Below are 68,066 nucleotides of genomic sequence, written 5' to 3'. Positions count from 1 at the left end.
TAGTACTGTTTTAAAGACTTTAGAACTATGTGCTGTATCCTTGTATTATTCACCAGATTGAGGCTGTAGATAGCAGGTGCACACATTTATTAAAACCATTGAAAACTTATTTTCAGAGTTATGGACATTTCAGACTTCCGGACAGCCTCCATTCCCAAGCTGTTTGTAACTCTGAGGTTCTGCTGTCATTTCTGTGTATGTTCTGTCTGATATTCCTCTTCATGATTAAAAGAGGGGGTGGGGATTAGGAAGCTGTCAGGTCCTTTAGCAGCTTCAAATTGGCACCACACATTACCTTACGGTCCATTTGCTCACATGTCTGAGTAATGCCCTTTATATAGTATAGAATAGCAAAAGTTGTAGGGCAGTAATGAGCAAGCATATCCCTGCCAGTGAAGCAGGGAGTGGGAGCACTGGTCCCTTCTCAGTACCTGAGATCACATTTCAGATGTGTTTATTTATCCAGGATAGAACCCCGGAGATATACAGGACCAGCCCAAATGATGGCAGCAAATGATTTGCAGCACGCTGGGGCTGATGGTCGTATTGCCCACTTTTCCTCACTCAGACCCTTTACTTACTAAATATCTTGGTATGCTAAATGTTTTAATGAGCACGACATCTCACAAGTAGAACGGTCCCCCGAAATGTTCTCCTTTTTCTAGGAAAGCAGTACAGCTGGGGACGGGGAGTTTGTTGCGGGATAAATTCACTCCGACTACTTGCTCACTAAATATCGTGGTATCCCCGAGTAGCTACTTGTCTCCTCTTTAAAAATACGCACACATCTTAATGAGCAATCCGTCTCACAAGTTCAGTGGTATCTTAAATATGATTCAGTTACTAACAATGCTGAATGACTTCGTGGAGCATTTGTTCTCTGTTTTACACAAAACATTATTTTCCTGAGTGGCGACTCTGCCGAGACCGGTACAATATTCAGTGCAGTGTTGTCCTTGGCAGTCCTGAGCCAGAAACCTATTTCTGAGGGTAAAATGAAGAGAAGACGTCACACCCAGCCATTCCGCATTGGTAGGAAGTGGATCATATTTGGGTACTTGTGGGAGAGACTGTTCATTAAAATCTCTTGCATGTTTTTAAAGAGGAGACGATTTTCTGTTGAGGGGTCCTAAGATATGTATTGATATTTAAGGGCTATGCACACCAGACTCGAACGGCGCGAGCGAATTTGAGGCGAATAAAGTATGCAGACCGCGAGCCAAGCGAACAACACGAATACAGCACGAGGACATAAAAAAGACGACAACTGTGGCGTCATGAAAAGTAAATACTGTCTCCTTTTGTGGAGAAGAAATCAAATAAATAAAACAAAGAAATAGAGTATGGGTACACAACACACTAAAACAAGGACATTTAACAGTGTTTTTATGTGATCTGGTTTAACATGTAAAGTATTCAAAAAGAATACATCTACATATATTTATTTGGAAATACTGAAGACATTGGTTTAATGTAATATACTTATTGATTTTCAATTTTAATAAAATCTTGTGTGAATGTGATTATTATTATTATTGTAATGAACCCTCTCTGGTTCAATATTAATTATACCTGTAGCTATTCTGCTGCCACCACCTTTTTTTTATACCGGAGGGTCCGGTGGAAGAATGTAAACAAACTTGACAAGGCAAACCTGTATCACAAAAGAGTATTTTTTTATTGTAAACAATTACCTAAAAAACATCCAGTAGGCTATTCTAATAGTTCAGCTCACAGGGCAGGAATCTGAGGATACATCTCAGTGATCACATGCACACACACACAACTCTCCTACAAAAGTATTTATCCAGACAATTCACACAACACACAGTGCAAATTCATAATTCGAATAAAATATCACACAAGGAATAATCAAATACAGCAATACAATATGTGCAAACTACACGCCAAACAATACATGTATAGAGATCGATTTTAGTGCAAAGCAAGAGTATCGTGAACCCCCCACCCTGGATCCAATACAGTTCATAATTATAAAATGGGATGGTAGGTAAGTAAGAAACGTTTAGAAACTACAAGGTTTCTTAAGCAAACACGGAAGTTATTCGAAGGGGGAAATGGTAAACAATAGTCCGAGACTGAGGTTATTTGCCCTCTGTCCAAAAGCGTAATTTTACAGAAATACGAAACCAGTGTGTGGCGCTCCCCGTCACTTTGACTAAAATTGAGGTGACATGAAGAGAGATAGATATACCATGAATTTTCAAATTTTCTGCTATTTCTTGCCATATGGCGTCCTTCTTTTTATTGTCTTTATAACCACTGACACTGGCATCATAAAGGGCATTATATTTTTCGACTTTAATAATTACATTCTCGTTGATGTCCATTTTTATTATTATTATTATTATTTCTGTGGTAATCTCTGCGTGAGCGAGACAGTCAGACTGACAGCCACTACCTTTGACTTTATTTCTGATTGGTGCATTGCGACGCCAATAGCTCGTGGCGCGAATAGAAATAAAACAGATTTCTTTCTAAATTCGCTCGCTTCGTTCTGTCTCCTGCCGGTGAGATGAGAGATGAGGTTAACCGCTCTAAAACCACGAATGCAGATGAGCCCGTCTCTTTTGCTTTGTGGTTTAGACGTCTGCTGCATCTCATAACCAAAAGCCATCCAGGACATCTCCAGTATGAGACAGCGAGAATCATTCACAATGCCTTCTCCTCTGGGTTATTTAAAGGGGCTGTGCCCCACATACAGGCTATGGGCACATCTGTGGCTCCACGAGTATCTACCGTCACACTCTACAGCGCTTCAATGCATAAACTCGTCACTTTCCTCGGAATGAACCCGCCATATTAAGAAAATTACTAACACACATACAATTCTGAAATATTTCCTTTATCTGTTAATATAACTACCTAGCCATTGCCCTCTATATAAATTTAAGGGAATTCCAATATACATATTGCTGCTTCTTCAGCTCTGATGTTTAATCCGAGTCGAATGTTGTGCAACTTCATTAACAGCAAACTGTGTCAGATTATCTGCTGTATTGCTCTTGAAAATATCCACTAGGGGGCAGCAGTGCTTTTAATTCAGGTCTGTTCAGTGGAATTTTAAGAGCCAGTGCTAAGTCTATATAACCCCTCGGACCCTGACTCTGAAACGCTTGTCTACCAGTATTTTGAAGTTATGGATGTCATGTAAAATATTCCCCTGCTCCTGCCTGTGCTGGGCTGTTTTGTAACACACCGAATTGGCAATGGGCTAATGGCACACAGTATATGGCAATGATGGAGACACAAAACATCCATTCTGGGCTGCAGTCCATTCAGAGGACAATTGCGAGGATTCAGTGTGCAATGTTCAGAAGCCTTTTTACTCCTTTATTTAACGTTGCTGGGGGAAGCCCACTAGGGACCATGAGACAGAACTTTATTAGATATTGTATCTTTGAAACAGGGGTTTGTTTGTATGCTAATTAGGCATTATGATACCAAATCTTCTTCAAATCTGGCTCAGGTAACAAGTGCAATAGAAAAATAAACATTTTATTTTGCCTGGCATAAATATTTATTGAATTGAAATAAATCAATATTATTCATTTGTTGAAATCCAGTTCCATGTTAATAAACTGTCAATAGATATGCAATAGGGTCTGTAACCACAGGAAAATTACGACAGTAGTGGCTGGATTTCTTCACAATGTGAATTTATCAGCCCTGTAGGGCCTCCTTAGACAGAGAGGCCACAGAATAGCTCCACCGTGAACAGGAATATAGTCTGACACCCCACATTATGTAGGTGCTGGAAGCCTAAAAGAAGGAATTTCATACCTTCTGTAGCACACAGGCTCTCTAATGAGGCTGAGGATTGTATAGAAAAATGCCAAGACACGACACAGCTAAATATTTTATTTTTCATAAGCAAAAAAGGAAAAGCAACAACATATTGTACTGTGCAATTAACATTTAGTAATTCATTGTTTTAATTTGCAACATAATTATCATCTTTGAATTTTTTTTTGCTTCCCATATGTTTTGTTATAACAAAACAAAAGTAGAAGCTTTTACTCTAATGCATTTTATACATAATATTCCTAAAAATAATTTAGAACTGTATGTATCAATTATCTATAGTAATCAGCAATAACGAAGTTATACTAAGCAAATCATTAACCAATGTAATTTGGTGTAAATCAATAATAAAATTAACAAATCCTAACTGGCATGGAAACTGATACAAATTACTAAACTGTCTTCAGATCACTAATATAAAACTGTTATTAACAATTATCTATAGTAAACAGCAACTTTATTAACAAATAAAGCAACAGCAATCAGTGATGAATAGAACCTGAAATATATCAAAATGCTAAAACGCTCTTATTAAAATGATATAGAAATGAAGAGATGCAGGCACAGGCAGGATGTAGCGGGTTACAGTAACAGCAATACTCTTTCACAATGGACTATACTGGCATAGGGAACCAGCAGCAGCAACACACAGGAATAATTGAACTTCCACTTAACTCACAACACTCAGTAAATACAGGTACATGCAATCCAATTAGAATCCAGTTATCAAAGCCTTTTCATGCAGTACAATCTCCTCTGTGCTGCTGCATTCCCCTGCTGGGTTGGGCTGGGGCTGGTTTTCTGGGTTGTTGCAGTAGTTGAATCGCTCTTTGGCGGTCCTGAAAGCACAATTCAATTTACTTACAAAAGATGCCTTAATATCTGACACAGCAGCCAGTACCTTCTGCACAATTGACCACCGCCAAAGACAAAGGGCCCAATTCACATCCCAGTGGTAAAACTGGAGTGAAGACTGGAGTTGTGTTATTATCACTCCTCAAACTTTACTCCTTACTTCCGCTGTAATTCACCAATGTCCTAATCGCACTTTTTTCTGTGTTGTTTGACCTGCCCTCATGAATAATTAATTTGCCTTAATATCACCCTTTTTACCCTCCCTTGTTTAGGGAGATTAAAAATGTCAATGATTCTTTTTTTCCTTCATGATGAGGAATTCAAACAGCATTCAGACAATTCCTGATTTAGTTAAAGTGATTACAATTTCACACGACAATTAATAATGTATACTTTTTCAGTCGTACTACTGTACCTGTATATTAAAACAGGGAGTGGGTGAAACCGGACCAGGACAAACCTGGCCGGACAGGGCACTAAAACAATGAGAAGCGTCTTGAAAACTACACCCCATTATTACTGCGTCACTAATTCAAGCACACACACTGAGCTGTGTGGGTTACATCATTTGCTGAAGCAATGATATTAAGACAGAAATGGTACCAACGCCAACAAAAACATTCTGTGAATCGGACTCAAAGTCAGTTATCTACAGGTAATGGCCGCTGCAAAGGGTACTAATGCTGTTCTAGACATTGTGTGTATTTAAATGTGTTTTAAGATGTTTGAAATGTATGTCGCTGTTTAAAAGCGAGTTTCAGAATTCTAAAGCCCCAGTCGCTTTAGAGGATTAGCTTTTAAAAGTCCCATTAGCTTAATTTACATCTGGGATAATGACTGAACTCACTGTGCTTAGAAACTGATTGACTGAGAAGATCCATGAGCTTCACAATATGGGATAATGAAGGGACTTTGAACACACAGCTTCAATGGTAAACACAAGGGTTTGGTGTTGGCAGCCCTTCTCAGGTTCTGTATTGTAGTTTGCTTTTGTTATGAATGTGTGGATGTTACTTGAAATTATACTGCATGTTATGATTCTACCAGAAACCCCTGTGTGTTAATCCACAGTGAATACATTACACAAAACAACCAAATCAAAAGAAATCAAAAATCTAAACCCAAGCAGTCAGTAAGTTGTCAGTAAGGGCTGCAGCTGCAATCTGCCTAGCAGAGGTCCAAATGCCAGTGGAGCAGAAGAACAGTTCAGCATGAAAAAAACATAGCGAGAGAGCTGCAACTTAACTGAGCAGCAGGAAAATGACCCTTAAACAAACCCCATTGTCTGTGTGTGCTGAAAACAAGGCAGGGTGTTCATGTAGTCACACACTGGGCCTTGAGTGGTTTCAGCAGTTCAACACATATTCTTAATTTTAACACAAGTACTCACCAACCAGGACATGTTTATTATATTTACCTTGAACTGTCAGTTTAACATTCCTGTAAGTGACACATTTCCCATTGATCTCCACTGTACACGTGTAATCCCGAGTGTCCTCCAGTGTGAGCTCAGAGATTAGCAGAGAGGGGTTTCCAGAGGAGACTTCATCAGACAGCTTCACTCGGCCGCTCCACTGCGCAGGGATGGGTGCTGAGGGGGGCTCTGAGTAGATTAATAGAACTGAACTCTGATCTGGATATGCATACCATGTGACTGCTACATCCTGCCCATGGGTGGGGGTGTAAGAACAGGGCAGCACTGCTCTCCCCCCAGCTGAGCCAGACAGCAACATGGTCTTGTGCAGAGCAATCTGCTATAAGAGAGAGAAGAGACAATAAACTCAATGGAATAAGCACCTACATTCTTCTGTTGAGGATATTTCGCTTGTTTCCTCATATTTTTGACGTTGCAGATCTTTCAAAGACAACGCTATTGATGAAAAGTTTCTGCTGCTTCCTGGTCCCCAATTATTTTGTGTTTGTTTGTTTATTTAACCAGGAGATTTACCCATTGAGACTGAGGCCTCATTTACAAGGGGGTCCTGGAAAATAATAACAATAACAATAAAGGACAAATGCAATAGAAGCAACACAATAAAAACATGTGGTTCAGACTCAGTCAGCAGCATTGTGACAGGGCAGCGGTAGCGGCTGGGGGCCCAAAAATTGGGGAGGCATAAAATGTTGACAGCGGGTCCGACTTTTTCACTCCTGGTTTCACATTTGAAACGATGCTGTTCAATACAAATGCTGCCATTTACATAAACACTTGTGTTTGTTTACTATACGATACAGCAACAAAGCAAAGTGCTAATGAGTAAATATTATTATTATTATTATTATTATTATTATTATTATTATTATTATTATTATTATTATTATTATTTATTTATTTATTTATTTATTTATTTATTTCTTAGCAGATGCCCTTATCCAGGGCGACTTACAATTGTTACAAGATATCACATTATTTTTACATACAATTACCCATTTATACAGTTGGGTTTTTACTGGAGCAATCTAGGTAAAGTACGTTGCTCATGGGTACATCAGCAGTGTCCCCACCTGGTATTGAACACACGACCCTCAAGAGTCCAGAGCCCTAACCACTACTCCACACTGCTGCCCTATGCAATCGTGAAACCAGACAATAATACCAACACCATATAATAATAATAAATCGGACACTACTATGCCTACTGTCAACCAACAAGCTTACTTAGGCCTAAAAAACGCCACGGCATTATCAGACTTTAAATTATGACGGGAACCCAAGTGTTGCACATTTGAAATAAAGCACTTTACGCACATGTATGTTTGATCCCCCCAGAATACCCCAAATGTTTACATTTAGTATAGCAATTGTTTCCACACAGAGGAATATAATAAATAGAAGCAATAACTGCAGCTCCTGTGCCTTTCCCTGTGTGTGTGTAATCCCAAATATTAATAAAGAATGAGAAATAACATGAAATGCAGTTTAACTCTGTGTCAATATCACAATATTATTGTTGGTAACTGAACAATAACAACAACAAAAACAACAAGTTTCCTCACCTCGATTACTTTCATAAGAATTCCATTCGTCGATCTTTCATCCCTCGCATCACGCTGCCATGGAAACAGCCTTTGCTCTTGAGGTCTGGAAGTAAGGTTGATTCCATTGAAATGCAGGCCAGTGCAGACAGTCTGTTTTGCCCCATTGTATTCCACAGGTAGGTTTTCATTCTCATCTAGCATGAAAATGAAGGTTCTGCTGACACGCTAGTCACTGGAATGGTTGGCATTAACTTCAGTAGCTTACACACTTCTGGTACGGTTTGTGAAAGATCGTTCTCCTTGATGAATTGCAATAGCTCTCCTGGTGGTTTATGGAAAGCTGCATCCTCCTAGATATACCGTGCAGTTCATTCTTCAACCTTTGTCTGAAACAGCATCCTTGTCTCATCAACGGGAACCCCTTTGCTTTTAAGAAGTCTTTAGAGAGTCCAAGATCAACAATCCGGAAGAAGTCAAGCTTTTTCATGTCAGCAAACCTCTCTGATAGCTGACAACGGCAAGTCAGAAACATACAGCTTCAAAAGATCACAGCTACGTTTACAAAATAAACACATGTATTATTTTAAAAAGAAGGATTCGTCTCACTATGATTCATTGCGTTTTAATGTCAGAATCGATGCAATATTACTGTCAGTTGTCCCAGGTGAAAGAACATGGTAAAAAAAAAAAATAAAAAAAATTATAATAATAGTAATAATATCAAATAAAATAAACACAGTAGTGACTGTACAATCCTACTAATATTTATTATTAATAGTAACATATACTTATAGCACTGTATTTATTTATTTATTTCTACATGTATTTATTTATTTATATATTTATTTATGTATTAGTATATGTATGTATGTATTTTTCATTTTGGCATAACACAGCCTCCATAACTGAAACTATAAATGAATACAACATACATTAAAAAAAATCGTGTACATTAAAATTATCTCTCTATCTTTCTATCTTCTCTCCTTTCTCCGTATCTCATGAAACACGCGCCTGTTTTGTTCTTTTCCGCCTTTACTACATTTCAATCACACCTGTCCAATGACGGCAGAAAAGTGTTTCATTGCTTTCCTTGTATTTGTGTTTCCCGTTATATATCACATGGAAAGGGTTTCTGCTCCTCTTGGTCTTTTTGTGGAATGCAGTGCTTTTATTATTATTATTATTATTATTATTATTATTATTATTATTATTATTATTATTAATTTCTTAGCAGACGCCCTTATCCAGGGTGACTTACAATCGTAAGCAAATACATTTCAAGTGTTACAGTAGAAGTAATAATACAATAAGAGCAAGATAAATACAATGACTTTGGTTCAAGCAAGTACAAGAATATGACAAAATACGATTCAATAATACAGCAGATAACAGTGACAGTGATAGTTACATCAAGATATGATTAAAAACAAAATACTACAGATTAAACACTTGGCAGATTACAGTACTCTGAAGTACAGGATTAAATGCAGTAAAATAGGGGGCAGATAAGAGCAAATAAAGCGCATTTAAGGAAGGGTGATAGTGTCCCAGGGGAAAAACAGAGGAGTTCTACTGGCGCTGTCTGAAGAGGTGAGTCTTAAGGAGGCGCTGGAATGTGGTCAGGGACTGGGCGGTCCTGACATCTGTAGGAAGGTCATTCCACCACTGCGGAGTGAGGGTGGAGAAGGAGCGGGCTCTGGAGGCAGGGGAGCGTAGAGGAGGTAGAGCCAGTCTTCTAGTGCAGGAGGAGCGGAGAGATCGAGTGGGGGTGTAGGGAGAGATGAGGGTCTGGAGGCAGCTGGGTGCTGTCTGGTCAAGGCATCTGTAGGCTAGTACAAGAGTCTTGAACTGGATGCGAGCGGTGATTGGTAGCCAGTGGAGTGAGCGGAGTAGTGGAGTTGTGTGGGAGAAGCGAGGCAGAGAGAACACCAGGTGGGCAGCGGAGTTCTGGATGAGCTGGAGCGGACGGGTGGCGGACGCAGGGAGGCCAGCCAGGAGGGAGTTGCAGTAGTCTAGGCAGGAGAGTACCAAGGCCTGGACCAGGAGCTGGGTGGTGTAGTTGGTGAGGAAGGGTTGGATTCTTCGGATGTTGCTCAGGAAGAATCGGCAAGTGCGTGCCAGAGTGGAGATGTGCTGGGAATAAGAGAGGCAGGGGTCCAGGGTGACTCCGAGGTTCTTAGCGGAGGAAGAGGGAGAGAGTGTGGTAGATTCCAGAGGAACAGAGATAGAGAGATCAGAGGAGGGGGAGGAGGAGGGAAAGAAAATGAGGTCAGATTTAGAGAGGTTGAGTTTGAGGTGATGCGAGTGCATCCAGGAGGAAATAGCAGACAGACAGGTAGAGATACGGGAGGAGATGGTGGAGTCAGAGGTGGGGAAGGAGAGGAAAATCTCAGCATCATCAGCATAGAAATAGTATGAGAAACCATAGGATGCGATGAGGGGGCCCAGGGAGCGGGTGTAGAGAGAGAACAGGAGAGGACCCAAGACTGACCCTTGGGGTACTCCTGTTAAGAGAGGGTTAGGTGTGGAGGTTGCTCCACGCCAGGTTACCTGGTAAATGCGGTTGGAGAGGTAGGAGGAGAACCAGGCCAGAGCAGTGCCAGAGATCCCCAGGTCAGCGAGAGATGATAGTAGAATAGAGTAATCACCAGTGTCAAAGGCAGCAGAGAGGTCGAGGAGAATTATTATTATTATTATTATTATTATTATTATTATTATTATTATTATTATTATTATTATTATATTTTATGTATATGCTTTTTATTTTTATATCCTTTTGTATTAATACAATCCAATAAAAATTTGAATTAAAAAGAAGTGTTTCATTTTAACATAAATACTTGGGACTGTAATTAGGAAGTGTACTGCTGAGAAAAAAAAATGAAGGGAATTAAAATTGAAATGTACTGCAGATTACTCGATGGCAGAAGAACAAACACCATTCGCTAAATTTAGCTCTCAGATTGTACTAATGAAAATATCTAAAATATGACAACGTGCTTGCTGTGGTGTATTTAATATCGTAAATAGCAGAAAAAACTCACTGCGATTAAAATGTGTTTTTACTGAACAATAAACAGTAACATGTAATCATAAGAGCTGTCTGTGTTACACGCTGTCAGATCAGGACTTCACTAACACTGAGCATGGGAGCTGCTGTTTCCCATTACAACTGTACACAATTAAAGGCGCGATCACCAATTCCATACACAACACCTGCAAAATATATAAATGCTGAGTTCATTGCAGTCATCAGCTGCATAGATGAACCATCCAGCAGAATGAGGCAACAAACAAGTGAGTACAGACTCAACACACCTGGCTGTAAGATTGCACGTTACTGGTACACCTGGTGTTGGAAACACTGGTACTTGAGATGAAAAGGTTGAAAACCACTGGTCTAGATTGACCCTGCATAATAACTGAAGGCTCTGTACAAAACATCTTAGAAATGTCTTCATGGAGAAAGAACAACATGAATAAACAGACAGTTTTTGCCTTTTGCTGTCTGTAATGGGAGATCTGTGCTGACTGTCGGGCGCATGCATGGTAATGCAAGAAGAGGGCAGCAGCCTCGTAAGATCCACCTGTTAGTCATGGCGATGACATGGAGAGGTGGGGAAGAGGGTGTGTTGGCTTTCCATTTCTCTGAGTGGCTGAGAGGCGGGCCTTCGGGGATTGCTCGCCCCATAAGTACTGCGCTTGGTTATGCATTCAGGTGGCCGTGATTGAGAATTCCCAGAGACGCTGGCTGAAAAGGCCAGTGTAAACATAGACCAGGCAGGAACGTCAGTGATTGGAGCAAGAAAACAGGCGAGCACAGCTGAGGAAGACTGCCAGCTTAGAGAAAGAAAATAATACATAAAATAAATTGTTTAGTACCCGAGGGAATGTGTGTGACTAGAAGGGGAACCTTGGCCACCCCAGTGTATAGTGCATAGCACAGCATAGGACAGAGACCCGAGCTGACCGGCTGAGCGGCAGTGGGGGCACTACGTAAGCAGCACCTTTATTTTGTAGTTTTATTATTGTGTTTTATTTTCCCTTTTCATTTCGCCTTTTGTTTTCATTATTATTTTGAGCACCTGCGAGTGCGCCAGCATAAACCTGACTGTCTACCTGTGTTGGTAACCCTGTGGTCCTGATTACCTTTGCCGGTATTCAGGACACAGACAACAGCGCCCGCTGCAGACCAAAATAAATCAGTGCGCCGGAGTGGCATTTCAACTATAGTTAAGAACATAAGAAAGTTTACCAATGAGAGGAGGCCATTCAGCCCATCTTGCTTGTTAGGTTATAAGTAACTTAATGATCCCAGAATCTCATCAAGCAGCTTCTTGAAGGATCCCAGGGTGTCAGCTTCAACAACATTATTGGGGAGTTGGTTGCAGACCCTCACAATTCTCTTTATAAAAAAGTGCCTCCTATTTTCTGTTCTGGATGCTCCTTTATCTAATCTCCATTTGTGACCCATGGTCCTTGTTTCTTTTTTCAGGTTGAAAAAGTCCCCTGGGTCGACATTGTCTATACCTTTTAGAATTTTGAATGCTTGAATCAGATCACCACATAGTCTTCTTTGTTCAAGACTGAATAGATTCAAATCTTTTAGCCTGTCTGCATACGACATGCCTTTTAAACCTGGGATAATTCTGGTTGCTCTTCTTTGCACTCTTTCTAGAGCAGCAATATCCTTTTTCTAACCAAAACTGAACACAATATTCTAGATGAGGTCTTACTAATGCATTGTAAAGTTTTAACATTACTCCCCTTGATTTAAATTCAACACTTCTCACAATATATCCGAGCATCTTGTTGGCCTCTTTTAGACGGGTTCTATATTTTTGGGTGGTTTTAGCAAAGCGCTGTTTATTTTATTTATTTTACATAAACACTTTAGTCAGATAACAGAATATCTCTGCCATGATTGACACAACAACACATGGAATCAGAAGCAGAGTAAGACGCATACAGACACAGCCCTTAGAGTTTGTTGAGTCAGCGCTGAGCCTCTAGCCCTCGTCATTGAAATTAGGAATGATTTTTGGAAGTGTTTCTACTCATTGTTGAGTTTATGAACACACCCAATTGCTCGCGCACAGAGTCTCAGCGGCATTAGTTCATTTTTGATTGATTGTTTATTGTTGTCCAGTGATTATAATCGACAAAACAGGATTACATTGCATTCTATTATTTCTATAATTATAGAATAATATTGACATAATGATGAGTCAAAGGGAAATGTCAGATATGTTTGCCACAGCAGGTGGAAAACAGAAGAAATTAAACGACAGCGAGACAGCAAGGAGGGATTGACTTGCGGAAGAAACTATTAATATTACTTATGCCCAGGTAACATTATTTATACATGTATGCTCTAAAGAAAAGGCACCATGGATTTGAAAATGGGCTGTAGGCTCATGTGCTGTGTGTTTTCGGATTTCAATTTGACCCTATTTCAATTTTTAATTCTGTAATCCTTTTAAATTCAGTTTTTTTTAAATATATATCTCATTCCTGGTATGCACAAGGTACTTTACAGCACGTCCTTTGCCTGATCGGGGTGAATAAGGCATTATTTAAATGACCAATAGTATTATACGGTATTGTAGTTCTCACAGAATATCATTTAAACACCACAATGGTACCGGAATGGTATTTAAAGTGAAAGTTGCTCTATAAACTCTGTGTTGTCTTTCTCACAGTGGATCAGTAAAAAATGAGATTGAAGGTGATCTACAGTATTAGATACATTCTGGTTGAAATGTACTCTTAAGATTACTGTTTTACCATTGATTACAAGCATTTACCTGGACAGAAACCATTAGGCAATGCTATACGTGAAAATGAATGGATTTCTTTTTCTAATACATTTTTGCCATATGCAAATATTGGTATTAGTTTGGCAAATAAAAGGTTATTTTCATGCATGAAAAGGGTTCAAACATACCTGCATACAGTGACTTGGGGTGAGTGATCTTTTGATTATTGCGAGCCAACCCACAAAGGAAAAACATTAGACTTACAGGCTGGGGTTGACAGATTTGCCAGATGAAAGCGAGATGCCACCCGCTTTTATTTTAGTTTCTTCACGACTCTGTGTAAACGTGTTATTAAAGCTTTGCAACATGTTTCTACTTTTGACATTCACAAGAATGGGATGCTTAATTAGCTGCTGATGTTCACTGGTTTATATTTGATACAAAGTGTCATTCTTTGTGGGAAGCAGGTGTATCAAACTTAACTCAAGGTTGCATGTATCAAATCTGGTGAGATCTAAAATAAAGAGTTAAACTGCATTCTCATCCCTGGCTCTTATTGTGAAGACCTTGCAATACATGACAGTTTTTCTTTTATTTTTTCAATGATCTGAAATAAGAGCAGTCTAATGTCCCCGGCTGCTACTCTAAAACAATTTTAAATAATGGTGTTGTACCGCTATTTGTTTAATGTAGCAGTAGTTGCAGTATGGAACTGACATTTTTCAAATGTAACCTAACTGGGACATCGGAAGCTGGCAGCAGAACAATTCGCTTTGCGTGAAAGCCTTTTCCCACTTTTAAAAAACAAATGCTTCAGTGAAAACAATGACCGCAACGTTACACACTTTATTACAATAAAATGAGACTTAGTGGAGCGACATTTTCCATTTTGTTATAAACCAGTGCCATGCTTTAAAAATACTTGCGTTGCACATTTTGACAAAGCGCAGCACGCTATCTCGTTGTAAACTGGCCCAATTACTGCCTGTTTATCCTCATTCATGATGCTATTTGGGACAGAGAATGCTCAATGCAGCACTTTGCAAATGTAGTGTGGTAATTGATTAAAGTTTGTGTTAGCTGTCTCTGCTGTACCTCCATACAAGGTGTGGAAACCCATATCCCGGCGTCACTCCTTGTTTAGGGGCTCTGCATCTTAAACTAGTTATTTTTCTCAAGCTTCACACATTCTGCAGTAGGCCTAAACCACAGTATGGTCAGTTTAAACCTGCGTCACATGGTAATAATAGAATGCCATGGTTTCCATAGTTATAGTTCAGCACTGTGAAGATGCCATGGCAACAGGCCATTAGCATGAGATCATTTTAGAATGCTCCAAAAGGAGATGGTAAAATCTCCTGTCCCTATCTCAGTGGTGTCCTGCATTAGCATGCCATGTGTAGAAGCAGTACAGTTCACCTCTAGTCTTTCTTGAGCTCTATTCACTACATTCCTTGTGTTCTTTGATGTTGGTGCCCCAGAGCCACACTTCCTCTTTTAGAAGCTCTGTGCTTCTAGTATTTGAACCTGTAAAAGGCCTGTCCTGCATTTAGTACAAAGGATAGTTTGACTTCTGCAATCTGTGCTGCTAAATGCTTTGCTGCTACTTCCTCAATTGGGCAATGCTCAAGTCATGCTGGTCTAAGCATATTCACACTGTGTTGGGTTTGGCTTCTGTATATAGACAAGTGTAACAGGAAGGAGGCTGGGTGTGAACCAGCGACCACAGCAAGCATCTTAACCACTGCATGTGTGGTTATACTTTTAACCTCATTGGGTTATATATAGGGCTCACCCTTTAAACAACAATGCATCAAACAACACTGCCTGTTACACTCCCCCCCCCCCCCCCCCCCCCATAATATGAAGGGCCGTTAGGGACATCATTCAAACTGACGCTTCATACTGAAATATCATACCCTACACAGTGAAATCACACAGGGTCAGCGTTAGCACCCGGGCAACCACCCGGGGCCCCGACGCCAGAGGGGAGCCCACACACATACAGAAATGAAACTGCAAATATGTAAATTGACTGTTTCTGTCTCAGCTATCCTACTCAAGCAGCCTTTAAGGCTAGAAACGTTTAATTTTCACTAAACTATGCGTGCAGTGAAACTTTTCAGATCTCCCCTTTTTTCTTTTCTTTTTCCCTCCTTGCGTCCTGTTCCCTTGGTCCCGCCTCTTCTAACTCCCTATTGGCTTCTGTCCTCCCCAGTTTTTCGTAAAGCAGAAAGCTATTGGCTGATCGACATAAAATTATACAAATGTGCCAGTTAGACATTCTATACTGCTAAAAACTACAATAAGCACACTGTCAAATTCTCTATATTAAAATGATTATTACTGTAAAGTGCGTGTTCTATTTTTTGTTAATTGTATACTAAGTAGGCTACAGTAAAAAAAGAAAATGCGTAAAATCATTTAATTTTAATTAACAAATAATCTTTTACAATTGTAACAGTACGTTCAGGCAAGACACCGAGAACTCTCTGAGCTGCGGCAGCAACCGGTGGGAGCATGGCCTCTGGATTGTGTGTGTGTGTGTCTCTGTCTGTGTGTGTGTGACAAGCGGTTACAGAATTGGAGATTAAATATAGCCCCTATGCCAGCAGGGAATTACACCCCAGAATAATATAAAATAATTCAGGTTAGGATGATTGTGTGTAATTAATATATATATATATATATATATATATATATATATATATATATATATATATATATATATTTATATATATATATATATATATATATATATAGCACACAAGTTATTTCAGTAGGGGTTTCACTGCGAGTCCTCTCCATAGAATAAATGCCAGTTCACACAGTATTAAAAAGCAATAAGTTTATTACAGATAGAAAATTATAACTCTTATATTCATACTTGAGGGTGTATAGAGATAGGCAAAACCAGTACAATAACTGTTTGCTTGAGTAATGAGGCAGATCAGTTTCCACTGCCTGTGCTCAACCCAAAACAAACAACAAGAACGAAAAAACAAAATCTCTAATAATAAAAGAAACACAGCTAATCCAGTGAGTTAATATTCAAACGAAAATTCAATAATAAAACAAAACAATTCACATACTAAACGTGCATTTACACTCACAATCAGTGCTGTATCAAACATAAATAAAAATGAAAAAGTTGAAACTAAGCTACGACAGCACACTGCAGCGAGGTAAAACTAACGGTTTAGCTTCAACAACACTTCTCTACCAATATATACATATATGATTTAGCAGCAAAACGTGTAATTTAGCAGCCAGAAATTACATCAGTAACTATAATATGATTTAACAGCAACAATATAAATTGGCAATAATACACATTAACAACTATAGTGCAATTTAGCAGCAATAATAACATTTACAGCAATCTTAACAATACCAGTTGCCGTGCAAAAGCAACCTTATAGTAGACAGAAAACTTTAATAACCCGCCCCCTCAAAGATATCTCATAAACAAATATCTAAAAACAACCCCAAAAGTAATACACATTTAAAACAAGCGTGCCGGCCGTGAACAAAGTAATATACACTTATTTGGGCAGCATTTGATTTTTTCAGTGTACCGATGACAATAACAAATTTAGTGAAAGCCTACTTTGGAGATTTGCAATTTAGTTTTTCAGAATTCAGCACTACATGGCAATGCCTGGAAGTTGGAATAATGGCAGGATGCACCATTTCTCCACTGGCTTTTACCATGGCAATGGAAGTAATCATTAGGGCATCAAAATGGGTAGTGGGAGGAAAGCGCTTGGCTTCTGGAATGCGACTATCACCAATTCGAGCAAACATGGATGACATGACAACCATGACTACAACAGTAGCCTGCACTAATCGGTTATTGGGCAAATTAACCAATAACATTGAATGGGCATGAATGCAATTCAAGCCCACAAAATCAAGGAGCATCTCTATAATTAAAGGTAAAGTAGTAGATAAAATGTTCTTCATTAATGGTGAGGCAATACCAACAGTGTCTGAAAAGCCACTGAAAAGTCTTGGGAGATGGCACCACGGGGATCTAAAGGACACAGTTCATGTGGGAGAAGTTAGACAACAAGCAGTGGAAGGGTTGAAGAGCATAGACAGCTGCGCTCTACCAGGCAAACTAAAACTCTGGTGCTTTCAGTTTGGTCTATTGCCGAGGTTGATGTGGCCACTGACTGTGTACGAGGTTTCTTTGGAACAGAGCAGGATCAGTTTTCTCATCAGGTCAACATATGATGTTCTCCCTTCACCACATAACTTAAACCTCTGGGTAGGAGAGGATCCCTCATGTCCTTTGTGTTCATCACCTGCAACATTAAGGCACATTTTGACAGGATGTAAGGTGGCTCTTAGCCAAGGACGGTTTACTTGGCGCCATGACCAGGTGCTGCGATGTTTGGCCTTAGCATTGGAAGACAAGCGTAACATGACCAATAAGTTGCCACCAGGTCCATCAAAACATTACACACAAAAGACAACATTCCACCGCCCAGGAGAGCAACCACCAAGAAAAGGTGTTAAAACCAATCCTTGCCCAGGACAACTGGAAGCTGCTAGAGCTGCTAGGAAAATGCTGGCAGATGTTGGCCAATGGTTTATTTTTCCACCTGAGATTGCCACCACTAACCTTCGACCAGATATTGTCTTGTGGTCTGGATCAGCACGCCTTGTTCACCTGGTAGAGTTAACAGTGCCATGGGAGGATGCTGTAGATGAAGCGCATGAGAGGAAGAAACTCTGGTATGCTCAAATAGCCGCTGAAGCGGAACAGCGAGGATGGAGAGTCCGGGTTTATCCAGTGGAGGTGGGTTGCCAAGGATTTGTGGCACACTCTACAACCCGGTTTCTCAGAGATGTCGGATTCAGTGGCCAAGAGTTACGTCTCACAGTGAAGAACTTATCTGAAGCAGCAGAGAGGAGCAGCAACTGTCTGTGGTTGAGACGGAAAGATTCTGGCTTGGGATCTCAAGCACAATAGAAAGAAAGAAACGCTGATGTACGGGTACATAAGCTGGGCTGAGTTGAGTGGGGGACAGAGGGGGGTGATGCTGGGATGCCAGAATCACCGATGAGCCCTCTTGAGGTGTCGTAGGCTAGTCGACGAAACACAGAGGATGGAAGGTGCCCATTTGAAGACCCCAGAGATGTACCCTACTTAGCTTAACGGTTATCATGCTGATGCGCTGGAGAGACCGCACTGTGGTTGATCCCCGGAGCCAGCATCACATCCATTGTGTGTGCTGGAAAGCTGATCCCTGGAGCCACTTCAGCCATCAACACCAGACAGAAGGATATCTACATCATCATATGGAAGGAAGCGCAAATGGATGGAGACACAGATGGATCACATTAGTTTACTGTAAAGCTAGGTCTTAGTTGGTGCCTATACTGGCGAGAGCCGTGTTCAAATCAGCATGAATTTTTAACATCTACTTTCGGGTAATGGAAATCATACAATACAGAGAAAAACAGAAACTATACAGAAACTGCGCAGCATTAGGAAAATATTCATAGGTGAACACAGCCATAGTACAAATGAACAGGCTGACAGCGTCAAGCATGAAAACGGGAGGGAAATGTAAGCAACTAATAATAAATATAATAATAAACGTGTGTGTGTGTGTGGTCATTTTATTGGTTGTTTTCTGTCTGTTTTTATCGGTTATCTTCAGTGCCTTTCTTGAATAAATGTATCAGAGGGTGCGTTCACAGAGATAATTCTGTGCAGAAACTGACCAATTTAGCCAATGATCTTCTATGAACTGGTCAGATTCTGCTCAGAATCTGCGCATAATGATCTGCGTGAATGCACCCCAAATGTTTATTATTGTTATGTCAGCTTGTCTCAGCCCCGCCAGGTTTGTATTTAGGCAGCGCGGTAACGTGGTTGTGGGTTCTGTCGTTGGTTCCACAGAAAGGGGGTGTAATAAAGAGCCTGCTGTGTTACTGCATTCCTGACCAGCGTCTTCATTACACTATTTCACACTGTACAGTTATGTGTAAAATGTAGCAGCATGATTTATTTTACCTGTGTTACCGGTAGGCTAAAGTAAAAAGAAAGTGCTCTACAGGTATTAATTTGATTTTACTACTATAAGGGTTGGCACGGTTGTGGCAACCGCCACATAACGTGCTGCAAGAAGTGCAGCACCTGCACATTCTGAAGTGAACGCCAGTAAGCCTGGCCAGGCAATCTAGTTCACTGTCAATGCATCTTTTTCAGCTCCATATATTCTTTTTGTTGTTGCCTAGTTTTTTACTTTGGCATCTGGTATAATTCATTTCTTGATACGCTTTTATATTTTTTTTATGGAGCGCATACCTTGTAAAATGATCCGGTGTGAACAAAAGGAAATATATAGAAATAATATGTACAGCTAAACGTGTCCAAGTATCTTATAGGAATGAAATCAGACCATGGAAATCCACACCTGTGATGGAGAAACATTGGATCAAGGGACTTCTTGTGGAACCAACCAGAGCTGAACCCAGCACAGAAGTTGAATCCTGCTGGGAACGTGGGGATATGCTGGATATGGACTAAGCAATTTCAAATATGGAATGAACTTTGAATAAAAATAAAGTATTAGAGGGTTTCTGTAGGAGGGATAAAGAAAGAGTATCCTTGTATCGCCAGTAGGTGGCTCTCTTGTTCCATGAAATAGGTCAGTCTACACATGTTTTATATAATGAACGATTTACTGCTTGTATATCTTATCTTCAGAAAGCATGACGCTTGATAAAAAGTACCATTCCAGCTAAAAAGTGTACGTTAATCTACAAATTTATGTTTCTTAAAAACAAGATAAGACAGAGATTCTTTACAAATTAACATTAATCCTTAAACAGCCAAAGTCTTAAGAAAAAAAACCTGTCTCGGCTGGATTTTGTATGAACAAAGAACAGGGTCAAGCCTAGTTCAGTCATTATAAAAATGTAAGGGTCAAATGCAGTTATACTGGCCTGTATTTGGATTTAAATCTTAAAGGGAATCACCAAAGAAATAAAGTGATATTATAAATTCTAGGAGCAACTGTTACTGAAGTAAATTAATTGAAAGATTATCTTATAATGAAACAGGTTCAGTGCTAATTGCTAATTGACACTGTTTATAGTTCATAATAGTTAAAGAATAGTAATTAGACACAAAGGTATTATAAATTAATAAAATAAATGATTAACCCCTTTTTTAGACAGCATGATATTTGAAACTAAAAATAATTATTTGATTTCATAGGATTAATAGTATGTTTTAAGTATTTGCTATAATAAGAAAACATATTATTTAAAAAACTGACAAGTATTATTGCTTGTTCATGACTTTACTGTAGTGATAAGAAGATTAAAAGCTGGAGCAGTATTCGATTTAATTAAATTGGAAAGTGGTACAGATTATTTTTCCTTCTATTGAACAACAAGACCTCTAGACATTATGATATTCATTGAATTATAGAATTTAAAAGGTGTTGTGTTATGTTTTTGTGTTAAGTTTGTAATAATATACTATAATGTACCTTGTTATTAATCCACTATACTATTGTCTAATGCTTGTAGATGGAGTCCTTATAATGTGGTTCTTTGAAACTGCTGCATTGCAAGGGGGGCCTCTCTCCTTATCTAAAAAAGGAGGAATGTCCTTGGGTTCCACTTCAGCAAAGCTGCAAGTCTTATAGATTTGGAATTTAAGGTTTATGGAATTAGTGGTTTAGCACAGATAAGAATATATCTTGAAATAATATGCAAAAATGATGGCTTAACAGACATTTATAGGTCATAAATCTAAAAAGTGTTTGCACAGACTCTGGATTTGGAAAAAGCAAGAGACTGTGGAAAACTGCTGGGAATAGCATATTCAGAAGTCAGGTACAGGTCAGAGCCTGGTTAGTACATTTTTTAAGGGATAAATAATTCTAATGAAAACTATTACCACTTAAACTTAGTGAAACTAATTGACTTAAATACTGCATGAGACAATCTTTTGTCAAATACTCTGTTAGACAATGATATATGGAATTAAAACTGACTCATTAACAAAATGATGAAACAACATGAGGTTAAAAGAAACACATGCCTTTAATTTAGCATAATATAATCAATTAGAAGATAGTCACATATTAAGAACATCTCTCATATATAACACATATAATAGTGTTTTGCATGCACATATAAACAGTAGTGTTTTTATATTATATTATAAACCAAGATCCTGGGAACTTTGGTTCACTTAACTTTTCAGATAAAGGAGGGGCTCGGAGGAAAACAAGGAATGAGATCATAGAGTTGGACAAATGTGAAGTCTTGAATTTATTGAAGTACATGACACCTATTAATTCTGAAAAGTTAGTCCGGATCTTTTGAAAACTATTATTTGTAAAAGGGAAAGGAGCTGTCTCACCTGATTAATGACTGGATTTAATTGAGGCGTCCCATGTATTCCAATGGGACGAAAAGCCTATATATCTCCTGGGTAAATTACAATGGATTACCACACTCATCCCAGACAGGGTAAGGTGGTCCATCTTCTGCAAACCAAAACACAATTGAGCTGATAGAACGCAGTTTCATTTGCCTGGTGAAGACAGTCATATTCCTTTATGATTTATATTAAAGGGTAAGCATTAATCAATTATTATTTTATCTCACATGTATTGCATGTATTGCTATAAGGGACTCACGCTATGTTTAGAGAATAGGAGAACATTTGTTGAATGTGCTGAAATAGGCTACTGGGTGTATTTAGTGTCGTGGTCGTGGCCAGGCCTGCAGGCTGCACGAATACATAAAGATGTATTAAAGTGTTAACGTTAATATCTGTTAAGACACTGGACTGCCCAGTGCGTCAGCTGGGGATATGAAGTAGCCTGTAGCTACTCAATCCAATATTTAACTGTTAATAAACCGAAGGAGTACTGATCATACTCTGATTCGTAAAAAAACACTTTAGATTCATGAGTCTCAATTTCTTGGGTGCTATATTAGTCATCTAGATATATTGTGGGTCCAGTGCACGAACACTACCCCACTAGGAGTAATAACACCTCTGTCTTCCTAACGTCTCCCCTGAGATACGAGTGTGTGCTGAGCAAATAAAAAGAGTACATAAAGAAATCTGAACCCGCGGATTTCGTGACAGTTGGCGCCTGGGCCGTGGGGCCCGCAGATAAATGCTCCGTATGGATGACTAATCAAGAAATTGTTTTTTATTTTTTATATCGACCTATGTACAATTAAAATAGTTTAATGTTTTAAAACGAATATTAAAACAGTTTAAACATTTTAATTCCATAACGTAGTTTTGTAAGGTAAATTACGTATGGGCATTTAAAATCCGGAAACCTGACGTCATGCCACGCCCTCAGATGCGGTGATGTTAAACGTGCACAAACCTTCCGGTAATAAAGTCTAGCAAATAAAAGAGGATAAAAAGAACACGCTATTATAGATAAATAATAGCTTAGGTTAATTGGTAGGGTCTATAAAAGGAGAACGGCTCAGGAACTCCTTGCAATGGACGGCAATGTGGAAGATAGGGAGCAAATAGTTAGATAAGATATTTCAGAGTATAACTAATAATATGGATAAAATTAAAGATGAAAATACAGTATAAGCTTTAGACAGATGTGAGGTAAAGGAGGAGGAGTTTCAATCTTCCTGCTGTGAGTCAGAAGTAGGGGAAGAGACTGCTAATAAAAAATAAGTATGTGGAAGAAAGCTGTTACTTGCCTTAATAGGTCCAAAGAAAAAAAAGAAAAATAAATTAAGCAAGCAAAGGAATAAATCTGATGAAAAAAGCTGCAAGAGAAAACTCAGTAACTCTGCCTCGAAGCTGCAACTAGCAGAGAGAGAGTGAGAGGAGAGCACCAGCTCCACCCACTAATTCATGTGACTTGCGATCAGGTCCTAAAGGGAGTAGAATACAAGCACAGAAAGGAACTACCTCTGAAAAACTCAGAGCGCTGAATATGTTAGACCACAGATCCATTGGTTGTTTGAAGCTATGATGGAGGGGGAGGGAGGGGATGGAGGGGGAGGGGGAGTGGGAGGGGGAGGGGGGGGGGTGTCTTGAGCCCTGTCTGATGCAGGCGGGTTAAGAATTCAGGAAGAAAATTACGATTGGATTAGAAAGAAAAAAAAAAGTTAGAAGTGAGGAATGGATGTAACTGCAACTGGTTTGTTACATGCATTTGCTATGATTCATGTAGTCCTTTAAAAGGGAATGCTGAATTCAGTCAAAAATTAATTGAAGCAGAGCTAGCCGCCTTGATAGAGCCTATGCTTGTAATGCAAGTAAGGAATGTTTAGTTCACCCAGAGGGGCGGTAACCTGCAAGGAGAGAGAGCTCACAGACTGCACCAACTCGTAAGTATAATGAGGAGGGGGTCTTGGAGAGCCCAGCGAGCAGGAATGCACAGAGAGCAGACCTAAAATAACATAGAGTGAAAAATATAGCAGACTTTTAATTTTTAACCCATTAGAAGCAGAAGCAGTTGAAATTGTGATAGAGAAGGTGGAAGAGTATTTAAAAAATTGAAATTAATAAAATAATACAGAAAATAAATAAATAATGACATTAAATTAAATAATTAAATACAATTAAATGAAAATAAATAATTAAATACAATTAAATGAAAATAAATAGTTAAATTAAATAATTAGGATTAAATTAAATTAAATTAGATTAAGGATTAGGGTATGAATTTGAGAAAAGGTTAACAGTATCTCTTCCCTGAAAATGAAAATGAAGACGAACAACTAGTTATAGGTTGTGATAGAATTGTTTAATTATGTGAAAATACTAAAGTAGTACTATCTTTGTTCAATTTAGCTCAGGACGATCTTATTGAAGTTTTCAGTGATAACTCAGGAGTCGCGACCCTAACAAAGAGATCACTGATAAACACGAAAGCGCTTAATTTAATGTGGAATAGATGGATTACTTTGCTAGCTAATCCAAAAAATAGTCTATAACACAGTCTCTGAGCTAGCCTCTAACCTCAGAAAAAAAATTCCAATATTTGGGAGGAACAAAAGCTATTCCAGCAGGGCAGTCGGTTACGCCTGACTGGTTGGTTTTACCGACGGGCCCTGTCAGACAGTTGAGGGCAGGCCAATCTGTGGGATAGGAATTTCCGTCGGGTTCGAACAAAATGGAATTTATGAGGAAATACAATACCACTCCGCAGTGGTATCAGGTCGATCTGCTCAATTAGCAGAAGTAAAAGCCCTATTGAAGGGACTTGAAATGGCTCATGATCTGGGGACGCTCAGAGAGACCATACTATTAACCCTTTGCGGTCCATTGTCGGACTGGGTCCGACATTGCAATTATTCCTCTCAAGTCCTTTGTCGGACTGGGTCCGATATCATTATAGCAACGCAAAAAACGGGTTTCTAGTCGTTTTTTCTCTGGAAAAAGCCGAGAAAACCATTCAATTGCCGAGTGGTAGCGACAGGAGCCGAGACAAGTCGAAAAAAAAAAAGGCATATCTCATGAATAGTCATACATATGGCCCTGGTATCAGATAACGGGGCGGTCATAGTAAACAAGCTGGCTGAGTGCGTCAGCACACAGAGACTATCATGGACATTTGCAGAGCTTTTTTGAGATGTTATAGTAATAAAATAATGACTTTGATCGCAATATTGAGGAGTTTGGTGATAAAACGAGTAATCAGGAGATGATTGATCGGTATGTACGACTATTATTTTTATTATTATTTATTTCTTACATAGGTGAAAGCGATAGCGAACGAAAGGGTGGGGCTGGGCTGGAAATACAGCAAGCAGCTTCTGTATTGCAAAACTATTAAAAAAAGAAAGAAAGAAAGAAAGAACAGGGGAGAGTACAATCAATATTTTTCCTTTTAACACTTTCTTAAATTCAGTTGTGATGTATTCCAGGCATTTTGACAAATGAAGGAGATAAGGAATTTAGTCTTTGTGTTTTAAATATGTATTGTACTAACTACTTTTGTAAGTTTATAAACAGGATTGAAAAGAGGGAGTGAAACTTGCTTGGAAACCATAGCAACACTGATAAGCAAGCCAGCTGGAAGCCAGATTAACTCCTTAGGTACAGTGGAAGCAGCCAATGGAGTATGCTGCTATAAGAAATGAAATGTTATAAGTTTGAAATAGAAAATAACTTCAAGGATAGTTGAGCCTGTCTTGGTTTTGGTAATTATATATATTTTGTTAAGACCTATGGGTTTTTGTAACATCATTTTGAGAACATTTTTAACATTTTAAGACACTTTGAAGTTTATTCAAGTCTGGGAGATATATTAATTATCTGCTTGTAATAAGACAAAATAAAAACTTGCACTCATATTTCAATAGAGACCTTGCGAATGAATAACCGAAAGGTGAGACAGGTCATTGATCGAGAAGCAAGCGGTTTTTCCAGATAATAATAATAATAATAATAATAATAATAATAATAATAATAATAATAATAATAATAATAGTAATAAAAATACAAATAAAATTATAGAATAAAATTATAAAATAATAAAATAAATAAATAAACAAGGACCCATAGCATGAGCATTGAAATTTGCTGAACATGTTCCTTATGTCATAGTGATTAATGGGGATTCATTTATATAGGATGATCTTTAAATACCTTTCCAGCAGACCTTATGGTATAGAAAGAAATATATTTGTGTTTATGTATGTGGGGAATGATAAATATCCATTTCATAAAGTAGTAAGATTTTGGAAACGTGTTAATGTTTAAAAAATGTAAGTAAACTAATGAGGACTTTTATAACCCATGTAAACAATACTGTTATACTGCACCTCAGCTTTCCTCTATTCGTGGCCTTTATGAGGACTCAGTCTTGGTTTGAATCTGATTCATTTGAGGAACCAAGAGGGGGAAATGTTGCAGGTGACGCTGAACTAGTTATTCCGTGTAGTAAAACATGTGGACTCCTTTGCATGGAGGATCTCAGTAAGCTACAGTGCACGGTTCATCAACTGATTCAGATTCAGTTATGTTGAGTTTGCGTGCTGTGTGCTGGAGCACTAGGTTAGGGTTAGGGTTAGCTGTGCTGAGTGCTGGAGCACTAGGTTAGGGTTAGGGTTAGCTGTGCTGAGTGCTGGAGCACTAGGTTAGGGTTAGGGTTAGCTGTGCTGTGTGCTGGAGCACTAGGTTAGGGTTAGGGTTAGCTGTGCTGAGTGCTGGAGCACTAGGTTAGGGTTAGGGTTAGCTGTGCTGTGTGCTGGAGCACTAGGTTAGGGTTAGGGTTAGCTGTGCTGTGTGCTGGAGCACTAGGTTAGGGTTAGGGTTAGCTGTGCTGAGTGCTGGAGCACTAGGTTAGGGTTAGGGTTAGCTGTGTTGTGTGCTGGAGCACTAGGTTAGCGTGAGTGCTTATATAGTGCCCTGGAGGTCGAGAGCTATGAGCAGCAGATAATGGCTTTGCAAATTACTGTAATCAAATAAACCACGCCCTGCTGAGACTTGTCAAGTAGTTAGTTCAACACAAATCACTAACAGTGTTGTAATTGATGGACAGTCCCTAGTACTAACAATGTTGTAATTGATGGACAGTCCCTAGTACTAACAGTGCTGTAATTGATGGACAGTCCCTAGTACTAACAGTGTTGTAATTGATACAGTTCCTAGTACTAACAGTGTTGTAATTGATAGACAGTTCCTAGTACTAACAGTGTTGTAATTGACGGTCCCTAGAGCCATCGCTGACAGTAAGAACATGGCTGCTCAGAAGGGCGTTAATGTTAAACAACTTAAATCAAAATCAATATTTCCTTTCATTATTGAACCTGATTTGCAACGTTAAACAACATGACAGCGCCTGGCACCACAAGCAAGCGTCTCAACCACTATGCAAAAGAGCAACACATGCGTGGTGTGAATATGTTGCATGATGTGCTTACAGAGCTCTGAACCTCATCTCACTGCCAGGGCTCACAATACGTAAGGGCGGTGCAGCACACACACACTGCACAGCACATACACTGCACACACACACACACTGCACAGCACATACACTGCACACACACACACACCTGCACAGCACACACACACTGCACAGCACCATTGATGATGGACAGAACTCTTTCATTGGTAAACAGAGACTGTTTACCTGATATAAGACGCTCATGGTTTGTATGCAGAAATAAATACAAGCACAGGTTCCGATCCTGAAGCATAATTAGCGGCTATCTATCTATCTTAGTAGAATGTGGGATCACACAGGTCATGTACAGCAGTGGTGAAAATCCAGATGGAAAATAGCAAACTTGCAATTGGTGTTACATTTTATTTGTTATTGTTATATTTTATACATTATTTTTTGGGCGATACAATTCTGCTTAATCTTTTTTTCCTCCCATATGCTCTCCCTTTGTAACAGTGTTCACTATCAGATTGCTCTGTGCCCTGTGCTGCTCTGAACAAAACAGACACTTCTGGATACACTCCCTGTGTCAGAAACAGCAACGGAAAGCTTTTAAAAGGGCTGATGATTAGAAACTGAAAATGTTTAACCGTGATGAATTTGCACAGTACTGCCGCAGTTTATGGTGCTTCACCATGCTTTTTAATCCCTCTTTGCCTCTCATTTACCACACAAAACTGTTCTTGAACTTTGCTGAGCTTTCATATGGGCAGCTAGACGGAGAGGGATCATGCTGGGTTTATTCCATAGCAATTCATTGCAAACTCACTTTCACTAAGTTGATGAATTCTAGTTTAAATATACTTTCACACGGAACTGATGGTTGATTCTAATATTATCACATGACGTGTATCCTAAACGTTTAAAGCAGATAACGTGAGGCTTAAGCTGACCACACTGTGGCTGAGGCGTACTGCAGAATGTGTGAAGCTTGAGATAAAGAACTTGTTTCACACCTTGTATGGAGATAGAGCAGAGAGAGCTAATATTATCTCTCATGTTAATCACACCCCCTTCACCTCTTAATGCTTAACAGCACACAAGAAAAGCTTCATGAATTACCAACGCACCAATTTATTGTGTGTGTTAATTATTAGTATTTAAAACAAACTTGACACGGTCAGCACTCGGATATACGACACTCAGATACACGTCAGTCGCGTTTTACCGTCGTTGTATTAAGAAACAAATGATTTCCCATATTTTTTTTTTTATATATGAAACAAATGAGTGCACTTACCCGTTACACGCGATTTCTGACTCCATCACCAGTTTTCTGATACAAAGCTCATCTCTCTTCAATGTTACAATTTATTTGATTATTCGTCACAGCCCGCTTTTTTTTTTTTTTTTTTTTTTTTAAAACATGCGCAAATCTGTCTTTATTGTGCATTAGATACCATGATGTATATTTTTAAATCTGTGATCTTTAGTTGCTTTTGTGCATTTTCATTTGCAAATGAACTGTGACATTAGGGCCTTATCAAGCACTATATGCTGCAACTTTGGATACTGACTTTGGATACTGTTAATTCTGGAAACTGTTTTTTTTTAAATCTTTTTAAATACTGGTACAATACGTACCGGATTTAAAAGTATGTACTGGATTACAGTCCACGTGTCCACAGTCCTCTCTTTTGGCAAGTGATATTTTCAGAATCATATCGTTCTGAATTAAAATACTTTGTTGAAAATATAGTACTTTACCAACAAAACCAACTACAGTACATCTAAACAGAAGCCTATTTATTTTAAAACAGTCCTTTCAGCTTTGTATTTTTGACATTTCTATATTTGTGTTCTCTGAAAGACATCCAGTAATTCTCAAATAAAGAAGAAAGTCTTTAACTAACTAGCAAGATTTGTGAAAACGACCCAGATAGTCAAAAAGTACCTTAACAGAACAAAAAATAGTGAATTCATGAGATCATGAAAGACTTTCCAAACTGTAACAGATTAAAGCTGTTAAATCCTTCTTGGAAAATATACCTTCTAAATCCAGTCCAGAATTAAACCAAAGCAAATTAAAAGACTTAGATTAAATGTAGATTTTTTGTATTTTCAGCAACACTGGGAACTGGAGGTGGTCAGTACGCCATGCAGGCGTGTAAAATACACAAAGATCATTCTGATAAAACTAACAGTACAGGAAATATGCATTTTGTGCGGTCACAGAGCTGAGAGCATCAAACACAAATAGAGTTTAACCCAAGTGCTGGACTTTGTGCTGAAACAGAGAGAGAGAGGAGAGGAGAATGGCTCTGAGCACTGAGCAAGCTCTGGCACTGCTACTGATCTTAAACAGCGCTCACCTCACAGCAGGTAAGTGATTCTCTCAGATCAGTGCTTCACAACCTCTACTAAAGTAGGAGGCACATTGCTGTTTAGGGATTTCCCTACAGAGCACTAACAGCTTTGGACAAACACAAACACTGTTATATTACAAACTGTACAGGGAGCAGCATTTTACACTAACATGTTGTTTGTAAGAATTATGTATCTAACAGTGTAAAATATGTGAAATGTCAGGGAAGACTCCACAATATTTCAAACTGCAACAAACTCTTCTCTTAGGTGAAATGGATTTGTAATTGCAAAAGGCAGCATTTAATTACATTTTAGCATTGAAAGAACAAACGAGTCAGGTACAGTAATTAAGGCACCAGCCAAAACGCCTGTCTACTTGACTTAGTCTCTTGTAAGTTTTAACTTCTACTGTAATTTACAGCTTGCAAACTAACACTTCTAATGCAGAAAGCAGAGATATTTATAACACCATGCAGATTGTATTCTTTGTCATGTCATGTTCCTTATGGGTACAAATCATTTTGGAGCAGACGTTTCAGAAATAGATACTTTTGTTTTGAAATATGAGAGCAATGTGATACTGGCACCAAAAGACAAAAACTGTTTATTCATGTTGTTCTTTCTCCATGAAGACATTTCTAAGATGTTTTGTCCAGAGCCTTCAGTTATTATGCAGGGTCCATTTAGACCAGTGGTTTTCAACCTTTTCATCTCAAGTACCAGTGTTTCCAACACCAGGTGTACCAGTAACTGTGTGCAATCTTACAGTCAGGTGTGTCGAGTCTGTACTCACTTGTTTGTTGCCTCATTCTGCTGGATGGTTCATCTATGCAGCTGATGACTGCAATGAACTCAGCATGTTTATATATTTTGCAGGTGTTGTGTATGGAATTGGTGATCACACCTTTACTTGTGTACAGTTGTAATGGGAAACAGCAGCTCCCATGCTGTGTTAGTGGTCCTGATCTGACAGCATGTAACACAGACCAGAAAACTAGTTATTTGTTGAGGGCAAGCATGGGCAGAAGTGTGGAGTAGTGGTTAGAGCTCTGGACTCTTGACCACTGGGTTGTGGGTTCAATTCCAGGTGGGGGACACTGCTACTGTACTAAAATAAATAAGTAATAAATAATAATAATAATAGTTGTGCTTCTTGTTGCAGTTTCAAAACTCATGGTTTGTCTTTGTGGTGTAAAAACCTGTCCATATTCAGAAACTGCTCGTTCTGCATCCACACAGTTTTTGGTGGAATTGACAAAAAAACAGAGTGAAATTTTTGCCATGTTTCGGAATCTGATTTCATACCTCAGCCAGAAATCAACAATATTGAAATTTCACGGTAGGCAGTCAAATACATGATTTCCGTGAATTTTCTGTGGCCTTATACAACGAGACACTAGTGATCCGTTGCTTGCAGCATCTGTGGAGTAGCGGTTAAAGCACTTTGTTTTTGAAATGGGCAGTTGTGAGTTCAATCACGTGGGGGATACATTGCTGCTTTACCTAGATTGGTCCAATAAAAAACCTGACTATAAATGGGTAATTGTATGTCAGAATTGTAAGTTGGCCTGGATAAGTGTGTCTGCTAAAAAAATCTAATAATAATAATATGCGTGTTTGGTTGGTACTTGGATGGGAGTGCCTGGCAATACCAGGTACTTCAAACTTTTCTTTTGAAGTTTTACTTGTTTAATTAACAAATAGTAAATTAAACAGCAAAAATGAGCTGATTTACTTTAATGTATTGATGCCAGCTCGTTGCGCTCGTCTTAAATAATTCCCACCTCGCTTTGCTCGCCTTAAAAAAGATTCCCGGGTCGCACAGGCTCGCCAGCTACTCACTACTATTCTCCACCACAGAGATAACACGGACATAAACAAACTAGATAGCTGCTTCAGCATCCAGCGTTCAAAGAATATCACGGACATTTGCAGAGTTTGTTTAGATGTTATAGTAATACAATAATGACTTGGATCGCATTATTGAGGAGTTTGGTGATAAAACGAGTGATCAGGAGATGATTTATAGGTATGCATGACTATGAAGAGGTATGTGAAAAATACAGCGAACAAGGGGTGGGGCGGGGCTGGAGATGCAGTACTGAGTGTCCTGTTGATATGCAGTGCCTTTTAAACCTGTTTTACTGTGAAATAAATACTTTTAAACAGCGCATCTAAAATAAACTGCGCATGTGAATATAAAGTGGACCTGACGCGCTGAATAAATGGACCGCAAAGGGTATTAATTGCCATTGAAATAACTGCATAAGAGAAGTCATAAATATATTTATTTCACACCTCCATCCCTGTTTTAATTGTATTTGGATCATTCCAGACACCACCTGATACGTGAGCGCAACAAACTCAGCAATGCATTGATCATTAATACATTTAAAAAACAAAACATCAAAGTCACAGCATGCATTATATTCCGGCCGGGACATTTCAATTTGATGAGAATAAGCAGAGTGTGACATTAACAGAAGTGACATTAAATTTGACTGTATTATGGCTACGTCTGTCTTCTTTTCATACATTTACACTGTAAAACACGAGGCTGAAGTTGGCTTATTCGCCAGCTTCTTATTCGCAAGCTTTTAAGTGCATAAATGTATTTGTTTACATTGAAGAAGTAGCTTTGAATTTAATTGGTTAAATCACGTTGGGCCATCGATTTCTCTGCTGGTACCTGACAAGGGGCAACCCCTCTGTAAGCTACGCCTGTAGTTAGCCCGGCCCAAAGTGGTTTAACCCGTTAAATGCAAGGCTACTTATTCAACATGATACATAAAGCGAATAAGAAGCTGAGCGATCGGCATATATGGCATGTTTGCCCGCTGTTCTGCTCCAGTAAACCACGTTGGGCCAGGATAAATACAGATGTAGCTTGCAGAGGGGGTGCCCCTCGCCAAGTACCTGCAGAGAAATCAGCGTCCCAACGTGATTTAACCCGTTAAATTCAAGGCTACTTCTTCACCGTAGACAAATAAATATCTCCAAAACCATTACTTTGGTCTAAATCGACACATTACTTTGGGGTCAGCAGTGTGAAGTAGTGGTTAGGGCTCTCGACTCTTGACCGGAGGGTTGTGGGTTGTACCCTTGAGCAAGGTATTTGACCTAGATTCAGTATAAACAACTGGATAAATTGGTAATTGTATGTAAACATAATGTGATATAATTGTGACAATTGTAAGTTGCCCTGGATAAGGGTGTCTGCTAAAAAATAAATAATAATTATTATTATTATTTATTTCTTAGCAGACGCCCTTATCCAGGGCGACTTACAATCGCAAGCAAATACAAATACATTCAAGTGTTACAATATAAGTCATACAATAAGAAATGTATTGAAATTGAAATGCAATCTGCTGAACTATTTGCATTTGACTTGGTATTTGTATATTCTGAAATATAAGAATTTGCATTTGAATTTAAAATCTTGGGAAAGCTTAAAAATTATTTCAATTTTAATCACTTTTCAATATTAATGCTCATAATAAAGTAGAGAGACTTTTCAGGATTGCTGGTAAAATTGATCAACCTGAAAGATGCAAACTAAAGGACACTTTTGAGAACTTCATGTTTATTAAACACAACAAACAAAACAAGTAAAAAGAATAATTGTGCAATGCACACATATATAAATATATACATATATATCATAATTTATGTCTTTTTCACAAACCTGGTCGGTCCTGTGGGGCCACTGTGTCTGCTATTTGTGTTCCAACTGAGTTCTCAATTATTAAATTGATCCCCCAATTGAACTAACAATTAGTGACTTAATGCAATGTTAGAAATAACTTGAAATATCCAACTCTTTGGCTGCTTTCACAAACCTGATCAGCACTAATCTTGGACTACCTTACCTGAGTTAACATTAGGTAGTCCTAGATTAGTGTTAATTGAGGCCTGTGCAGCCAGCCATTTCTACAAATAATTCAAATGCTCTGATTAGACATTTTATTCATTCAATTGAGGGTTCAATTTGTAATTTAAAGCTCAGTTGGAACACAAATCAGCAAACACTGGGTCCTCAGGACCAAGACTGGGAAACACTGTTTTATGTAACTTGCTTCCTATATTGGTACATACCTGTTCATTATTATGAACTACGTGATTACTGTGTTTATGTTGTTATTATATAAACTGCTTTCCTTGTATGTCACCTTGGATAAAGGCCTCTGCCAAATTCATGTTAATAAAGTAACATTTGCTGTATGGGAAAGTATTTGAAGTCCATTTAGCATTTGTCACATATTTGCATTTGTATTTAGTTTGGTAGTAAAGGTATCACATTTGCATTTGTATTAAGCAAATTCGCAAGAACATTGACATTATCCCTGCTCTCATCAATGGGGCAATAGGGAAGCTTCAAGCTGTTTCCTACTATCTGGAAAACACAAGTATGCTCAAAACCATAACCATCAAATTTACCATACCTTTCAACGTTTATGCTCAAAGTTTGAAATCATGGATCGAGTCTACATTGTTCGAGAGCAGTTCCCAGTCATTGGTGCTCATGCAATCACCATTCACAAATGCCAGGGGATGACTCTAAAAACACTTATGATGGGTCGTGGTAACTCAATTTTCTCCTATGGACAAAGTTTCGTTGCACTTTCCACAGTTACTTCCTTAAGCGGTATCCACCTTATCAACTTTGACCCCACCTGCATTTACGCATGTCAAACTGCAGTTGAAGAGTACCATCGACTCAGAGGGATTTATTGTCCGAAGTTGAAAAGCTTGAAGGAGACACATGCGCATTTCATTCAGCAGTGGCAGCGGTGTGGAGTAGTGGTTAGGGCTCTGGACTCCTCACCAGAGGGTCGTGGGTTCAATCCCCGGTGAGGGACACTGCTGTTGTACCCTTGAGCAAGGTACTTTACCTAGATTGCTCCAGTAAAAACCCAACTGTTTAAATGGGTAATTGTATGTAAAAAATAATGTGCTATCTGTGAAATAATGTGATATCTTGTAACAATTGTAAGTCGCCCTGGATAAGGGCGTCTGCTAAGAAATAAATAATAATAATAATAATTCACCGAGCCATCAGTAATGTTCAGGAGCAGCAAAAGCCTCAGTCTTCTAAGAGAACATTGCACTTACACATCCATTCAGAGGCTTGAGCAACCCCAATTTCACCTCATGCTATGCAAATGCAACATTGCAGTGCCTTCTTCACTTGCAACCTCTGAAGGATTCATTACAACACCGTCAATAAGAGGCTATCAGGTGCTTTGTTCACAAATAGGATCACTTGCCATCCACTGCATCTCTGACTACTGTGGATATTTGTCACTTCTTAGGAGAACCTTTCAATAGAGGTGAGCAGCAACATGTTGCAGTTTCTCACCAAATTGTCCGAAATTTGTCCTGAAGTATCTTGCATGGTTTCAGTCACAATAAGTCATGATATTCTATGTACTACATGTAACTACTGCTCATCAAACCGAGAGGTGTTGCATGTTTATCCTCTACATGTACCTGCTGGTACAGATTCCATGTGTTTGGAAGAACTAATTTATAGAAATGACAAATGGGCAATGATTCCTGGTAGCAAATGTAGGCAATGCAAAACTTCTCCAATCGTGAAACGTGAACTTATTCAATCAGCAGGGAGACAGATTGCAGTCCAACTTATTCTTTGGGAAACCAAACCAGACAGGACCGTTACAAAGTGACACAATGCTAAGTTTACTGAAGAGCACAATTACTGTGGACAACAGGAATTAACAATTATCTTCCATTATCATACACCAAGGACAGGGTGTTACTTCAGGACACTATGTGTCTGTTCTTGCTGTGGGTGCTACTGGAAAATGGGTGCATGCAAATGATGCACTTATTGAAGTCAAACCATGGCCAAGAAATGTAAACAAAATGTATATGTCCTTTTATGAAGAGATCTAATGCTTTACAAATGCCTTAGCCTAAGTTCATAAGACCACTATATCAAGGAGAATAATGTTTTTTCCAGCATTAAAATGTGTTAGTATACTACCCTTTAGCACGGACATGCATATGTACCTTTTGAACCATTTATAACATTGTAGTTTTGTACCTACGTAAATATCAATATATCAATACCTACCAAAATAGACATATTGTTTTTACTGTCCAAAAGTCCCTTCTACCATTATTTTACTTTCAAATCTTTTCTCATTTCTCTTATATTACTCATCAATGGGGCAATAGGGAAGCTTCAAGCTGTTCAAAAAAAGGTGCCAAGATAGAAGGAAGAATTGTGTGAATCTTGGACCCCAGCACCTTTCAATTGTGCCTGTTTGCTTGATGCTTGACAAGATTGGCCTAATTGCTTCTCCTAACTTGGGCTTTTGTGTTTGATATCACCCCTTTAAACGGCTGTTGCGTTTTTCTAACTTGTTTTTTTTACTTTGACAATGTTTTTTGTTATAGATTGAGAGGAAAGGTAGTTCCTTGTATAAGTTAGAAAAAACTACCGAGGTTCTCTATACAGCTCAAAGAGTAACTGTTTTCATGTTGCAGCGGCAAAACTAAATCACTTAGAATTACCATCCGTACCAGTATCAAAAGTCTGAAACTTTCTTACCTCAAATGTGAAAAGAAACGTACATACCTCTTATACACAATGAGATATATGTCGTCATATGAAATAATTCTTCTTCTTCTTCTTCTTCTTCTTTTTCTTCTTCTTCTTCCGTCTGCTTCTTAAGGGTGTGTAGCGACTATTCAAACAGAAAAGCTAAATAACTGGACATCTACCAATCATGTGATTCACATGTTGGTCAACGTTAAAATATACCAGGGTGTTTTATGTTTTAAAACAGCACATATCGCAAATATATATATATATATATATATATATATATATATATATATATATATATATATATATATATATATATATATATCGTGGTTTGAGATTACAACATGACGTTCTTGAAGAGCACACGACCTTAGCCCGCTTCGCCACTGCGCAGTTGTTGAAATGCGTTCATTTTTTAAGTTTACATCCAAGCTTGACCAGCTTTCGCTGAAAACAAATGTGATATAGATATTAAATACACCACAGCAAGCGCGTTGTCATATATTTTAGATATTTTAATTAGTACAATCTGAGAGCTAAATTTAGCGAATGGCGTTTGTTCTTCTGCCATCGAGTAATCTGCAGTACATTTCAATTAATTAATTAATTCCCTTAATTTTTTTTTCTCAGCAGTACACTTCCTAATTACAGTCCAAGTATTTCTGTGTGTTCTGCTTTCACATTTCTTAAAATGGTCATTTTGATAAATAAACGTTATTTTCCCTGCAGCAGCTGACCCTGCTTTAGTACAAACCTCACGCTGCATTACTGTTTATCATTATGGTGACGTCACCGTGCCTGCTTCATTGGCAGAGATATAATAACAGATATTATCAGCTCATCATCCAACTGGGGAATCTGCGGTGCAGTTAAATCATGCTTAAACTCCTGACGTTAAATAATGTAACCAAATCTATCTGGGATAGTTGCGGCTGCTAAACAAGATGCAACAGAAGATTTAAAAAAAAATCTTCGTGTATCTATAAAACTTTATTCAGGCACTCTACGATTTGACTGGCGAAAGATAACGTTGGTTCACAAAGACAACATTTTTCAGCTTGGAACGGTAACCTTTTCACTGTCTTATGTTTAAATTGTTGTTATGTTTAAAATGATTTTCTTCATCTTAAAGTTGTTTCCATCATAAAATGAAACACTTTTTTATACAAATTTTTATTGGATTGTATTAATACTGTAGCGATCTTGGTTCCTGCAGGCAGGTGCCTCACACCGGGCGCGACAATCCACATACAGGGGGAGGGTGGGCGCTAACCTAGAACCTCTCACACTAAAGCATAGCGCTGATACCGCTGTACAAAAGAGACGGCTCCCTTGCAAGGAGTGTATATCGGGCTTATGTCTGTGTGTGTGATTACGTCACCTACCAGCCCTACTGCTGCCTTCCCACGTGCACGCTACAATACAAAGGGATATAAAAATACAAAAAGCATATACATTAAAATACAATAATAATAATAATAATAATAATAATAATAATAATAATAATAATAATAATAATGTACTGTATAATCCTTTACATTATTTTGATTGTGACGCGGTTTTCTTTCCACTGCAGAGCGGTAAAGCGAAATTGTGCAGCCAGCTAATCTCAACCCCTGAACCTAACTGTGTTACTACTCAAGTAATTCTTACTATTATTTTAATACCGCTTTTTAGCGCCCTCTAGCGGCACTACATCCGATGTCCATGAAAGCGCTTGATCCGGACCCACTCTACCTGTTGGGAGGCTGGTAGGTACCTACTGGCCATTCCTATGTGATGATTTTTGCTTGATAATGTCCCATTTAATCGACTGATCTCAATCAGATCTGGTGCTCAATTTATTGCATGCGTTTGCGAGATGTTGTGCATTTTGGGTATCCATAGCGGTGAGATGTCAGAAGCAGACAGCCCTTTTTCTGAGGAAGTCGGTTTTGAAAGAAAGCTCCGCTGCCATCCCTGACTCCAAGCACAAGCCTACCTTTTTGTTGTCCCCTTTCTGTTGAGCGCTGTCTGTCTCGTTTAGTTTGTTTGTGTTTAATTTGGGAACCTCCTGTCTGTGCTAGTGCTGTGTGCGTGTATGTGTGCGAGCGTGCGTGCGTGCGTCTGAATACCAGAGTGAAATGAGACAATGTATTCTTGAACTGAATGAGATGCTGCTGTATTAAAACTATGTAACAGTGTAATGCCTGAGAAAGAATGACTGAACTAAATTGAAACAATGTAACGAATTGAAGGATTTGACTGTAACTGACCGACAGCACTAGTTTGTGAAAATCTTGTTTTAATTATTTTAAAGAATTCGGTTTCCACTGGGATTCTGGCCATTCGTGATTATACACGTGTCCCAGTTTTAAGAGAAACTTTATTGGAACGAGTGCAATATAATGAGAACTGAAACGAACTTTGTGTTTTAAATAAATGTGATTCTTTTTTTACATCCTGGCATTCTATTTCGTGGTGTGCTGTGCTTGGTCACACCTTCTCCTCTGGCCCAAATCAGTAGATGCATATAATACATTTCTGGGGTGCAGTTCCCCAGTGGCGTAGTCAGTCTACAATGCGCTCTACATTATTATCCAATTTCTGTAACTGGGCGGGTTTTACACAAATCTACAACAAAGTAACGTGCCAAAATAAACGTGTTAAAATCAAACAAACTAACATTAAATAAAGTGACGTGGGTCACCCCGTCACACGGTGTTGGTATTATTGTCTGGTTTCACGATTGCATGTTCACTTATTAGCGCTTTGCTTTGTTGCTGTATCGTATAGTAAACAAACACAAGTGTTTATGTAAATGGCAGCATTTGTATTGAACAGCATCGTTTCAAATGTGAAAACAGCAGTGAAAAAGTCGGACCCGCTGCCAATATTTTCTGCCTCCCCGATTTTTGGGCCACCAGCCGCTACCGCTGCCCTGTCACAATGCTGCTGACTGAGTCTGAACCACATGTTTTTATTGTGTTGCTTGTGTTGTATTTGTACTTTATTGTTTTCCAGGACCCCCTTGTAAATGAGGCCTCAGTCTCAATAGGTAAATCTCCTGGTTAAATAAACAAACAAACACAAAATAATTGGTGACCAGGAAGCAGCAGAAACTTTTCATCGATAGCGTTGTCTTTGAAAAATCTGCAAAGTCAAAAATACGAGGAAACAACCGAAATATCCCCAACAGAAGAATGTAGGTGTTTATTCCATTGAGTTTATTGTCTCTTCTCTCTCTTATAGCAGATTGCTCTGCACAAGACCATGTTGCTGTCTCTGGCTCAGATGGGGGGAGAGCAGTGCTGCCCTGTTCTTACACCCCTACCCCTGGGGAGGATGTAGCAGTCAGATGGTATGCATATCCAGATCAGAGTTCAGTTCTATTAATTGACTCAAAGACCTCAGCACCAATCCCTGCGCAGTGGAGCGGCCGAGTGAAGCTGTCTGATGAAGTCTCCTCTGGAAACGCCTCTCTGCTAATCTCTGAGCTCAGACTGGAGGACACTCTGGATTACACGTGTGACGTGTGGATCAATGGGAAATGTGTCACTTACAGGAATGTTAAACTGACAGTTCAAGGTAAATATAATAAACACGTTCTGGTTGGTGCGTACTTGTGTTAAAATTAAGAATATGTGCTGAACTGCTGAAACCACTCAAGGTCCTGTGTGTGACTGCATGAACACCCTGCCTTGTTTTCAGCACACACAGACAATGGGGTTTGTTTAAGGGTCATTTTCCTGCTGGTCAGTTACGTTACAGCTCTCTCGTTTTGTTTTTTCTTGCTGAACAAAATGTTCTTCTGCTCCACTGGCATTTGGACCTCTGCTAGGCAGATTTCAGCTGCAGTCCTTACTGACAATTTACTGAGTGCTTGAGTTTGGATTTTTGATTTCTTGTGATTGGTTGTTTTGTGTAATGTATTCCCTGTGGATTAACACACAGGGGTTTCTGGTAGAATCATAACATGCAATATCATTTCAAATAACATTCACACATTCATAACAAAAGCAAACTAGATTACAGAACCTGAGAAGGGCTGCCAACACCAAACCCTTGTGTTTACCATTGAAGCTGTTTCCCTTCATTATCCCATATTGTAAAGCTCACGGATCTTCTCAGTCAATCAGTTTCTAAGCACAGCGAGTTCAGTCATTATCCCAGATGTAAATTAAGCTAATGGGACTTTTAAAAGCTAAACGTCTAAAGCAGGGGTTCCCAAATGCGGTCCGCGATTGCACTGCCTGAGGCCGTCGTCAAATATAAAGAGTTTTCTATATTTTCTTGGAATGAAAAGACCCGGGCCATTACAAGTTATTGTTCTGCTCAATATCGGTACAAGCTGCTATGGTAGCTTTAAGAACATGAAAACAAGACCCACGTGCAGCCGGGGGGAAGTGGATTCGGTGACTGCTGTCCCGAATGATCTCCGAAAAAAGTCAGCTGCTTAAATTCCACTCAAGCAGAAACTAGTTAAGTCCCTTGAAATCTAATAATACTAATTCGTCGTGGGTTTCATTAACATACTGTAAAGAACCTCAGTTCCCGCATCACACAGGGTGAGGCAATCCAATCACAGGCTTGAACCCGGGATCTCTCGCACTAAAGCATAGCGCCGATATCGCTGTGCAAAAGAGCCGGCTGCTGTGCTTTAGAGCGGGAGGTCCCGGCTTCGCTCTCGCCCTCCGCCTGCTTAATAATGTGAAACGCTATTAACGCGACTAAATGTGCTGAAATACAAAAGCTTACAAACTTTGCAGAGATCAAGCGTAACACTACCCTAAAATAAATATTGTGTCATTAAACTGCGCGCATAAAAACAGTGCGAGTCGTGTTGATTGTGATATACAGTGTTCTGTATTTATTCATTTTGGCGCTGGTTTGTAATAAATTCAGATGACTGGAAAAAAGCGGTATTTTATCTTTAATTTGAAAACATGTGTATGCATTTTTTTTTAAATAAGGAATCCCGATAAAATCGCGGTAAACATAATGAATAACTTGGTTTTGCACATTAAGCGTTTTTCACATTGAGCAGTTCACATTACCAGGTTATTTTTAGGGCTTGACTTTATCATGTTCATGAAAAACACGTCTTGTTTTAGGATAGTATTGGGAAGTGTCAAGCCTGATATTGTTTGTAAGTAAGTTTGTAAGTATTTGTTTTCACATTAAGCCACAGTAAGCTTTTTAGGATGTCCCCATAAACATACTCATGTGATATCTTGTAACAATTGTCAGTCGCCCTGGATAAGGGCGTCTGCTAAGAAATTAATAATAACATGCATGGCTGGTTTCACAGATCCGGATTAGTACTAGTCCTGGACACCCAATGTTAATTTAGGAAAGGTAAACCGAGATTATTGCTAATCTGGGTCTGTGAAACCAGCCCATAAAGTATAAATACAAACATGATGAAATTAAATCAAATATATATATATATATATATATATATATATATATATATATATATATATATATATATATATATATATATATATATATATATATATATATAACACCATGTAACAATTAATTTATTTTTTGTTCCTGGATAGTAAGTGTTATTTCCTAATTGCTTATGCCTCAAAAGTATAGAAATGGCTATTATTCCCCACAAACTTTGCTTTTGTGACCAGGACAGTGATATTTTGAAATTGACCTATTTTCCAGAACATTCCAGATAGATTCAGTGCTGAGTAAACTTGGAGTAACTTCTAGAACTTTCTAGAACTTTCCAGTAATATAAATAGTAGCCTTAAGCCCACCAGTTCAGTTTAGTTCCAGCTGCCTAAGTGGATACATATCTGCATTTTTCTGAGATGGCATCAATATGCTGCAAGCATCCGGCAGACGCATTTTGCTATGTCTACGGCCAATTTATCAAGACAAGAGCGAAAAAGTACTCCGTGGAAGCATCTGCTAAGATGTGTGAGGCCTACAAGGCATATTTCGGCATGCCTGTCGGGGATCAAGACAAACCCTGGGCACCTCATTTCACCTGCGAGCACTGCAAAAAAACTCTGGAAGGTAAGATGGACAATTGTTGCTCGGAATTTTATGTTATAAAATTTGTTAAAATTTTTAAAATTGTAGTTTAAAATTGTAATTGTAAAACATTTTTAATTTTAAAATGTTTTACAATTTTCAATGTTATTGAAAAAATAGATCATATATGAAAAATGTTGCGAGAATCTCTTACACATTAGTCATGGGTGAAATAAATGTATTTTTGTAGGATGGTACAGAGGGGAAAAGAGAGCCATGAAGTTCACTATCCCAAGAATTTGGCGGGAACCCACTGACCACTCAAGCAACTGCTACTTCTGCATGGTGGACCCTTCCAAACGTCGCACTGGCAAGAATGCACCTGCTATCACGTATCCGGACCTTCCTTCATCCATCGCCCCGGTGCCACACGGCCATGAGCTCCCCATACCCACTCCTCCGGAGAGAGAGCAGCTGTCTTTAGAAGAGAGCAGCAAGTCAGAGAGCGAGGAAGACATTGTAGATCCAGATGACAATTTCAGAGGTGGAGCTGAGGAGAGAAACCCATACTACCCCAACCAAAAAGACCTCAACGACTTGATTAGAGATCTTGATCTCACCAAGTCCAATGCCGAGCTTTTGACGTCTAGGCTCAAGCAGTGGAACTTGTTGGATGAAAGTGTGCAAGTCGCAGATCAGAGGAAGCGTCACCAACCTTTTTCCAGCTTCTTCACCCGTCAAGATGGGCTCTGCTTCTGCCACAATGTGACCAGTCTGTTCGAGGCAATCGGAATCGCCTGTAGCCAGAATGAGTGGCGCCTCTTCATTGACAGCTCATCCAGGAGACTCAAAGCCGTGCTGCTCCATAATGGTAACAAGTACCCATCTCTTCCCCTGGCTCACTCGGTGCACCTCAAAGAGGATTACAACAGCATCAAGACCTTGCTGGACGCTTTGAAGTATGATGAGTACGGCTGGGAGGTCATAGGAGACTTCAAAATGGTGGCATTCCTGATGGGTCTCCAAGGCGGTTTTACCAAGTTTCCCTGCTATCTTTGCCTTTGGGACAGTAGGGACACCAAGGCGCACTACCACAGGCGGGACTGGCCACAGCGGACCGAGTTCTCTGTGGGGAGGAACAACGTCAAGTGGGAGCCACTGGTGGACCCCCGAAAGGTGCTGATGCCACCACTGCACATCAAATTGGGCCTTATGTAACAATTTGTCAGAGCTCTAGATAAGGAGTCGGCAGCCTTCAAGTACCTTCAAGACTTCTTCCCTAAGCTGTCTGAGGCAAAGGTCAAAGCCGGTGTCTTCGTCGGACCACAGATAAAGAAGATCCTGGAGTGCAATGAATTCCCCAAGAAGCTCACTAGTAAGGAGAAAGCGGCTTGGAACAGCTTTGTCGCAGTGGTTCGGGGCTTCCTGGGCAATCACAAGGCCGAAAACTATGTGGAGCTGGTTGAAACTCTGGTGAAGAACTACGGCACAATGGGCTGTAGGATGTCCCTCAAAGTCCATATCCTTGATGCTCATCTTGATAAATTCAAGGAGAACATGGGAGCGTACTCAGAGGAGCAAGGCGAGCGCTTCCACCAGGATATACTGGACTTTGAACGCCGCTACCAAGGACAGTATAACGAGAACATGATGGGAGACTACATTTGGGGGCTGATTCGTGAAAGTGATTTACAGTATAATCGTAAATCTCGAAAAACTACTCACTTCTAAATCTTTTGTAGTCATTTTTGTATTACTTTAGTATAAATACATGTTCATTTGGATTCATATGTTGTTTTTTTCTAACTTTATGTAAACGAAAAGACACAAATTCACCCGTTTTCTCATTGGAAATAGGTAAATTTCAAAATATCACTGTCCTGATCACAAAAGCAAAGTTTGTGGGGAATAATAGCCATTTTCTATACTTTTGAGGCATAAGTAATTAGGAAATAACACTTACTACCCAGGAACAAAAATTGTGTTACATAGTGTAATCATATTTCAGAAACCCAAAAAGAAAAGGCAGTTATATTTTCCACATATTGGTGTTTAATTACAGGTTAATTTTATTATGCAGCCCACCACCCAATGTCCCACCTGTTAAGCGGCCCTCGTTTAACAAAACTCTTGGGTTCCTGCTCTAAAGAATAGGGCTTTAGAATCCTGAAACTCGCTTTTGAACAGCGACATACATTTCAAACAGCTTAAAACACATTTAAATACACACAATGTCTAGAACAGCATTAGTATCCTTTGCAGCGGCCATTACCTGTAGATAACTGACTTTGGGTTCGATTCACAGAATGTTTTTGTTGGCGTTGGTACCATTTCTGTCTTAATATCAGTGCTGATACCCTTCAGCAAATGATGTAACCCACACAGCTCAGTGTGTGTGCTTGAATTAGTGACGCAGTAATAATTTGGTGTAGTTTTCAAGACGCTTCTCATTGTTTTAGTGCCCTGTCCGGCCAGGTTTGTCCTGGTCCGGTTTCACCCACTCCCTGTTTTAATATACAGATAATACCTCTAAAAAAGTATTATCATGTGAAATTGTAATCACTTCATCTAAATCAGGGGTTGTTTCTCTGTGCCTCATCATGTAAGGAAAAAAATCATTGACTATGGTTAGCCACCAGTCATACATTTAACACGACTGTTGCTTGAAAGTAACAGAAATACAACTTGAAAGAAAACATTTTTTTACAAATCACTCATGTAATAAACTTCTATTGGAACATGAATGTTAAAATGTGCTCCCTTGTTGAGCCATTTTTAGTTAAAGCAAAGGCATTTTAATACGTGCTACATTATCCTGATGTGCCTACAGCCAGCTGACACAGTAATAATGTGGTGTAGTTGTCAAGGCGCTTCTCATTGTTTTAGTGTCCTGTCTGTAAGAGGTAAGAGTCCCACTATCATGGTATAAATGGTGGTATTAACGCTAAGTAATTATTCATGAGAGCTGATCAAACGACACGGAAAAAACACCATTAGGACGATGGTGAATTACAGCGGAAGCAAGGAGTAAAGTTCGAGGAGTGATAATAACACACCTCCAGTCTTCACTCCAGTTTTACCACTGGGATGTGAAATGGGCCCTTTGTCTTTGGTGGTGATCAATTGTGTAGAAGGTACTGGGTGCTGTGTCAGATATTAAGGTATAATTTGTATGCAAATTCAATTGTGCTTACAGAACCTCCAAAGAGAGATTCAACTACTTCAGGAACAACAACGACCACAACCCCGACAACTAGACCATCAGCAACTCCGACAACTAGACCATCAACAACCCCGACAACTAGACCATCAGCAACTCCGACAACTAGACCATCAACAACCCCGACAACTAGACCATCAACAACCCCGACAACTAGACCATCAGCAACCACGACAACTAGACCATCAGCAACTCCGACAACTAGACCATCAACAACCCCGACAACTAGACCATCAGCAACCACGACAACTAGACCATCAGCAACCCCGACAACTAGACCATCAGCAACCCCGACAACTAGACCATCAGCAACCCCGACAACTAGACCATCAGCAACTCCGACAACTAGACCATCAGCAACTCCGACAACTAGACCATCAGCAACCCCGACAACTAGACCATCAGCAACCCCGACAACTAGACCATCAGCAACCCCGACAACTAGACCATCAGCAACCCCGACAACTAGACCATCAGCAACTCTCGCTATCCTCTCTGCAGTAGCCGTCTCTGCTGTCATCGGCATCATAGCTGCTGCAGTCTTTGTCATTTTAAAGTACAAAAGGAGAGCAGGTAACAGATTAACCTTTTCATTTGTTTTACCACAACCTACAATGGGAGCTGTTTAAACCCTGCCCTGGATCTCTCAGCTCCGGTCTAACTGGACTCTATTGAGACAACACCTCCCCCTGCTTGTAAAGATTATTAACTCTTGTTTTGTTTTCCTTTCCATTTTCAGCAAATGCTAATGGGAATAACCAGAATGCTGGAGATCAGAATGCGGTAGGTACATGACACGCTTTCATGGACAGTCTTCCTGTTTACTGTAGGGAGTAGGACTTGCTATAGAATGCAATGGCTTTGAGATGTTTGCCATGTAAATAGCACAAAAAAACATGAGAACATGAGGGACAGTAAAATTCAAGCAAGCATAGTAAATGACAGGAATAACATGGCTCTGGAAATGCATGTGGAAAGCACAGGAAGCTGTGATTGTACCAGGGGGCACGCTGTTAACTTGGTGGAATACAGTCCTAAAGATGGGAAGCTTGAGAGGAGGGTTACAATATTTCTGAACAGTTTTCTGGTACAGAGATAATGTTTTCTGTTTCTGATGTATGCATTGAAACTGTACTGAGGAAACCTGTTTGTGCAGGTTGTGTCTTTGAATGTAATACAAATATGAGAAAATAATGGGATATACAAACCAACATATTGCTTTAAAGTGGTATTTGATGAAAGGAAGGTTTTGTATTGGTTTGGAATTACTGTTTGAAATAAAAACAAATCCTTTTAATTGAACATGGCCATTTCACAATGTTAGTTAACAAACAAAAAAAAGTGAAGCTGTTCAACTGTCAAAATGCAAAGCAATAGATGGCCATGGACAGCAGTCCCCCTTGTGGCTGGTCAATAGTAGTGCACATCTCTCGTTTCAAGCTGTAATGAACAGGCTGTATGATGCTGTCTTATTAATGTGCTCTCTTATTAATGAGCATGATGGGATCTTATTAATTTGGTGTCTTATCAATCTGTCTTCCTCACAGAGCTCAGACTTGGTTACCTACGCTGTAATCGATCACACGAGACAGCCGGGAGGAGCCCCAGTCCGGTCAGGGGTCAGTGCTGTGGACAATACGGAGTACGCCACTGTCCAGATCCACTGATAGGACACGTCTCACCCAGCCACCAGGGATACAAGAGAGCTTCAAAAACAAGATGAACCAACGACTTGACTAACATTGATTTACTGCAGCGCTTCAATGAATCATACCAACTCTGATGAGAACAATAAACACAGCTAGCCACTAACAAGCAACTACCTGACATTCTTAATTCAATCTTAACCATTTCACTGCCACTGCTAATAGAATGCTGTGGCCATATTAGAAAAGCATTTCCTCCTATTTTTGGAAAGTATAAAATTCCATGTTAAAAGGGTTTTAAATCTTACCTGTTCGTTCGCTATGCAGGTTCCATGTGTAGTTTTGAAAGAAGCACATGTTATATAACAAGCATGCTTTTTCCTTTTTAAAAATGTTATCATACTGGTACCATACAGTAGTGTGCAAATGTATTAGAAAACCTCAAGATTTGTAATTGATACCCTTTATATACCTACCTGCATGAAAACCTGGGGGTGAGAATTTCAATTTTCAATCAGTGATATAGAAACAATAAAGACTCATGTGTGAAAATGTTAGACCGCTTTGTGCTTCAATTAGGCATCTTAAACAACTTCTAAAAAGTGTCACGCATTTTATCATTTGTGGCTTTGTGTTCTTTTTCTCTTACTATTTAATAAATTGCATGTGTGGCCTATTAAAGGCATCAATTAAATAAGACAATCACTGTTGGTTTTGACAATTTCCAGTGGTTTGATTTCCTATGCACAACAAATGAACACAGCAGAAGCAATGGGGTGTTGTAATGCAGGTGCGCACTGCTGTACTAGTTTGCATGCCTTACTTTGGATACACACACACCAGTCCCAAGCTGAGCTCCTGCAGGTGGTGTGATCCCAGCCTCAAAGAGAAGCCAGTCCTCCTCATTGCAGTGTTCATCCACATTGTTAATGAGAGCCTTTACAGCAGGAGATCGCTCACCAGCAGAGATGCGTCATGAAAGAGGCCACAGGGCCTCTTGCTTCATTACTGCAAGCCCTTGAATGCATGCACGTGTAGCAGGGAGGGAGTAGTGGGGGGTTAGGTAAGCAGTTGAATTCAGGTCCCGAGCCTCGCTTCCTTTTGCACCTGCTCTGAGACAGGCTGCTGTGTGTAAAACTTGACCGCTCTGCTGGATTGGAGAGTAAAGCAATACTTCCACATTCAAACTCATTTGATTAGATTGTATAGGCCTGTGTTCATTTATTTCACTTTGAACAAACAATTGTGCTTGCTAAGGTTTGCTAACTGTCTTCTCTCATCCTTGTGGCAGCTGTGATGTACCTTTAATGCTTATCCCATCAGACCATGTGGAATATTAATAAACAGCCATCGCTGCTTTGAACTAGGGTTACGTTGCTGTTTTTCTTCAAAGAAAAAGTACGGGCTGGGGGGGGGGGGGGGGTGGTTCAAGCCAAAGGAGGCTGAATGGCTGAGCAAGCTGTGAGAATGTCTTTTGTTTAAAAACAAGCACTACGTTAACCCAGGTTTTGCTGAACGTTTAAGTCTGTTTTTGCTCAGTTACGATTTCAATGGTAACTTAAATGTAGCCTTTCCCATTTATAGTACTGTTTTAAAGACTTTAGAACTATAACAATATGAGTATTGCATTACTGTGCTGTATCCTTGTATTATTCATCAGATTGAGGCTGTAGATAGCAGGTGCACACATTTATTAAAACCATTGAAAACTTATTTTCAGAGTTATGGACATTTCAGACTTCCAGACAGCCTCCATTCCCAAGCTGTTTGTAACTCTGAGGTTCTGATGTCATTTCTGTGTATGTTCTGTCTGATATTCCTCTTCATGATTAAAAGAGGGGGTGGGGGTTAGGAAACTGTCAGGTCCTTTAGCAGCTTCAAATTGGCACCACACATTACCTCACGGTCCATTTGCTCACATGTCTGAGTAATGACCTTTATATAGTATAGAATAGCAAAAGTTGTAGGGCAGTAATGAGCAAGCATATCCCTGCCAGTGAAGCAGGGAGTGGGAGCACTGGTCCCTTCCCAGTACCTGAGATCACATTTCAGATGTGTTTATTTATCCAGGATAGAACCCCGGAGATATACAGGACCAGCACAAATGATGGCAGCAAATGATTGACAGCAAGACGGGCTGGGGGTCGTATTGCCCACTTTTCCTCACTCAGACCCTTTACTTACTAAATATCTTGGTCTCTTAAATGTTTTAATGAGCACGACATCGCACAAGTAGAATAGTCCCCCGAAATGTTCTCCTTTTTTCTAGGAAAGCAGTACAGCTGCGTATAGGGAGTTTATTGCTGGATAAATTCACTCCGACTACTTGCTCACTAAATATCGTGGTATCCCCGAGTAGCTACTTGTCTCCTCTTTAAAAATACGCACACATCTTAAAGAGCAATCCGTCTCACAAGTTCAGTGGTATCTTAAATATGATTCAGTTACTAACAATGCTGAATGACTTCGTGGAGCATTTGTTCTCTGTTTTACACAAAACATTATTTTCCTGAGTGGCGACTCTGCCGAGACCGGTACAATATTCAGTGCAGTGTTGTCCTTGGCAGTCCTGAGCCAGAAACCTATTTCTGAGGGTAAAATGAAGAGAAGACGTCACACCCAGCCATTCCGCATTGGTAGGAAGTGGATCATATTTGGGTACTTGTGGGAGAAACTGTTCATTAAAATCTCTTGCATGTTTTTTAAAAAGGAGACGATTTTCTGTTGAGGGGTCCTAAGATATGTATTGATATTTAAGGGCTATGCACACCGGACGCGAACGGCGCGAGCGAATTTGAGGCGAATAAAGTATGCAGACCGCGAGCCAAGCGAACAACACGAATACAGCACGAGGACATAAAAAAGACGACAACTGTGGCGTCATGAAAAGTAAATACTGTCTCCTTTTGTGGAGACGAAATCAAATAAATAAAACAAAGAAATAGAGTATGGGTACACAACACACTAAAACAAGGACATTCAACAGTGTTTTTATGTGATCTGGTTTAACATGTAAAGTATTCAAAAAGAATACATCTACATATATTTATTTGGAAATACTGAAGACATTGGTTTAATGTAATATTCTTATTGATTTTCAATTTTAATAAAATCTTGTGTGAATGTGATTATTATTATTATTGTGATGAACCCTCTCTGGTTCAATATTAATTATACCTGTAGCTATTCTGCTGCCACCACCTTTTTTTATATACAGGAGGGTCCGGTGGAAGAATGTGAACAAACTTGACAAGGCAAACCTGTATCACAAAAGAGTAATTTTTTTATTGTAAACAATTACACTGTGTAACAATTTTTTATTTATTTTTTGGTTCCTGGGTAGTAAGTGTTATTTCCTAATTGCGTATGCCTCAAAAGTATAGAAAATGGCTATTATTCCCCACAAACTTTGCTTTTGTGACCAGGACAGTGATATTTTGATATTTTGAAATTTACCTATTTCCAATGAGAAAACGGGCGAATTTGTGTCTTTTCGTTCACATAAAGTCAGAAAAAAACAACATATGAATCCAAATTAACATGTATTTATACTAAAGTAATACAAAAATGACTACAAAAGATTTAAAAGTGAGTAGTTTTTCGAGATTTACGATTATACTGTAAATCACTTTCATGAATCAGCCCCCAAATGTAGTCTCCCATCATGTTCTCGTTATACTGTCCTTCATTGTCAGCTCATCCAGGAGCCTCAAAGCCGTGCTGCTCCATAATGGTAACAAGTACCTGTCTCTTCCCCTGGCTCACTCGGTGCACCTCAAAAAGGAATACAACGGCATCAAGACCTTGCTGGATGCCTTGAAGTATGATGAGTACGGCTGGGACCCCCGGAAGGTGCTGATGCCACCACTGCACATCAAATTGGGCCTTATGGAACAATTTGTCAGAGCTCTAGATAAGGAGTCGGCAGCCTTCAAGTACCTTCAAGACTTCTTCACTAAGCTGTCTGAGGCAAAGGTCAAAGCCGGTGTCTTCGTCGGACCACAGATAAAGAAGATCCTGCAGTGCAATGAATTCCCCAAGAAGCTCACTAGTAAGGAGAAAGCTGCTTGGAACAGCTTTGTCGCAGTGGTTTGGGGCTTCCTGGGCAATCACAAGGCCGAAAACTATGTGGAGCTGGTTGAGACTCTGGTGAAGAACTACGGCACAATGGGCTGTAGGATGTCCCTCAAAGTCCATATCCTTGATGCTCATCTTGATAAATTCAAGGAGAACATGGGAGCGTACTCGGAGGAGCAAGGCGAGCGCTTCCACCAGGATATACTGGACTTTGAACTCCGCTACCAAGGACAGTATAACGTGAACATGATGGGAGACTACATTTGGGGGCTGATTCATGAAAGTGATTTACAGTATAATCGTAAATCTCGAAAAACTACTCACTTTTAAATCTTTTGTAGTCATTTTTGTATTACTTTAGTATAAATACATGTTAATTTGGATTCATATGTTGTTTTTTTCTGACTTTATGTGAACGAAAAGACACAAATTCGCCCGTTTTCTCATTGGAAATAGGTAAATTTCAAAATATCACTGTCCTGGTCACAAAAGCAAAGTCTGTGGGGAATAATAGCCATTTTCTATACTTTTGAGGCATAAGCAATTAGGAAATAACACTTACTACCCAGGAACAAAAATTGTGTTACATAGTGTTATCTAAAAACCATCCAGTAGGCTATTCTAATAGTTCAGCTCACAGGGCAGGAATCTGAGGATACATCTCAGTGATCACATGCACACACATAACTGTCCTACAAAAGTATTTATCCAGAAAATTCACACAACACACAGTGCAAATTCATAATTCGAATAAAATATCACACAAGCAATAATCAAATACAGCAATACAATATGTGCAAACTACACGCCAAAAAATACATGTATAGAGATCGATTTTAGTGCAAGAGTATCGTCAACCACCCACCCTGGATCCAATACAGTTCATAATTATAAAATGGGATGGTAGGTAAGTAAGAAACGTTTAGAAACTACAAGGTTTCTTAAGCAAACACGAGTTATTTGAAGGGGGAAATGATAAACAATAGTCCGAGACTGAGGTTATTCGCCCTCTGTCCAAAAGCGTAATTTTACAGAAATACGAAACCAGTGTGTGGCGCTCCCCGTCACTTTGACTAAAATTGAGGTGACATGAAGAGATAGATATACCATGAATTTTCAAATTTTCTGCTATTTCTTGCCATATGGCGTCCTTCTTTTTATTGTCTTTATAACCACTGTCACTGGCATCATAAAGAGCATTATATTTTTCCACTTTAATAATCACATTCTCGTTGATGTCCATTATTATTATTATTATTATTATTATTTCTGTGGTAATCTCTGCGTGAGCGAGTGTCAGTCTGACAGCCACTACCTTTCACTTTATTTCTGATTGGTGCATTGCGACGCCAATAGCTCGTGGCGCGAATAGAAATAAAACAGATTTCTTTCTAAATTCGCTCGCTTCGTTCTGTCTCCTGCCGGTGAGGTGAGAGATGAGGTTAACCGCTCTAAAACCACGAATGCAGATGAGCCCGTCTCTTTTGCTTTGTGGTTTAGACGTCTGCTGCATCTCATAACCAAAAGCCATCCAGGACATCTCCAGTATGAGACAGCGAGAATCATTCACAATGCCTTCTCCTCTGGGTTATTTAAAGGGGCTGTGCCCCACATACAGGCTATGGGCACATCTGTGGCTCCACGAGTATCTACTGACACACTCTACAGCGCTTCAATGCATAAACTCATCACTTTCCTCGGAATGAACCCGCCATATTAAGAAAATAACTAACACACATACAATTTTGAAATATTTCCTTTATCTGTTAATATAACTCCCTAGCCATTGCCCTCTATATAAATTTAAGGGAATTCCAATATACATATTGCTGCTTCTTCAACTCTGATGTTTAATCCGAGTCGAATTTTGTGCAATTTCATTAACAGCAAACTGTGTCAGATTATCTACTGTATTGCTCTTGAAAATATCCACTAGGGGGCAGCAGTGCTTTTAATTCAGGTCTAATCAGTGGAATTTTAAGAGCCAGTGTTAAATCTATATAACCCCTCGGACCCTGACTCTGAAACGTTTGTCTACCAGTATTTTGAAGTTATGGATGTCATGTAAAATATTCCACTGCTCCTGCCTGTGTGGGCTGTTTCGTAACACACCGAATTGGCAATGGGCTAATGACACACAGTATATGGCAATGATGGAGACACAAAACATCCATTCTGGGCTGCAGTCCATTCAGAGGACACTTGCGAGGATTCAGTGTGCAATGTTCAATAACCTTTTTACTCCTTTATTTAACGTTGCTGGGGGAAGCCCACTAGGGACCATGAGACAGAACTTTATTAGATATTGTATCTTTGAAACAGGGGTTTGTTTGTATGCTAATTAGGCATTATGATACCAAATCTTCTTCAAATCTGGCTCAGGTAACAAGTGCAATAGAAAAATAAACATTTTATTTTGCCTGGCATAAATATTTATTGAATTGAAATAAATCAATATTATTCATTTGTTGAAATCCAGTTCCATGTTAATAAACTGTCAATAGATATGCAATAGGGTCTGTAACCACAGGAAAATTACGACAGTAGTGGCTGGATTTCTTCACAATGTGAACTTATCAGCCCTATAGGGCCTCCTTAGACAGAGAGGCCACAGAACAGCTCCACCGTGAACAGGAATATAGTCTGACACCCCACATTATGTAGGTGCTGGAAGCCTAAAAGAAGGAATTTCATACCTTCTGTAGCACACAGGCTCTCTAATGAGGCTGAGGATTGTATAGAAAAATGCCAAGACACGACACAGCTAAATATTTTATTTTTCATAAGCAAAAAGGAAAAGCAACAACATATTGTACTGTGCAATTAACATTTAGTAATTCATTGTTTTAATTTGCAACATAATTATCATCTTTGAATTTTTTTTTTTCACATATAAATTTGTCATAACAAGACAAAAGTAGAAGCTTTTACTCTAATGCATTATATACATAATATTCCTAAAAAGAATTTAGAACTGTATGTATCAATTATCTATAGTAATCAGCAATAACGAAGTTATACTAAGCAAATCATTAACCAATGTAATTTGGTGTAATCAATAATAAAATTAAGAAATCCTAACTGGCATGGAAACTGATACAAATTACTAAACTGTCTTCAGATCACTAATATAAAACTGTTATTAACAATTATCTATAGTAAACAGCAACTTTATTAACAAATAAAGCTACAGCAATCAGTGATGAATAGAACCTGAAATATATCAAAATGCTAAAATGCTCTTATTAAAATGATATAGAAATGAAGAGATGCAGGCACAGGCAGGATGCAGCGGGTTACAGTAACAGCAATACTCTTTCACAATGGACTATACTGGCATAGGGAACCAGCAGCAGCAACACACAGGAATAATTGAACTTCCGCTTAACTCACAACACTCAGTAAATACAGGTACATGCAATCCAATTAGAATCCAGTTATCAAAGTGTTTTCATGCAGTACGATCTCCTCTGTGCGGCTGCATTCCCCTGCTGGGTTGGGCATGGGCTGGTTGTCGGGGTTGCTGATGGTCTAGTTGTCGTGGTTGTTGATGGTCTAGTTGTCGGGGTTGTTGATGGTCTAGTTGTCGGAGTTGCTGATGGTCTAGTTGTCGGGGTTGCTGATGGTCTAGTTGTCGGGGTTGTGGTCGTTGTTGTTCCTGAAGTAGTTGAATATCTTTTTGGAGGTTCTGTAAGCACAATTCAATTCACTTACAAATTATGCCTTAATATCTGACACAGCACCCAGTACCTTCTTGGCAATTTACCTCCATCAAAGACAAAGTGCCCAATTCACGTCCCAGTGGTAAAACTGGAGTGAAGACTGGAGTTGTGTTATTGTCACTCCTCGAACTTTACTCCTTACTTCCGCTGTAATTCATCAATGTCCCAATGGCACTTTTTTCTGTGTTGTTTGACCCGCCCTCATGAATAATTAATTTGCGTTAATATCACCCTTTTTACCATGACAGTGAGATCATGTTTAGGGAGATTAAAAATGTCAATGATTCTTTTTTTCCTTCATGATGAGGAATTCAAACAGCATTCAGACAATTCCTGATTTAGTTAAAGTGATTACAATTTCACACGACAATTAATAATTAATACTTTTTCAGTCGTACTACTGTACCTGTATATTAAAACAGGGAGTGGGTGAAACCGGACCAGGACAAACCTGGCCGGACAGAGCACTAAAACAATGAGAAGCGTCTTGAAAACTACACCACATTATTACTGCGTCACTAATTCAAGCACACACACTGAGCTGTGTGGGTTACATCATTTGCTGAAGCACTGATATTAAGACAGAAATGGTACCAACGCCAACAAAAACATTCTGTGAATCGGACCCAAAGTCAGTTATCTACAGGTAATGGCCGCTGCAAAGGGTACTAATGCTGTTCTAGACATTGTGTGTATTTAAATGTGTTTTAAGATGTTTAATTTCATCATGTTTGTATTTATACTTTATGGGCTGGTTTCACAGACCCAGATTAGCAATAATCTCGGTTTACCTTTCCTAATTAACATTGGTTGTCCAGGACCAGTACTAATCCGGGTCTGTGAAACCAGCCATGCATGTTATTATTAATTTCTTATCACATGTGTATGTTTATGGGGACATCCTAAAAATATTACTGTGGCTTAATGTGAAAACAAATGCTTACAAACTTCGCCGATATCAGGCTTCACACTTCCTAAAACAAGTCGTGCTTTTCATTAACATGATAAAGTCAATCCCTAAAAAATAACCTGGTCATGTGAACTGCTCAATGTGAAAAGAGCTTAATGTGCAAAACCAAGTTATTCATTATGTTTACCGCGATCAATCGGGATTCCTTATTTAAAAAAAATGCATAGAGATGTTTTCAAATTAAAGATAAAATACCGTTTTTTTCCAGTCATCTGAATTTATTACAAACCAGCGCCAAAATGAATAAATACAGAACACTGTATATCACAATCAACACGACTCGCACTGTTTTTATCCGCGCAGTTTAATTACAAAATATTTATTTTAGGGTAGTATTATGAAGTGTTACGCTTGATCTCTGCAAAGTTTGTAAGCTTTTGTATTTCAGCACATTTAGTCACGTTAATCGCGTTTCACATTATTAAGCAGGTTATTTTAGGGCTTAACGTGATTATTATAGTGTGGATTGTAGGAACCTCAGTTCCCGCAGGCAGGCGCCTCACACACAGGCGGAGGACGGGAGCGAAGCCGGGACCTCCCTCTCTAAAGCACAGCAGCCGGCTCTTTTGCACAGCGGTATCGGCGCTATGCTTTAATGCGAGAGATCCCGGGTTCAAGCCTGTGTGTGGATTGCCTCACCCTGTGTGATGCGGGAACCGAGGTTCGTTACAGTATGTTAATGAAACCCACGACTGATTAGTGTTATTGGATTTCAAGGGACTTCCCTAGTTTCTGCTTGAGTGGAATTTAAGCAGCTGACTTTTTTCGGAGATCATTCGGGACAGCAGTCACCGAATCCACTCCCCCCGGCTGCACGTGGGTCTTGTTTTCATGTTCGTAAAGCTACCATAGCAGCTTGTACCGATATTGAGCAGAACATTAACTTGTAATGGCCCGGGTCTTTTCATTCCAAGAAAACATAGAAAACTCTTAGAAGTATTTGACGACGGCCTCAGACAGTGGAATCACGGACCGCATTTGGGAACCCCTGCTTTAGACGTTTAGCTTTTAAAAGTCCCATTAGCTTAATTTACATCTGGGATAATGACTGAACTCGCTGTGCTTAGAAACTGGTTGACTGAGAAGATCCGTGAGCTTTACAATATGGGATAATGAAGGGAAACAGCTTCAATGGTAAACACAAGGGTTTGGTGTTGGCAGCCCTTCTCAGGTTCTGTATTGTAGTTTGCTTTTGTTATGAATGTGTGGATGTTACTTGAAATTATACCAAAAGAAATCTAAACTCTAAACCCAAGCAGTCAGTAAGTTGTCAGTAAGGACTGCATCTGAAATCTGCCTAGCAGAGGTCCAAATGCCAGTGGAGCAGAAGAACACTTCAGCATGAAAAAAACAAAACGAGAGAGCTGCAACTTAACTGAGCAGCAGGAAAATGACCCTTAAACAAACCCCATTGTCTGTGTGTGCTGAAAACAAGGCAGGGTGTTCATGTAGTCACACACTGGGCCTTGAGTGGTTTCAGCAGTTCAGCACATATTCTTAATTTTAACACAAGTACTCACCAACCAGAACATGTTTATTATAGTTACCTTGAACTGTCAGTTTAACATTCCTGTAAGTGACACATTTCCCATTGATCCTCACTGTACACGGGTAATCCTGAGTGTCCTCCAGTCTGAGCTCAGAGATTAGCAGAGAGGCGTTTCCAGAGGAGACTTCATCAGACAGTTTCACTCGGCCGCTCCACTGTGCAGGGATGGGTGCTGAGGTCTTTGAGTCAATTAATAGAACTGAATTCTGATCTGGATATGTATGCCATGTGACTGCTACATCCTGCCCAGGGGAGGGGGTGTAAGAACAGGGCAGCACTGCTCTCCCCCCAGCTGAGCCAGAGACAGCAACATGGTCTTGTAAAGAGCAATCTGCTATAAGAGAGAGAAGAGACAATAAACTCAATGGAATAAACACCTACATTCTTCTGTTAGGGATATATCGGTTGTTTCCTTGTATTTTTTTGTGAACATTTTTTTTATTGTTTTTAGACAATTCACTACAATACTATTCAATATAATAATAGTAATAGCAAACTATTTATAATGCTGGCTGGGACACAAAGCAAAAATAAAATAAAATAAAATAAAAACCTATACAGTTTCCTTGTATTTTTGACGTTGCAGATCTTTCAAAGACAACGCTATCGATGAAAAGTTTCTGCTGCTTCCTGGTCCCCAATTATTTTGTGTTTGTTTGTTTATTTAACCAGGAGATTTACCCATTGAGACCGAGGCCTCATTTACAAGGGGGTCCTGAAAAACAATAAAGGACAAACACAACACAAGCAACACAATAAAAACATGTGGTTCAGACTTAGTCAGCAGCATTGTGACAGAGCAGCGGTAGCGGCTGGTGGCCCAAAAATCGGGGAGGCATAAAATATTGACAGCGGGTCCGACTTTTTCACTCCTGGTTTTACATTTGAAACGATGCTGTTCAATACAAATGCTGCCATTTACATAAACACTTGTGTTTGTTTACTATACGATACAGCAACAAAGCAAAGCGCTAATGAGTGAACATGCAATCGTGAAACCAGACAATAATACCAACACCGTGTGACGGGGTGATCCACGTCACTTTATTTAATGTTAGTTAGTTTTATTTTAACACGTTTATTTTAGAACGTTACTTTGTTGTAGATTTGTGTAAAACCCGCCCAGTTACAGAAATTGGATAATAATGTAGAGCGCATTGTAGACTGACTACGTCACTGGGGAACTGCACCCCAGAAATGTATTATTATATAGGGCAGCAGTGTGGAGTAGTAGTTAGGGCTCTGGACTCTTGACTGGAAGGTCGTGGGTTCAGTCACAGGTGGGGGACACTGCTGCTGTACCCTTGAGCAAGGTACTTTACCTAGATTGCTCCAGTAAAAACCCAACTGTATAAATGGGTAATTGTATGTAAAAATAATGTGATATCTTGTAACAATTGTAAATCGCCCTGGATAAGGGCATCTGCTAAAAAAAAAAACGAAATAATACATGTGAGGCGGTTCGCACCAGGTTCTTTGATTTGGGCCAGAGGAGAAGGTGTGACCAAGCACACCACGAAATAGAATGCCAGGATGTAAAACAAGAATCACATTTATTTAAAACACAAAGTTCGTTTCAGTTCTCATTATATTGCACACGTTCCAATAAAGTTTCTCTTAAAACTGGGACACGTGTATAATCACGAATGGCCAGAATCCCAGTGGAAACCGAATTCTTTAAAATAATTAAAACAAGATTTTCACAAACTAGTGATGTTGGTCAGTTACAGTCAAATCCTTCAATTCGTTACATTGTTTCAATTTAGTTCAGTCATTCTTTCTCAGGCATTACACTGTTACATAGTTTTAATACAGCAGCATCTCATTCAGTTCAAGAATACATTGTCTCATTTCACTCTGGTATTCAGACGCACGCACGCACACATACACGCACACAGCACAGACAGGAGGTTCCCAAATTAAACACAAACATAAAATAAACGAGACAGACAGCGCTCAACAGAAAGGGGACAACAAAAAGGTAGGCTTGTGCTTGGAGTCAGGGATGGCAGCGGAGCTTTCTTTCAAAACCGACTTCCTCAGAAAAAGGGCTGTCTGCTACAGACATCTCACCGCTATGGATACCCAAAATGCACAACATCTCGCAAACACATGCAATAAATTGAGCACCAGATCTGATTGAGATCAGTCGATTAAATGGGACATTATCAAGCAAAAATCATCCCATAGGAATGGCCAGTATGTACCTACCAGCCTCCCAACAGGTAGAGTGGGTCCGGATCAAGCGCTTTCATGGACATCGGATGTAGTGCCGCTAGAGGGCGCTAAAAAGCGGTGTTAAAATAATAGTAAGAATTACTTGAATAGTAACACAGTTAGGTTCAGGGGTTGAGATTAGCTGGCTGCACAATTTCGCTTTACCGCTCTGCAGTGGAAAGAAAACCGCGTCACAATCAAAATAATGTAAAGGATTATACAGTACATGAATATCTCTGCAAACCTATTCAGAATTTAGCCAATTTGTAATGGCGTTTTTTCATGTGCGACTAACTTTGGCATTGATTAAATGGGAATCAGAGTTATAGTGCAGTTTTAATATACTGTTTATGTGTAGGGTAGGGTCTGGAATTTAAATATCTACGTGTTTTCAAATAAAATACACATCTTTTTGCCTTGCTGTAACAGTATGTTTATAGCTTGTTTAGTATTTAACTGGCCTAAGTTTTTCCAGTGTGGCTAAAAATTAAGTTTGTTTAGCCACAGTGGCTAACTAAATAAAAGTCTTAGAGGGAACGTAGTGTATGTATGTATTTATTTATTTCGACATTTATTTATTTATTTATTTATTTATATATTTATCTATGTATTCGTTTATTTATTTATGTATGTATTTATTTATCATTTTGGCATAAAATATCCTCGATAACCGAAACTATAATTCAATACAATATATATTTTTTAAAAATCGTGCACACAGAAATACTTGGGACTGTAATTAGGAAGTGTACTGATGAGGAAAAAAATGAAGGGAATTAAAAATTGAAATGTACTGCAGATTACTCGATGGCAGAAGAACAAACGCCATTCACTAAATTTAGCTCTCAGATTGTACTAATGAAAATATCTAAAATATGACAACGTGCTTGCTGTGGTGTATTTAATATCATAAATAGCAGAAAAAACTCACTGCGTTTAAAATGTGTTTTTACTGAACAATAAACAGTAACATGTAATCATAAGAGCTGTCTGTGTTACATGCTGTTAGATCAGGACTTCACTAACACTGGGCATGGGAGCTGCTGTTTGCCATTACAACTGTACACAATTAAAGGTGCGATCACCAATTCCATACACAACACCTGCAAAATATATAAACATGCTGAGTTCATTGCAGTCATCAGCTGCATAGATGAACCATCCAGCAGAATGAGGCAACAAACAAGTGAGTACAGACTCAACACACCTGGCTGTAAGATTGCACACAGTTACTGGTACACCGGTACTGGTACTTGAGATGAAAAGGTTGAAAACCGCTGGTCTAAATGGACCCTGCATAATAACTGAAGGCTTTGTACAAAACATCTTAGAAATGTCTTCATGGAGAAAGAACAACATGAATAAACAGTTTTTGTCTTTTGGTGCCAGTATCACATTGCTCTCATATTTCAAACCTGAAGTATCTATTTCTGAAACGTCTGCTCCAAAATGATTTGTACCCATAAGGAACATGACATGACAAAGAATACAATCTGCATGGTGTTATAAATATCTCTGCTTTCTGCATTAGAAGTGTTAGTTTGCAAGCTGTAAATTATAGTAGAAGTTAAAACTTACAAGAGACTAAGTCAAGTAGACAGGCGTTTTGGCTGGTGCCTTAATTACTGTACCTGACTCATTTGTTCTTTCAATGCTAAAATGTAATTAAATGCTGCCTTTTGCTATTACAAATCCATTTCACCTAAGAGAAGAGTTTGTTGCAGTTTGAAATATTGTGGAGTCTTCCCTGACATTTCACATATTTTACACTGTTAGATACATAATTCTTACAAACATGTTAGTGTAAAATGCTGCACCCTGTACAGTTTGTAATATAATAGTGTTTGTGTTTGTCCAAAGCTGTTAGTGCTCTGTAGGGAAATCCCTAAACAGCAATGTGCCCCCTACTTTAGTAGAGGTTGTGAAGCACTGCTCTGAGAGAATCACTTACCTGCTGTGAGGTGAGCGCTGTTTAAGATCAGTAGCAGTGCCAGAGCTTGCTCAGTGCTCGGAGCCATTCTCCTCTCCTCTCTCTCTCTCTGTTTCAGCACAAAGTCCAGCACTTGGGTTAAACTCTATTTGTGTTTGATGCTCTCAGCTCTGTGACCGCATGAAATGCATATTTCCTGTACTGTTAGTTTTATCAGAATGATCTATATGTGTATTTTACATGCCTGCATGGTGTACTGACCACCTCCAGTTCCCAGTGTTGATGAAAATACTAAAAATCTACATTTAATCTAAGTCTTTTAATTTGCTTTGGTTTAGTTCTGGACTGGATTTAGAAAGTATATTTTCCAAGAAGGATTTAACAGCTTTAATCTGTTCCAGTTTGGAAAGACTTTCATGATCTCATGAATTCACTATTTTTTGTTCTGTTAAGGTACTTTTTGACTATCTGGGTCGTTTTCACAAATCTTGCTAGTTAGTTAAAGACTTTCTTCTTTATTTGAGAATTACTGGATGTCTTTCAGAGAACACAAATATAGAAATGTCAAATACAAAGCTGAAATGACTGTTTTAAAATAAATAGGCTTCCATTTAGATGTACTGTAGTTGGTTTTGTTGGTAAAGTACTATATTTTCAACGGAGAAGTATTTTCATTCAGAACGATATGATTCTGAAAATATCACTTGCCAAAAGAGAGGACTGTGGACACGTGGACTGTAATCCAATACATACTTTTAAATCCGGTAGGTATTGTACCAGTATTTAAAAAGATTTAAAAAAAAGTTTCCAGAATTAACAGTATCCAAAGTCAGTATTCAAAATTGCAGAATATAGTGGTCGATAAGGCCCTAATGTTACAGTTCACTTGCAAATGAAAATGCACAAAAGCAACTAAAGATCACAGATTTAAAAATATACATCATGGTATCTAATGCACAATAGACAGATTTGCGCATGTTAAAAAAAAAAAAAAAAAAAAAAAAAACGGTCTGTGATGGGTAAGTGCACTCATTTGTTTCATATATATTAAAAAAAAAAAAATATGGGAATTGATTTGTTTCTTAATGCAAGGACAGTAAAACGCGACTGACGTGTATCTGAGTGTCGTATATCCCAGTGCTGACCGTGTCAAGTTTGTTTTAAATACTAATAATTAACACGCACAATAAATTGGTGCGTTGGTAATTCATGAAGCTTTTCTTGTGTGTTGTTAAGCATTAAGAGGTGAAGGGGGTGTGATTAACATGAGAGATTATATTAGCTGTCTCTGCTCTATCTCCATACAAGGTGTGAAACAAGTTCTTTATCTCAAGCTTCACACATTCTGCAGTTCGCCTCAGCCACAGTGTGGTCAGCTTAAGCCTCACGACATCTGCTTTAAACGTTTAGGATACACGTCATGTGATAATATTAGAATCAACCATCAGTTCCGTGTGAAAGTAATTTAAACTTGAATTTATCAACTTTGTGAGTTTGCAATGAATTGCTATGGAATAAACCCAGCATGATCCCTCTCCATCTAGCTGCCCATATGAAAGCTCAGCAAAGATTAAGCAGAATTGTATCGCTCAAAAAAGAATGTATAAAATATAACAAACATATGATATTATTATTTATTTCTTCACAGATGCCCTCATCCAGGGTGACTTGCACTGTTAATATAACACCAATTGGAAGTTCACCACTGCTGTACATGACCTGTGTGATCCCACATTCTACTGACATAGCTGCTGATTATGCTTCAGGATCGGAACCTGTGCTTGTATTTATTTCTGCATACAAACCATGAGCGTCTTATATCCGGTAAAAAGTCTCTGTTTACCAATGAAATGGTTCTGTCCATCATCAATGGTGCTGTGCTGTGCAGTGTGTGTGTGTGTGCTGTGCAGGTGTGTGTGTGTGCTGTGCAGTGTGTGTGCTGTGCAGGTGTGTGTGTGCTGTGCTGTGCAGGTGTGTCTGTGTGTGCAGTGTATGTGCTGTGCAGTGTGTGTGTGTGCAGTGTATGTGCTGCACAGTGTGTGTGTGTGTGCTGTGCAGGTGTGTGTGTGTGCAGTGTATGTGCAGTGTATGTGCTGTGCAGTGTGTGTGTGCAGTGTATGTGCTGCGCAGTGTATGTGCGCAGTGTATGTGCTGTGCAGTGTGTGTGTGTGTGTGTGCAGTGCAGTGTGTGTGTGTGTGTGTGTGTGTGTGCAGTGTATGTGCTGTGCAGTGTGTGTGTGTGCTGCACCGCCCTTACGTATTGTGAGCCCTGGCGGTGAGATGAGGTTCAGAGCTCTGTAAGCACATCATGCAACATATTCACACCACGCATGTGTTGCTCTTTTGCATAGTGGTTGAGACGCTCGCTTGTGGTGCCCGGCGCTGTCATGTTGTTTAACGTTGCAAATCAGGTTCAATAATGAAAGGAAATATTGATTTTGATGTAAGCTGTTTAACATTAACGCCCTTGTGAGCAGCCATGTTCTTACTGTCAGCGATGACTCTAGGGACCGTCTATCAATCCCAATACTGTTAGTACTAGGAACTGTATCAATTACAGCACTGTTAGTACTAGGAACTGTATCAATTACAACACTGTTAGTACTAGGGACTGTCCATCAATTACAACACTGTTAGTACTAGGGACTGTCCATCAATTACAGCACTGTTAGTACTATGTACAGACAGCAGCTCATTCACAGATGACCACGTCTTCAATGTCATATCATTGCAGCCTCTACACTGTTATATACGTCACATCCAGACTGATTGTGAAGCCGGTGCAGAGTTGTAGGCTGTCCTGCCCATATCGCTTCCATTGGTTCCAGGCTGTCACCCCTGATCCCTATCGCAGACAGCCCCTGCTGGGCTACAGTACATGATGCAGCAATGTCCACTGATCAGAGCACCTGGATGCGCTATCATTTGGTAGGAACTCAGCAACTGGATGATAGTGAGATTTAGATCCACATGACTTCAAGGGCTGTATTTCAGAAACATGCATGCATTGATAAAAACAATGTTATTATTATTATTATTATTATTATTACTATCTATTTATTTGCAGACTCCCTTATCCAGACGACTTACAGTTAATACAAAATATCACAATACAAAGTATCGCCTTACAAAATATCACAGTACAAAATTACAGAATGACATTACAGTTAAGCGCAGTTAGAAAGTACAATAAATCAGTTGAAAAATAAGATCAACTTCAATAAGCGCATGTAACAGGGCGAGCAGCCCTGTACGTATTATTTATTTGTTTATTTTTAGAACGGGGTCTCCCCCTCCGCCCTGCAGTGTTATTTTGTATTGGCTTTGTGTTTTATGTTTTAGTTGAATTTATTGACGGTGAAGCGCTGTGTGTTTTATTGTTTTTATTTTTTAAAACCTGTTCTGAAATAAATTAAAAACCTTGTGCAGAAGGTGACCATCTCCCGAATTAAGTGGTCCAGTGGTTAAAGAAATGGGCTTATAACCAGAAGGTCCCCGGTTCAAATCCCACCTCAGCCACTGACTCATTGTGTGACCCTGAGCAAGTCACTTAACCTCCTTGTGCTCCGTCTTTCGGGTGAGACGTAGTTGTAAGTGACTCTGCAGCTGATGCATAGTTCACACACCCTAGTCTCTGCGAGTCGCCTTGGATAAAGGCGTCTGCTAAATAAACAAATAATAATAATAACAATAATAAGATGGTCACCTGCATAAAAGCCTGCAGCTCTCTGCCCTCAGTGTGGGTGTATGAGGAGTGAAAGTGGAGAGAGCGAGGAGAGAGAAAAACAAAACTAAAAATGAAGTACACAGGAACAGTGAAGGCTACAGCCCAGCCTGACCTTTATTTATTATTTTGTGTTTGTGACTTGTTTTTGTTTACCTATTTTATTTTCGCTCTGTGAGCACGTTTTTTGTTTTTTTTGTTTAAACGTTTGATTTATTTTTTAAATTAAATGGCGGCCAGCCGCGTCTCTCTTTTGCAACTGCAGTATTTGGTGTCGGTGTTTTTTCAGTTCCTGCTTCTGGCCTGAGGTCAGACGACTCAGCCACCCTGTCACAGAGCAAAATAAAGAATACAGTAAGTAATTACACTGAAGAGCGAGTTCGACTGAGAGCAGTTATTATTATTATTATTATTATTATTATTATTATTATTATTATTATTATTATTGTTGTTTATTTCTTAGCAGACGCCCTTATCCAGGGCGACTTACAATTGTTACAAGATATCACATTATTTCACAGATAGCACATTATTTTTTACATACAATTACCCATTTATACAGTTGGGTTTTTACTGGAGCAATTTTAGGTGAAGTACCTTGCTCAAGGGTACAGCAGCAGTGTCCCCCACTGGGGATTGAACCCACGACCCTCCAGTCTGGAGTCCAGAGCCCTAACCACTACTCCACACTGCTGCCCAGTTATCTTATAGTAGAAATATTTGCTTATACGATTGAAGTCTATTAAGAGCACATAGTAAGTACGATAAATGGATAAGAACAATTTCAAATAAGTTGGATTCTTTAAGAGTAAAATCAAGTACAAGATATTATTATTATTATTATTATTATTATTATTTATTTCTTCGCAGACGCCCTTATCCAGGGCGACTTACAATTGTTACAAGATATCACATTATTTTTACATACAGTTCCCCATTTATACAGTTGGGTTTTTACTGGAGCAATCTAGGTAAAGTACCTTGCTCAAGGGTACACGACCCTCTGGTCAAGAGTCCAGAGCCTTAACCACTACTCCACACTGTATCCACCAGGTGTCGCAATTCTTAACCCTTTATAAGAAGAAAATTGTACACTAGCTTTCAGACAGACATTCTTAATTAACAGATAGGAATCAGCTATGTTTGTTTACACCAAACTGGCAGGTAATCTAAACTAAAACCAATTTAAATCTTAATGACCCTCTGTTACTAATATCCAGTCCTTTGAAGAAGATCTCGAATGTTATGGGAGAAGGTTGGGGGAAGACACACTTAATTAACATCACAGCATCTTAAGCCTCATAGTTTAAGCTTTCAAATGTCATTTTACAAAGACCATTCAATTACAAATATGAATTTCTCCCTCACCAGAGTTCTCACAGTTGTTATATTAAGCTGCTGTTTAAAAAGACTGGAATTTCTGAGTGCGGGTGAATGAACACACACTCACATTCTGCCTAAACTTTCACAACTTGCATTTGTGTCTAGTAATAAAGACCAGTAGTAGAATACAGCAATGTATGCAGCAGTTCAGTGCAAGTACTGGTACAATTGGGTGCTATATAGTCCAGTATAGTGGAGAGTTGTGAGGTTCACAGATGTTGTCTGAAAAGGTGTGTCTTGAGGAGGCGCCGGAAGGTGGTCAGGGACTGAGCAGTCCTGATATCCTGTTGGGAGGTCGTTCCACCACTGAGGGGCAAGGGAGGAAAAGGAGCGGGCTCTGGAAGTGGGGGAGCGGAGGGGGGGGGGGGGTACAGCTAATCTGCCAGTGGTGGAGGAGGCAAGAGGGGGTGTAGGGAGAAGTGATAGGAGGGAGCAGAAAGGTCAAGACAGCGATAGCCGAGTACAAGAGTTTTGAATTGGAAGTGAGCGGCGATAGGGAACCAGTGCAGAGAGCGGAGCAGTGGTGTAGCGTGAGAGAATTGAGGAAGGGAAAAGACGAGGCGAGCAGCAGAATTTTGGATGAGCTGGAGTGGACGGATAGCAGAGGCAGGGAGGCCGGCCAGGAGGGAGATGCAGTAATCAAGACGGGACAGTACCAGGGCCTGGACTAGGAGCTGTGTGGAGTAGTCGGTGAGGAAGGGGTGGATTCTGCGTATGTTGCTGAGGAAGAAGCGACAGGAGCGTGCCAGAGTAAAGATGTTCTGAGAGTAGGAGAGGGAGGGGTCGAGGGTGACACCGAGGTTCATGGTTGTAAGGTTGTGTTTGAATTAGCTGAGGTAGTGTGTGATTAGTACCAGGTGAGTGTGGTTAAATTGAATAGAAGTTGATTTGCTATTTGATTGGTTTCCACACAGTTTAGCTGCTGTTTTCCCACCCAGCTGTTATATTAATCACGCAGGCTATTTGTGCACCAGCACGAAGAGCCTCACAACAAAAGAGCCGGGAGTCTAGCTGTGGGAGGCCTGCGCCGAGACGCTGTTCGAATAGATCCCAACCTAACGGCGCTCTGGAAGATGCCATCTACTAGTCAGGTCTGTACCCTCCACCCCACCGCTCCCACTGTACCTATTTGTCTCGCCTGTCTTGCTATGACTCTCTCACATCCCTGTTCTGCCCTCTCTCCGCTGCTGCTCCTCCAACCCCTCTAACCTTCCCCCCCCCCCCCCCCCTCCTGCACACTCTCTGGTGCACTCTGGAACTGTCACTCTTCTGCTAACGATTTCATCTCTGCCTTTGCCTCCCACCTCTCTCTCTCGATTTCCTTGCTCTCACTGAAACCTGGCTGTCCCCTGATAACACTGTAACTCCTGCCGCCCTGTCCTCTCTACGTCCTGTCCCATACCCCATGTCTCACTGGAC

General features: G+C 39.5%; 1 protein-coding gene and 1 long non-coding RNA gene across 2 annotated transcripts; one reads left to right on the top strand and one right to left on the bottom strand.

Annotated features, from left to right (window-relative positions):
* The first annotated feature begins 25,774 nt into the window (after positions 1 to 25,774).
* Positions 25,775 to 48,428, top strand: LOC131706578 (alpha-amylase-like). Its single transcript, XM_059007922.1, has 5 exons — positions 25,775 to 25,789; positions 39,422 to 39,800; positions 45,406 to 46,002; positions 46,169 to 46,212; positions 46,977 to 48,428. The coding sequence occupies exons 1-5, from the start codon at positions 25,775 to 25,777 to the stop codon at positions 47,094 to 47,096; spliced, it is 1,155 nt and encodes a 384-aa protein (XP_058863905.1). The 3' UTR covers positions 47,097 to 48,428.
* A 5,483-nt stretch (positions 48,429 to 53,911) lies between these two features.
* LOC131696749 (uncharacterized) lies at positions 53,912 to 58,090 on the bottom strand. The gene is made up of 2 exons (XR_009310743.1): positions 57,392 to 58,090; positions 53,912 to 54,840 (listed from the first exon to the last, which is right to left on the bottom strand). It is a non-coding gene; the product is annotated as an uncharacterized LOC131696749 (long non-coding RNA).
* Between the last annotated feature and the right edge of the window lie 9,976 nt (positions 58,091 to 68,066).

Source organism: Acipenser ruthenus, chromosome 36 (assembly GCF_902713425.1).
Source record: "Acipenser ruthenus chromosome 36, fAciRut3.2 maternal haplotype, whole genome shotgun sequence".
Classification (NCBI taxonomy): Eukaryota; Metazoa; Chordata; class Actinopteri; order Acipenseriformes; family Acipenseridae; genus Acipenser; species Acipenser ruthenus.
Note: the sequence above shows the minus strand (reverse complement) of the source record. Positions and strands in the feature narration are given on the sequence as shown.

Bases quoted from the DNA above. Each gene is read 5' to 3' on its own strand.
- LOC131706578 (XM_059007922.1), top strand. The intron at 39,801-45,405 runs GTAAATATAATA...TTGTGCTTACAG, and splicing joins TGTTAAACTGACAGTTCAAG to AACCTCCAAAGAGAGATTCA. The intron at 46,213-46,976 runs GTAGGTACATGA...TCTTCCTCACAG, and splicing joins ATGCTGGAGATCAGAATGCG to AGCTCAGACTTGGTTACCTA.